Genomic DNA, 72,089 nt, shown 5'->3' with positions numbered 1-72,089 from the left:
AAAAAAACCAAACCAAAGCTTCCAAAGTGAAGGGGAAGAATTTTCTTACCATAACGCATCACCACTCTGAGTTTGTAAGGGAGTGTAAAGATACCCGCGAGGTCCACTTGCTGGTTATAAAAGGGGAGAGTGTAAGTGAGCCACTAGGGGTGAACAAAATTCCAGTGCAAGTGCAGGGATTGCTCGACGAGTTTCATGATGTAGTTCCTGATGATTTAGCTAATGAGCTTCCACCCATGCGAAACATTTAGCACGACATTGATTTTGTTCCTGGTGTTAGCCTACCTAATCTGCCACACTATAGGATGAGTCCTAAGGAGAATGAGATCTTACGGGAGAAGGTAGAGGAGCTATTGAAAAAAGGGCACATCCAGGTTAGCATGAGTTCTTGTGCGGTGCCGGCATTATTGACACCGAAGAAAGATGGGAGTTAGAGGATGTGTGTTGACAGCAGAGCAATCAACAAAATCACTATTGGCTACAAGTTTCCCATTCCTAGGCTGGATGACATGCTTGATCAACTTGATGGGGCTGTGGTCTTTACCAAGATTGATCTCAGAAGTGGTTATCATTAGATCAGAATCCGTCCCAGAGACGAATGGAAGACAGCTTTCAAGACAAGGGATGGATTGTTTGAGTGGTTAGTCATCCCTTTTGGACTAACCAATGCACCACGCACCTTCATGAGACTGATGAATCAGGTACTACGTCCTTTCATTGGTAAATTTATTGTGGTGTATTTTGATGATATTTTGATTTATAGTAAATCTGTTGATGAGCACATGGGACATATCCGAGGGGTATTGAGTGCGTTGAGAGAAAATAAACTATATGCTAATTTGAAAAAATGTAATTTTATGAGTAATAGTTTATTGTTCTTGAGTTTCGTTGTTAGTAAGGATGGGATTAAAGTAGATGAGGAGAAAGTGCGAGCCATTAGAGAGTGGCCAACTCCAAAGAATGTGAGTGATGTGAGGCGTTTCCATGGGCTAGCAACTTTCCACAAGTGGTTTATTAGACACTTTAGTAGTATAGTAGCTCCCATTACTGAGTGTTTGAAGAAAGGTAAGTTCCAGTGGGAAGAGGAACAAGAGCAAAGTTTTGCTCTAATAAAGGAGAAGTTATGTACTGCTCCTGTCTTAGCTCTGCCAAGCTTTGATAAGTTATTTGAGGTTGAGTGTGACGCTAGTAGAGTGGGCATAGGGGCTGTATTATCATAAGAGAAGAGACCAATTGCTTTCTTTAGTGAGAAGCTATGTGAGGCTAGAAAGAAGTGGTCTACTTATGATAAAGAGTTTTATGCTGTTGTGAGGGCATTGAAGACATGGGAACACTATTTGATTGCTCAAGAATTTGTCCTGTACACCAATCATTAAGCCCTTAAGTATCGAAGTAATAAAAAATAATTGAGGAGTGATCTGCACGCTAGGTGGTCTACTTTTGTTGATAAATTCCCATACAAGATTGTGTATAAGACAGGACAGCAGAATACGGTGGCGGATGCTTTGAGTAGACGTGTGGCCCTGATTAAGACCCTCAACGTTGAGATTGTGGGTTTTGAGTATTTGAGAGATCTGTACGCTCAAGATGAAGACTTCAAGTAGCTTTGGGAAAAGTGCATTTCCAAACATCCAGTGGGTGACTTTTACGTGCATGAGGGGTTTCTTATGAAGGGAGACCAATTGTGTATTCCTTGCACATCCCTTCGTGAGAAAGTCATTAAGGATTTGCATGGTGGTGGCTTAGTAGGACACATTGGAAGGGACAAGACGATTGCGACTGTCAAGGGGCGTTACTATTAGCCCAGGTTGAGGAGAGATGTGGCTACTATCTTGAGTAGGTGTTATATATGTCAGATAGCTAAGGGACAGGCTCAAAATACTGGTCTTTACATGCCTCTACCAGTTCCTACTACTATCTGGGAAGATTTGTCTATGGATTTCGTGTTGGGTTTGCCAAAAACTCCACGAAACATGGACTCCGTGTTTGTGGTTGTTGATAGGTTTTCCAAGATGGTGCACTTCCTGCCATGCAAAAAGACCGCGGATGCAACAACAACAACCAAATTACTCTTCAGGGAGGTTGTCCGTTTGCATGGGGTGCCTAAGACCATTACGTCAAACAGAGATACGAGGTTCTTGAGTCACTTCTGGATGACTTTTTGGAGGCTATTTGACTCGTCGTTGAATTTCAGCAGTACAGCTCATCTACAGACTGATGGATAGACAGAAGTGGTGAATCGAACTCTTGGTAACCTGATTCATAGTATTTGCAGAGAGAGGCCGAAGTAGTGGGACTTTGCCATAGATCAAGCAGAGTTTGCCTACAACAATGCAGTTCATAGCTCTACAGGTAGATCCCCCTTTTCTATTGTTTATATGAAAGCACCTAACCATGCCTTGGATTTGGTGAAGCTACCCAAGGTACTAGGTCTTAGTACTACCACTGAGCAGTTGGCAGGTCAGATTAAGTCCGTACAAGAGGAAGTAAAGCAAAAACTTCAAAGAGCCAATGAGAAGTATAAACTTGCAGCTGACAATCATCGAAAGTACAAGGTGTTCGAAGTCGGTGATGAAGTCATGGTGTTCTTAAGGAAGAAGCGCATACTTGTTGAGTGAATGGTAAAATATGACTCTTACTCAAACAACAAAAAACACAAGATGTATCAAAGGATTTCATAGAAGAAATTTTAGTTTCAATAAATCCAGACTCGAATAAGTATTTAAGTTTTTTAGAACTTGGGTGGCCCAAGCATTTATGCCATAAATCCCAAACATAGTTTCTCTAACTCAAAGCAAGACTTAATGTCGAAGAGCTCAAATAAGTAGAGGATGACGCTGATGGAGAATTCTCAAACTCAAATGCAAACAAGCGGCCCATCTTACGCCCCTTCCCTTTCACCTTCCCAGTGCACTGGTCCTGAATCAAACAACCATCAGAGAAAAAGGTTAAAATGTGACTTTCATCAACTAATTGACCAATTGAAATAAGGTTGGTTATAAGTTTAGGAACAAGGAATGTTTGATACACAAGTCATCACTCCCAATGATATCGAGTTTCTCACCAATAGCAGTTATATGATTTATAGCATCGGAATCAATTATCCAAATGTGAAAGGGAGAAGAGCAATAACCAGGAAACTCACCAGATAGGCCGATAGTAGAAAAGGCAAATGAGATGATAGAGGATACCAGTTGTTGTATCTCTTCCTTATTCATGGAAGCAAAGGATTCTCCCTTGGTAATAGGGGTATTGAACACTCGTCCCTTAGACACCTGATAAGCTTGTGGTTGATTCTTCTTCATGGGTCCCTTGGGTGGATGAATTGGGAAATTTGGAATGATATGTCCATGTTGTTTGCAATATGTGCAGACATTCTTCTTTTTGCAATGAGAGGCTATATGTCCATATCCTTTACATTCACTGCATTGAGTTTTAGAAGGGTCTTTTCCACTAGATTTCCTATTCCCTTGTGCAATAAAAATAGTATCAATCCCTGAATTAGGATGTTTCCCTTTTATGTTTATAATAGTTAGGAGTCTAGTTTCTTCCCTCAACAACTCTCTCATCATAGGGTCTAAGTTTGGAAGAGTTCCTCTACTCAAAGTATTTAACCAAATTATTTCATACTTAGGTCTCATCCACATGAGAAACTAGTTAACTTTCCTATTTTCAAAATGTTTTTGCAAATACTTGACACATTCAATGGGATTAGAAGGTTTAGTATGAACAAGTTCATATTCAGTCCAAAGATCAATAAAGCCTCAATAGTATTCTTCAGCCCGAAGATGCATGTTTGCCAAATGGTCTTCGGGCTGCCCAAATCTTTTGTCAAAAGCTCAATGTGTCTATTGACTATCAGAGCTACGAGAAGATCTTGCCAAACGAGCCCTAACTTTCCATTGTCTAGCTTCCATTGTGTATAGGCTTTACTATCAACCTCAATCTCATCGGGTTTACATATAGTCCCATTCAAGTAACCTTTAAGACCCTTTGTCTCAACATAGAAATCAAAATGGAACTTCCACATATTGTAGTTAGTTCAATCAAATTTTACAGGGAGAAAGTGAACCTCTTCAGCCATCATAAATGAGCAAAAAACCAACCTAAAATAGCAGCATTGATGTTGGTAATGCACTCAAATCAGCAATAACAAGGTAGAAAATTACTTCAACTGAACACAGAATTCTTTAGAAAAGTAAAATGAGGGCTGAAGCATGAAATGCAAGCAAATCCAAGGCAACTTCCGCAAGAACCTTTATAGAAGAATAAAAGATCCTCCAATAAACACCACAAAATTAGGGCAGCACAAACTAGGGTTGCAAGAACTGATAACCAAGAGAAGAAAATACCCTAGGGCAATACAAAACTAGGATTCCAAGGACTGATAACAATCAATCATGACAATAGTATGATGCACCAACCTGAAATGAGAAGTTTTCCAAATCAGCTTGAAGAGGAAACCTAATGTCTGTTGAAGTTCCGCAGTCAAAAGCATGAGAAAATGAAAGAAAACAGGTCTGGAACTGTTGTTGAGGGAGGAAGAAGCCAGACTGTTGAGGTGCCTTAATCGTGACTATTCGAAACTGAACCATAACAAGCAAAGTTGCTGCCACCCTGGAGAAATCAATACACAAACGAAGGAAGAAAAAAAAATCTGCCGCCACCTAGGAGAGAAGACCAGAACTCCTCCAAGACTTGTTAGTTCCCACTGATTTTCTGAAAGGAAAAGAAGGATATGGGTGACACAGCCAGTCAGAAATCCTTCCAAACAGAAGCTTCCAAGAGGAACTAGGGTTAGGATTGAAGAGAACAGCCAGTCAAAAATCCTTCCAAATAGAAGCTTCCAAGAGGAGCTAGGGTTAGGATTGAAGAGAACAGCTAGTCAAAAATCCTTCCAAACAGAAGCTTCCAAGAGGAAATAGGGTTAGGATTGAAGAGAACAGCCCTAACACCAGCCAAAACACCCTGAGAACAAAAAACCCCTAATATGCCCAATGAATGAGCAAGAAAAGAACAGAAATTCTAGAGGAGCCTACTCTGATACCATGTCAACAGACCAAGAGCAGAATACAGACTTCTGGAGATGAAGAATGGATGATTCAACCCTACCCCAAGGGTCCTTTATATAGAAAGTAAAATTAAAGATATCACATAGAGTCCCTCGTAGGGCAACACTATTTAGAGAATTTACAGAAAGGCCCTTGTAAGGCTGAAGGGAAAAAAAATAATAAATAAGAGAAAACAATACAATAAGGACTACAATAAAATCGTACATCAGGGAGTTTCTTCACACTCACAACCCAACCTATTGAGACCCTTCCAATGTATGTGGCTGATGGAAATCATATTAATTGTGCTGGTATTTGCCATGGAATTGAACTAAAGACACAAGGAAATAGATTCATGGTGGATCTCCACCCCTAGAGTTTTGAGGAGCAGACTGGTCCAAAGCTAACAATGCAATTTACTTCGAATGGGTAGGCCTATTTCCTAAGGGGTCAAGGCCCAACCAATCCCCAACATGAAATGAACCAGTCAACACATAGTCAAAGACTAATGGATTTAATCTAGCTTGAGCCCGCATTCAACCCCAACCCTTCTTGTCAAGAAAAGGGACCCAGAGATTTTTTGTAGACTACCGAGCTCTTAACCGGGTTACGGTCAAGGACTGGTTTCCCATACCAGTAATTAATGAACCATTGGATGAGCTAAGGGGGCTGAAGTGTTCTCTAAATTGGACTTGCAGTCTAATCATCATCATATCCGAGTTTACCCATATGACATGCACAAAACAACTTTTAGACCTCATTGGGGCCACTACGAGGTTTTGGTCATGCCATTTGGCCTAACAAATGCACATTCAACATTCCAACTATGATGAATGAAATATTCCACAAACTGAATGGCATTCCACTACGAGGTTTTGATATATAGAAAGGATTGGGGCTCACATTTGACCCACTTAAGGAAGACATTGGAAGTCCTACATCACAACATGCTCTATAACAAAACCATCTAAGTGCACTTTCGGCAATCTGAAGTACACTATCTAGGCCACATTTTGAAAGTAGGACAGGTTAAGGCAGATCTAGGACATGCCCAGTTAGCCAAGGCCCATGTCAATTTGTGGTTTCCATGGGTTTCTAGATCTAACCGGGTACTATAGGAGATTCATCAAAGGCTATGGGTCCATTGTAGCACCCTTAACCAAGCTATCAAAGAAGGGTTCCTTTACATGGGATGGCAAGGCTTAACAGGCTTTAAGACACTAAAGCAAGTTGTGGCTTCACCTCCCACTCTCATGCTACCAAACTTTTCTCAAGAGTTTACCATTGAATGTGATGCCTCGGGAATTGGCATTAGTGTTGTACTCACTCAAAATCCAGGCTATCCTATTGTTTTCTTCAGTAAGGTTCTCTCTCCATACTCCCAATTCAGGTGTACTTATGAGGAGTTAATGGCATTAGTCTTGTCAGCTTAGACATGGTGTTCCTCTCTCTTGGGCTAACCTTTTGTTATTTAAATAGACCACTAAAGCCTCAAGTATATGCTACAGTAACATGCCCATGGACCTGAACAGCAGAAGTGGTTTTATAAGCTTTTGGGTTTTGATTACAGAGTACTGTAAACCAAGAGATTCATACAAAGTTGCAAATGTGCTGTCAAGGGCTCATGAACTCCACTCTCTATCTGAATCCAGACATGTATACCCCATTTTTTTGAAGATCAATAAAGAAAAAAAAAATCATTCAATAGAACAGAAAGATATAAGGTTTTGGGGACAAGAAGTCACCCCAAAACATACAAGAGAGATCCAAAGTAGAAACAAAAATATTACAACTAGACTTAAACATTCAAAATGTTTCAAAAGTGAGCTCTGAAATTTGCTTTGCTTAAGCCTTCCACTTGTGGCAAAGCTAAAACCAAATCTACAATCTTTGAATTGATGGCAGCCCCTAACTCTTTGTTGCTTCTCATTTTTCCCTTGAAAATTCTCTTATTTCTTTCCTTCCAAACCTCCCAGCATACAGCAAAAGGAACAAACCAGATAATTTTTGCTTTAATGCTTCCACGCACCCTCGGCCAGCAGCCAAAGATCACAATACAGTCTCTAGGGTCCCAACCATCCATGTTGAAAAGCTTGAATAAGTAAGCCCCAATACTCCTAGTGAAGCTGCAGTCCACCAGTAGATGAAAAATAGACTCCTCATCTGACAAGCAAAGTGGGCATCTACTAGGAAACTGATCGACATTATTTTTCAGATTGTCTTGAGTCAGGATACTCCCCATTGAGATAAGCCAAGCAAAAGCCACCACCCTTGGGGGATGGCTTCCCCCAAACCCCTTCAACTGAATCAGACTGTACATGATTTCTGGACAGAGCATTGTAAAGAGACATCACTGAGAATCTTCCATTTTTACTTTCTTTCCATCTGGTAGTGACGATCTCACATCCACCTCTTGAAGCTTCGCCAACAGCCCCACACATTCCTCTATTTCCCAGTCAATCAAAGGTCTTCTAAATTTAGGACACCACACCACTGACCCATTGCTAAGTTCATACGTTGAGAAATAGGCACACCTTTATTACTTAGACTGTAAAGAAAGCCTAGGACATAGCTCACACAACTTTCCAATCCCAATCCAGTTATCCTCCTAGAATTTCACACTTGAACCACTCCCCACTTTATAATCAAGAAATGGCTGAATCAAGAGTAAATTTCATAATCCCTTTCCAGACAGTCACCCCATAGGAAGATTGAATCTCTCTCACATCCCACCCAAAATTCACCAATCCTTATTTCCAAGCCACTGCCCTTCTGCATAGAGCTTCCCTTTCTTTACCAAACCTCCAAACCCATTTCCCCAATGAAGCCTTATTAAAAGTTCCCAGCCTTCTCACTCCCAAGCCCCCATCCTTTTTGTCCCTGCAAACCAAGTCCCATCTCAACAAATGATATTTCTTTTCTTTTTATGAATGAAGAAATTTATTATTCACAGAAAAGTTACAAACATCCCAAGAAGAGGCACGAGGTGCAACCTCTCCAGAAAAACTAAACATAGATTCTCAAATTCAAACTCCTCGATGCCTCAAAGAATTTTGTTGACATCCCATTAACCAAAATTGAGAAGGATACAGATGAGATGCATGCAAACATCCAACTTCTCCATTTCTCCCCAAAATGCATTCAACTTCCTCAAAGAAACTCCATTTTACATAATCATACGCCTTTTCCAAATCGATCTTTACTCCACCTTCCCCACTTCTTATCCTCGCATCCACACATTCACTAGCAATCAGAATTCCATCCAAAATCTGATGCCCATGAACAAAAGCCATCTGAGTGGGACCCACCCAAATGAAGGACCTCTTTGGCAATGATTTTGTATGGGCTTGATATCAAACTTATAGACCTAAAATCCTTCACCCTGGCTGCACCTACAACCTTTGGAATAAGAACAATGAAGTTAGAATTTGCAAATTTTTCAATCTTCATCTCCACCCAAACTTCCCTAAACATCTCAGGTAGATCCTTTTTATGATATTCCAACACATCTTATAGAAAGCAACATTAAATCAATCTGGTCCAAGTGCCTTATCTTCTTTCATTTTCTTAATCACATTCACCACCTCTCATCTTTCAGTCTCTTGTTCCAATCATCCAATGTCCGATCTTTGGTTTTGGACCTTCTGGTTCTATCTGTTCATCTCTTTTTTCCCGCCTCTTTTGTTTTTCACTTCTCACTAGTTGGGAACCGTGCGTTGTACAGGATGCTATGAGAAATTGAGGCTGAACCGCTGAAGTTAACGTATGAAATCGCCTTTTAAGGGTTATTTATTAAAACACCCCCTATAATTTTATGGATTTATTAAAACCTACTCTATAGTTTGCATTTTATTAAAACAACCCCTATAATTTATAATGGATTTACTATCGACCTTCCATTAGATGACATTGGAAAATGGCAGTTTTGACCCTAATGTCTATTTGAATTAATTTAATTAAAAGAAAATAAAATTGAAAATACCATTTTTGCCTCTAATAAGACATGAGAAACCACTCTATTTAGTCAATTTTATCTTCTATATGAAGAAGTGCTAGAGATACTTCTGGAATAAACAATCACAGGGCCATGCCATTAAACATTTTCCTCTCAATTTAGGTGATCATGTTACTATTTTTAGATGACAAAGCAAACACTTCTTAGTGGAAGATTGTTTACAACTATAGGGGTGTTTTAATAAAATGAAAGGTGTAAGACATGTTTAAATAAATCCATAAAACTATAGGAGATATTCTAGCAAGTAGGGGTGGCCATGAGTCGAGTAACAGTTGCTGCAACTATTACAGATTGTAGCCATTGATCGGTGAAGTTCAAGTTCTTGGGTATTGATGTCATTGACTTTGAACCCTGGGATGATTACTACAATGAAATTGAGTTTACTAAAAAAAAAAAAAATGCTAAATGGTCACTAACCAAGCTTCACAAAACTTTTGCTAGTCCTCCGTGTTGCAATCCCACCCACCTTTTGTCCAAGAGGTGCATCACGACGGATAGTCTAGGCAATGGAACAGAGTAGGGCCCTTGGGCTTGTGATTGCTGGATCTTCCCTTCCTTTGATCTCATATGATTGGTCCTTTTATTCTCTTATGGAACAAATATTGAGCTCAATTTTATTTTCTAAGCTCACAAATATGAACTTTTTTCTAAAACGTCACAGATCTTTCCATTAAGTAAAACTTTTTATTTTTTTGTAAAAAGTCTTATAGAAAATAATATACATATATATAATAAAATTGTTATATATAATATTTTTATTTTTTATATATTATAATAGTGACTAGATTTTATAATTCTTAATTTTTTACATGTTAGATAAAAAGTAATTATATATATAATTTTTTGTTTTTATAAAACATTTGGCTTATAATCGAGTTCAAGCTTATGAGCTTTATACTCAAGCCAAACTCGAGCTCAAGAATCTTACTCGAATTGAGCCTTATACTATACTGGCAAGTTGAGCTCAATATTTGGCTCAATTCAGTTTGAATCCACCCCCAACTCAATGCTATCTTTTCAATAGGTTTTGGGACATTGTTCATGGAAGTGTGATTAATATTATCAAGGCATGTTTTCACCACGAGAAAATGATGAAAGAACCTAACCTTAATCTCAAAGTCTAGAATGAATTAGGGTTTGTTTGGTTTGTGATCGGAATCGGAATGGAAATCCCTTGGAATCAGTATTGGAATGGTCTATTCCCCCTACTTGTTTGGTTCATGAAGAGGCTAGAATCAGAATCAACCATGATTTCTAATTTTTCCCCTAATAAAAAATCTATAAAAATTCCAAGTCCAATACAATCCAATTAACATGTAAAGAGATAGATAGGACTATCAACTAAACAAGGTTTGGTCCAATCCAATTCAACTTGTGTCTATTTATAAATGGATGGGATCCAATACAATCTAATCCAAATCAAGTACAAACCAAACCCAAACCAATCCATTTAAATTTAAATGGATCAGATTGAATCTAATTAATTCGATCCAAACACTCGAACGACAAGTACGAAACCACTGAGTTGTGCAGAAGCATCAAAAACAAACAAGAACAAGCATGTGATCAAAGAAATGCAGGACAAATTAAACCAAAAATGGGCAAGGGAGCAGGGAGACCCTTGTGGAACACAGATAAGAAGAATAACTATGCACTTTTCGTGATAATCCTTGAAGTTGGACCAACAAGTTTTGACAACCACCCTCTTCTCCCCATGTCTATGGGGTTTAGGACAACGCTTTCCTGCCTATCCTAAGTTATCGATGCGACTCTCCAAAACGGCTTCTTCCAGAATTTCCCACCTACTCCTCCTTCATACCCTCCTGTTATCGTTGCCATGAAAGCTCAATTCCAAACTCGACTCAAGACGCAAAAATGGAAGCAGCGCCTACCTATAATAGGGTTTTTACTTTTCATTTCCTAGAAGAAAGAGAAAGAGAGAGGGAGAGAGAGATCCATGATCACTTACCTGGTTGGAGTAGTTCAGGTTAGATCTTTAGGGTTCAGCTGTCGAACTGTTGAAGGGTTTGAAGGAGGGAGTGATGAGAGATGAGAAAGAGGGTTGGAAACTTGAAATCAAAGGTTTGAGGGTTTTTTTTGTCATTTTCATTTTCTTGTTGTAATCAACTAGAATAGAAATCTGAGTCTGAGAGGGTGGGTAGGGAGTGGCCATTCCTTCAAATGGGGGAATACCATTCAGCCTGGAGTGGGAATCCAATTCCGATTACGCACAACCAAATGGTTGGAATTGGAATGGACCATTCTGATTCTGATTTTGTGTCTCCATTCTTGAGAACCAAACATACCATTAGACTATAGAGAACCTAAAAACCTATTAATCCAATTCCGATTACGCACAACCAAATGGTTGGAATTGGAATGGACCATTCTGATTCTGATTTTGTGTCTCTATTCTTGAGAACCAAACATACCCTTAGACTATAGAGAACCTAAAAACCTATTAGCCTATGTAATCTTATCTATAAGATCAGAACTAAAGTGAGGGTTTGCTCTAGAGGGGTGGTTCAGTTGTATGTTAGTTGGTTTGTTCTAGCATAGAAGGGGGTTATTAGTGTTGTGTATCACCAAACAAAAAAATAGAGTGATGGTTAATAGATTGAGACTTCTCTTGGAAAAGATAATCTCACCATATCAGAGTTCCTTCATATATAAAAGATATATTATGGATAACATTATAATTGTACATGAAATCTTCAACTCCCTCAGGAAAACTAAGGGCACTAAAACATGGATGCGTTGTAAGCTAGACATAGAGAAAGCCTATGATAGGTTAGAATGGAAATTTATTAAGGAATGCCTAAGAAAACTAATTTGTTAAAAGTGGATCAAGTAGACCATGGCATATATTTCCTCAGTGTCCTTTAGAATAATGGTCAAAGTTTGTCTATGGATCGAATCATCATGAACTGAGCAGATCCTATTTTGTCGGATTGTTGGATTTGGATATCCCCCTATTAGATTTTTGGATTAGATTGAATCAAATAATGTGATCTGATTAAAACCACATTGGAAAATTCCTAATTAGCACCTTGTACTTTGGGCCTAGTGCTACTTTGGTCCCCCAACTTTAAAATGTGACAATTCAGTACTCAAACTTTTAGAACATGTCAATCCAATACCTATCATTAACCAATTGTTAACCAGCCGTTAAGTAGCATTTAAAAATGACACAAATGCTCTTCGAGTGTCATTTAATTTTCTTTATCAACCATCCAAACGTTGACAAAAAATTAACAATCCCAAATCCTTGCTTCTTCTATTCAAGAAAGTTGGGGTCACGTCTCAGTTGTCATTCTGGTAACTTTCTTGAATAAAAGAGACAAGGATTTAGGACTGTTAATTTTTTTGTCTGTTTGGATGGTTGATAGAGAAAAATATATGACACTTGAATGGCATTTGTGTCTTTTTTAAAGGCATTTAATGGCTGATTAACAGCTGATTAACTATAGGTACTAGATTGGCACGTTTTGAAAGTTTGGATATTGAATTATTGCATTTTAAAGTTCGGGAACCAAAGTAACACTAGGCCCAAAGTACAGGGTACTAATCAGGAATTTTCCCTATATATAGTTTTTCTTTATATAAAATCTTATGTTTTTCTTTTTAATAATTTATTAAAAATTTTAGAAATTAAATTAGATTGGATCATACTTGAATATCTAATATCCTTCATAAATTTAGATTAAATCGACGTTTGGGAGATTCGATCGGATCTACAATTTGTATTATCAAATCAGATGTAGATATACCCTGATTCAAATTTGATCCAATCTGTTTGCATCCCTACTTCTAGGATCAAAATTCCAAGTGTCCAAAGGAATTAAACATGGGGACTACCTTTCTCTATATATCTTCATGAATTATGTTGAAACCCTCACTAGAAAGATTTGTGTCTACATAGGGTTGTGTGCCTTCATAAATGATCCAAAGATCCCTCTGTTGCAATTTGTTGAGAATTGCCTCCTTTTTTTGTAGAGCCTCACTCAATGGATGTAATTATGATCTTTTAGAAATCTTATAGGACTACAAGAAGGCATTGGGACAAAAGGTAAATAACAACAAAAAAAAAGAGAATATTCTCAAAGAATAATCCAACAAGACACCAAAAAATAATATAAAGGAAACTAAGGATCCCAATTTCCAAAAATAAAGCTAAATATCTAGGAATGACTCCACTTTTTGAGCAAAATTGTAGAAGAAAAGGAGCTCAAAGTAGGCAAGGTCCCCTTATCAAATCAATGACTAGTGCCATACCTTTCCATCAAATGGCCTATTTCCCTCTCTTTAAGTCCACAATTAGACAATTGCATAAAATTCAAAGAGAAGTTTTCTAGATAATATCCAAATCAAGGAAACCAATAGCATGGACAAATTGGAATCCATTTGTAAATCCATTATCTATCCAAACAAATTTCATTTGAAATGCAATCTGGTTATTACCTCTCTTGACTCATAATGTGCTCATTTGGTTTGAGGCTAAGGATGAATTCCTTAGGGCTTGGTTTTGTTAGTTGTCCAGAATTAAGAATTTTCAGATCAGGCTTTTCAAATGGTCTCTTGCTTATGATTTGGGTTTTAAGCCTCATCACTAGTGCCATCTATCTGGGTTTCATTCCCTCACCTTCTAGTTAACATATACAGTGGTGCTTTTATCTAGTCGATTGTGTTAAAGTAGTAGGGGTAGTACTTAGGTTGATAATGCTACATCCAAACTCACTTAAACTACTAAGGCTTGGTTGCATGTGGAAGTTGAATCTTGAAGGATAATCCCTAGAGTGTCTTGTTTGGTATAGGGAGGGAAGGGTTCTAGCTAGCAAAAGCATGTTTACGAAGATCTTCCATCCTGTTGTACATTCTATAAGAAAGGTAGGGCATAAAGAGGGTGACTACAGATTGAAGAATTAAGAAAGAGGAAAAGAATAATAAGAAGGTAGAAGAGGTAGGTCTTTCTTCGAGTGCACCATTAGTCATTTTGACAAAGGTTTTTTCCAAGGTTAATCACGTTATCACGAAACCAAAAAGGTTCTTCCAATCTTCCAAGTTATAGGCGAAAAGATTACTTCGGCATTCTTCCAATTCTTGATCTTGATCTTGATTCTTGCCACTTGTTCATCAAAATGTTAAGGTGTCAATTGTATTTATAAATATATTCTTGTACCAATAAGAAATACGCAATATAGTTTTTCCTCATTGCTAGTTGCATTAAACTTTGCATTTCCTAATTGCAACTTTTTCCTTATTGCATCTCCGTAGCTTTTGTCATGGTATTAGAGCACTCAGTTTGATCCTCCGCTACTTCTTGGTCTCCCCTATAACATTGTCGACTCTGCTTCTCTTTCAATCACAAGAAGATGGCTATTAGAAGTAATGCAAGTAGAAACGTGTACATTGGAGATGCAAACTACTCTGATCCTACATCTCCATACTACCTTGGCACCTCAAACAATCTTGGCATGGTGTTGGTCACTACTTTGTTGAATGGTAACAATTATCCAACTTGGAAAAGAGCAATGACGAATGCTCTTTAGACAAAAAATAAGATCAATTTTGTTGATGGAACAATCTTGAAGCTAGATCAAACAAAACCAGCAAAGATTTTTGCCTAGAAGAAATGTAATTCAATGGTCATATCCTAGATTTACAATGCCTTGACTAGAAAATTACAAAACAATGTTGCATACATGGGTGATGCTCAAGCAATTTGGATAGATCACAAAGAGAGATTCTCACAAGGAAATGCTCCTCATGTCTTTCATTTAAAACAAGAATTGGCACTGCTTAGACAAGACAACCTCTCTGTTTCAATGTATTACACGAAGTTGAAGTGATCTAGGATGAACTCTCAACTTATATTCCAATGCTAGTTTGTACATGTTGCACCTGTGGTGTGATGAAAGATCCGGTAGTAGAATGCAAGAAGGATCGTGTCTACCAATTTCTTATGGATCTTAATGATCGATTTAGTACTATTCACTCCAATATTATTGGAATGGTGCCACTTCCATCCGTGAGCAAGGAATATGCCTTAATTACACAAGAGGAGAAACATCATTTGGTTGTTAGGCAACAGACTCCAACAATTGAAGTAATAGCTTTTTATGTAACTGATCAGGCCAGAGGTGGTTCCAAGAATGCCAAAGATCGACCAAAGCTCCGTTGTGATCACTACAAAAAGATAGGAAACAACAAGGATCTCTACTATGAACTTGTTGGTTATCCTCCTAGTTGGGATGCAAAGGGAAGATTTGGCATAAAGAAAATCCATTATCAAGAAAAGAATAGTGCCAAAATTCCAAAGTCAAGCTCACATGCTTCAAATGCCTTTGATTCTTCCCCAGTAGCAAGCCTCGTAATGGAATAGTACCAACAACTTCTGAGTTTTCTCAAGTCTGATAATCTAGTGATTTTTTTTGAATTTTTCCAATAAGGCCTCTAGCTTACATTAGCTATTAGAGTCAAGACCTTGGTTACTAGATAGTGGTGCATCAAACCACATGGCACCCTCTACCATGAGTCTGAACACTTGCATATTTCCTCCACCCAACAAGACAATTCACTTACCAAATGGAATTGTAATGCCAATACAATCACACACTGATTTGGCACTATCCCTAGATTTGTTCCTACGAGATGTTCTATTTGTGCCAAAATTCAAATGCAAGATATTATCCATTAGAAAATTAACCTCACAGCTTAATTGTGTTGTCTTGCTTTTTTTTTTTTTTTTTTTGAATTTATGTGTGATATAGGACCTGAGCTCCAAGAAGGTGATTGGGCACGGTTTGATGCATGATGGTCTATATTATCTCCTGCCTGGTCCACCATCCATGGCTCTTCACGCTATACATGATGCTGACTCTAGACTATGGCATTCAAGACTTGGACATGCTTCTTATCATAATCTTGCATTGATTCCTGATTTATATATCATTGTACCTAATAATACCTGTTGTGACATTTGTATGATGGTAAAGCATGCTTGACATTGTTTTCCCATTAGTAAGACACATGTTGCTAAATGCTTTGATTTAATACATGTAGATATCTGGGGTGGATACCATATTCCTTCACTTATTGGGGCTAGATACTTCCTTATTATTGTGGATGATAATTCATGAGCTACATGGGCCTTTTTTGATGCAATGCAAATCTGATGCTTATTGTTACTTGCTTATGTTACATTCTTTGCTATAGTTCAAACTCAATTTAGTGCACGAGTTAAATGTGTCCCATTTGATAATGGGTTGGAATTTCTGTCTAGGCCTATGCAGACATACTTTATTGAGAATGGCATAATCCATCAACGTTTGTGTGTTGAAACTCTACAACAAAATAGAGTGGTGGAATGGAAACATTGTCATATTCTTGAGGTGGCTAGAGCCTTACGGTTCTAAGCAGGTTTGCTAGTTTAGTTTTGGGAGGAGTGTGTTCTTACAACAACATATTTGATCAACTAAGTGCCCACACCTATCCTATCCGGTAAAACCCTGTATGAAATGTTGTTTTAAAGGCTGCCTTCCTATGATCATCTTCGCACATTTGGATGTCTCTGTTATGCCACAACACATAAATGTAGTAGGGATAAATTTAGTCCAAGTTCACAACAATGCATATTCATCAGATACCCTCATGGGCAAAAGGGTTACCATGTTTTTGATCTTGACATGAAGCAAATATCAATCTCTCAGGATGTAATATTTTGTCAAGATCAATTTCCTTTCAAGATTACTGATTATAGCAATGCTAATACTTCCTCTACAGTGGTGGTCCCTCTTTCGATCACAAATGATGCCATCTCTCCATTGGAAACAACTAATAATAATAGAACTCGTACAACAACTGATGATGCTAATATGGATTTATCTTAAGGCCAACCACTTCATCAAAATGATGATACATGCCTGACATCATCACAAGAGCTATATGTGGACTCCACAAATCAAAATGAGGTTGCAAATGAAGGGATGAGAGATCCATCATATGGATAGTCAAACCCTGTAGGTAGGTAGGGCGAAATTTCAAAATTTTCTCTCTCTCCCATCTCGGAATCATATTCCTTGTTTTAGAAAAACTGCATTTTTCAATGATCAATCTTAAAACAAGAATCGAACCAGATCTAAACAATTCAAAGGGAGAGGAAAGTACCTAATACGAAGAAGCAGTATCTTTCAATGGAGGTGTTCATGCCCAAGGAAGAGCCAAAGACTGCTCCCACTAAAGATGACATAGTGTAGGATGGAGAAGAATCAGCAGGTGGTTCTTCCCAAGAACCGTATCCTTCACTAAGGAATCGATCGAGGATATGTGAGCATGGCTTCCAATCAGTTTTTCTCCAAAAACTGATATAAAGAACACTTCTTGATCACTCCCAAAACTGGAGATCAAACCGGCAATGGCGGCAGTAGGAGGAGGCTCAGGGAGAAGATGGCACAGTCACATTGTTATTGTCTTCTCTCTCTTGTGATCTTGAGAATCTATGTAAAGGGGGTCTGCCCCCTCCTCCTTTTATAGCCTTAAAGAGATCAGCTCCTAATCCTATTAGGAGTTTCCAAAACCAAATCTTATTTGGATCTGGACTCTCTTTAAGCGATAAATCTTTATCTTATCTATAGATAGGATCAACCTTCCTAATCTTATTAGGAGTTAACAAATCCAAATCTTTATTTAGATCTGGACTCTCTAAGTGAATAGGGACACTTCCTTATCCTATTGGCTGATCCAAATCCCAGATCTGCCCCTTTATTTAATTAATCTAATTAAACCAGTTCAAATTGGGCTTTAAGCCCATTAAGCCAATGTGCTCACTAACCTTCCAAACTTCTGCCCAATGGTTTTCCTTGTATGGCATGGGACCCAAACTTTGATCTACACATCAGCCACATGGGTTCAGCCTAGCTTCTATTACAAAGCCTGGCCAAATTCACTAAGAAGACAGTGAATCCTGTGAGCCCATCACATGGACTCTTAATGGGCCCAACACAACACTAAGTGGTCCCTGGGCCAAGCCACCTTATAAAATCCCAATGACTGCGGGCAGATGCAAGATTAGCCCATCAGGTATTACCCCCAATGGTCTTACACTTAATCTCACAGCCCATAATGACCAAACACTTCCCGACAAGAGAGGACCTCTCCCTCGGCTACAAGGAATAGTGTTGCACTCTCTACTCGCATAGATTCCAATTTGTTTGGACTCGTTCTTTTAACATGCGCCAGACAACCCCAAATCTTCAAGTGTCTGACACTTGGTTTCTTTCCGGTCCAAAGTTCATTTGGAGTGTTCGAAACTGATTTGGTTGGAACCCAGTTCAGCATGTAAATCGTAGTCTCTAATGCGTAACCCTAAAAGGATGTGGGTAACTCTAAGTGTAAGAGAAGTGATCGGACTATATCTGATAAGGTCCTATTCCTCCTCTCTGAAACACCATTAAGCTATGCTATAGCAAGAGGAGCTAACTGTGATACTATCCCGTTGACCTTCAAGTAGTCCCTGAATTTGTCAGAGAGATACTCACCACCTCGATCTGATCGAAGGGTCTTAATTTCTCTCCCCAATTATTTCTTAACCTCTAGTCTGAACTCCTTGAACTTTTCAAAGGATTCAGATTATCTCATTAGGTACACGTAACCGTACTAAGAATAGTCATCGGTGAATGTTATGAAATAAACATGCTGGTTACATGTCCTAACATTCAAGGGACCACATACATCACTATGTATAAGGTCAAGTGTGCCTGTACATCTTTCAAGCTTACCGTTAAATGGCCGTTTCGTCATCTTACCCTGAAGGCAAGGCTCATAAGTGGGAAGATTTTCTACAGTTAGAAAATCCAAAGGACCATCATTTACCAATCTTGTGATAGGATCAATACTAATATGGCCAAGTCGGTAATGCCACAGGCACGTGGGACTAACTGTATCATGGGTTCTTTTCTTGAGGATATCAACTAACATAGTTTTGGCTATGTTAGTTTCTAGAGAAGGATGCAGAACATAGAGACCATTCTCCAGTTCTCCGTATGTGATGAATTTGTTGTTTATTTTGATAGTAATCGTATTACTAAAGAGAACAAGATATCCATCCGCACATAGTTTTGAAAGATAAATTAATTCTTTTCTCAAATTTTGTACAAAAAGACAATCTTTTAGTACAATTGATCATTCTCTAAAAGATAACGCTATAGACCCAATGGCCGATGCTGCAACACTTGCAGAAGTCCCCAAGTAAGGTGTCACCTCTCCTTCACTTAGCCTTCTGCTTACCTTCAACCCCTGCAATGAGTTACATGCATGAGTCGAAGCCTCGGACTCAATACACCAGAAAACAGAAGTCACCAACAAATTGATTTCTATGACACAAGATTTGGAATTACCTTTCTTGGATTCTAGGTATTGAGGATAGTTCCTCTTCCAATGGCCGGTCTACTAACAAAAATGAGAAGCATCTAATGCTTTGTCTTTCCTCTGTCTTTTGTGCTTGGTGGCTTTCTTCTGGGGCCTTCTCTTTGCCCTCTTCTTCTTGCCCGACTTGCCTGCTTCAACAAGCATGGCTATGGGCTCATCCTTCTTAATCAGTTTTTCAGCCCTCTACAACATATTGCTGAGTTCCTATATGCTGACATTCAACTTGTTCAAAATTCATGATGAACTGATTAAAGGATGGAGGCAGAGAGTTCAGGATGGCGTCTACTTTTGTGACATGGTCCAGCCCAGATCCAAGGGCCTCAAGTTCATTAATGTAACCCATCATCTAATGACAATGGTCATGGAATTGTTGGTTCTTGGACATCTGCGCAATCGTGAACTGCTTCAAGACCTTTTGTCGAGTAGAACGGTTCTGCTCTTTGTACAATATTCTTAGACAGTCCAATATGTCCTTAGACAGCTCGATCTGATTGAACTGCCTCTGTATCGGATTGTCTAGAGAAGCAACGATATAGTAGCGGGCCAGGGAGTTTTTCTCCTCCCATTATTTGTAGTCCCTACTACGGGCCTCGGAAGCCCTATCTCCTAGATGCTCCGTGGCAAGATTTTTAGCCATCTTGTCCAATTTTTCAGAGGTAAGGACCATCATAAGGTTACGGTACCAGTTAGTATAGTTTAGGCCCTTAAGCTTATTGTCGTCCAAAAGCTTTGCAAATTGTTTGATTGCCATTTCTGATAAAAAGCAAACATTAGTCCACAACCTAATTTGATTCATGCTATCTACATAGATATGACTTTTAATCTATGTTCCATTTCCATTTCCATTTATTCATCTCTGAGATTTCCCTCCCATCTCAGTGACAGAGATAGTGAATCATGTCTCTAGAAATGTGGGAAACCACATAGGATGCATGGAGCCAACTGTTTCAGCTACATAACCCCATCACCTTTTTGAGGAGGATCATATCCACTCATCATATGAGCTTTCCCTTTGGCCTCTGTCAGAAAAGGTTCATTGCCATTTTAGGTTAAACCTCTCTATCCAGTGAGTGCTAACCTATCATATTCATGAATGCCAAGGTACCGTGAAAGAGTTTTCCATTTTAGGATACCCCCCCCCACATCGGTCTATGACGCCCCTATCATCTTATGAAACATTCCAACAGATCCAACAGCAAATGAATAACCCAATTTTATGGTGGGTTTCCTCATTACTTGAAGGACCCATCTTCATGCTCATGATGGAAGGCCTTTAGAGAGTTAATCATATGAATCTCTCTATCACATGCACTCATATTTCTAGAGGGAACAAAAGTTACACCCAAGTTTAATTTAGGTCAAACCCCACTGACTTTCACAAAGTTAGATTTTTGGTGGGCCCTAAACAACTAGGGTTCCGTACGATTCCTTTTTTGGGGTGTGGGGTCCACCACTGAGGGAGGTCATCCAATGACTATAAGGGACATCATGGCAATGATGTGCATTCAGCCATGGTGTGCGCAAGAGCCACTATCGTACCTGCATGAGCCAAGTACTTATGGCCAATGAATGTTGCACATCATACATCCATACATCACATGTAGGGATAGAATTGATCCAATCAATTAATATTTGTAAAGTCCATCTTTAAAGCCCATAAATATCCATAATATTACCCATTAATATTATCTAGGTATATGGGCTGAATAGCAGTTAGCATTTTGGCCCATATAGCTTTTATGCAGTTTGTGGGCTTTAGCAGTTTTAACACCTTAAAACTGGGCCTTATAGGTGTGGGCCGAATCAAACCTCACAATTAAACATCAATCCCTTGACCCAAAATTGGGAAAATTAGGGCTGAGAACAGCCCCCATCGAACCACAGATTTGGTCCAACCAGTTTGGTCCAATCTGGTTCGAATAGGTCTAGGGTTCATGAATTAAAAAAAATTAATTACAGACTAGAATGGAAAAATCTACAAATCACAGATATCCTGTGCCAATAAAGATTTCAATCTCCTTTGTACGAACAGCCCATTAAATCAAGAAAATTATAAAGAACAAATCTAAATAATTCTCACATTTAAAAAGATTTAATTTCAGAACATTTGCCCTTCATCTGGGAAACAATTTCCCAAAAAAATCACAATCTGTGCAAATCGGGTAGAATGCCTTCTGCCCATTTGTGCAGGTTCAGATCTGATTTATGTTGCTTCAAGATTTGAACTTTGGCTCTGATACCACTGAAGGGATGAGAGACCATCATATGGATAGCCGAACCCTGTAGGTAGGTAGGGCGAAATTTCAAAAATTTCTCTCTCTCCCATCTGGGAATCATATTCCCTGTTTTAGAAATACTGTATTTTTCAAGGATGAATCTTAAACCAAGAATCGAACGAGATCTGAACAATTCAGAGAGAGGGAACTACTTGATACGAAGAAGCAATATCTTCCAATGGAGGTGTTCATGCCGAAGGAAGAGCCAAAGACTACTCCCACTGAAGATGACACAGCGTAGGATGGAGCAGAATCAACAGGTGGTTCTTCCCAAGAACCGTATCCTTTACTAAGGAATCGATGGAGGATATGTGAGCATGGCTTCCAATCAATTTTTCTCCAAAAACTAATATCAAGAACACTTTTTGATCACTCCCAAAACTAGAGATAGAACTGGCAATGGCAGCAGCAGGAGGAGGCACAGAGAGAAAATGGCACAGTCACACTATTGCTGTCTTCTCTCTCTTGTAATCTTGAGAATCTGTGTAAAGGGGCTCCACCCCCTCCTCCTTTTATAGCCTTAAAGTGACTAGTTCCTAATCCTATTGGGAGTTTCCTAATCCAAATCTTATTTGGATCTAGACTCTCTTTAAGTGATAAGGATAAGTCCTTATCTTATCTATAGATAGGATCAGCCTTCCTAATCTTATTAGGAGTTTCCAAATCCAAATCTTTATTTGGATGTGGACTCTCTGAGTGGATAGGGACACTTCCTTATCCTATTGGCTGATCCAAACCCTAGATCTGCCCCTTTATTTAATTAATCTAATTAAACCAGTTCGAATTGGGCTTTAGGCCCATTAAGCCTATATGCTCACTAACCTTCCAAACTGCTGCCCAATTGGTTTTCCTTGTATGGCGTGGGACCTAAACATTGATCTACACATCAGCCACATGGGTTCAGCCTAGCCTTTGTTACAAGGCCTCGCCGAATTCATTGAAAAGACAGTGAATCCCCTGAGCCCATCACATGGACTCCCAATGGATGCAACACTTACACTAAGTGGTCCTTGGGCCAAGCCACCTTATAATAACCCAAGGATTGTGGGCAGATGCAAGATTAGCCCACCAGGTATTACCCTCAATGGTCTTACACTTAACCTCTTAGCCATAATGATCAAACACTGCCCGACAAGAGAGGACCTCTCCCTCGACTGCAAGGAATAGTGTTGCACTCTCTACTCACATGGATCCTAGGAATTAGAACCTTTTGCAAACATTTTGAAACCATTATATATATATATGTATATCCGTATATAAATATATATTTTGCAAAACAAATTTCAATGATTGAAATCAACTGCCAGCAGTTTTGGTTTCCATCAGAGAGAGTTCATCCTCGATCATTGCCTTTATCCGACAAAGGGGCTGACCCTATCACTATGATCACCCACTCAGATGAATTCTTGAACTATCCCAACATACCAAGTTTTGACCTCCTCTAAGGATTTCACTAAATGGCATATCAAAGACAACCCAATCTAACACCTAGTGCAACAGCATAATCGAGTCTAGGGTCAGGTGTAACATTCCATTTTTTCCCACTAATCGCCAAGGTCCAAGGCAATACTGGAATTTTGGTCCACTTCAAAGTTTCAAGTTAAACCCACACTACTTGTACTTTAGGTCTCACCTTGGCGGCTGAGACAGGCCACCCCAACCAACTTGGCGGGACATCAATGTCAGCCTTATCAGGATAGATCTCTCTAGATCAATCCACTAGCTGTGAACATTCTAAACTAACACAAGTCTTATATGTGTCCAGTTTAAGGGTATTACTCCGAAATAGACCACACTAACATGAATCAAAGTATGTACTTTATTCATTTACAATAAATGTCATAATGTACATCAGTTTGATTGAAGCTAAGGGCATACACTATCTAACAACAAAACCATCACAATCACAACCAAGTGGTGGACTTGTTAGACCCACTCACACCAATGAGAGTGCCTAATCCTAGAATACATTGTTCACTTACCAAATTGAATGACTTTATCTTCCTCACCATCAAACGTGGACCATAAGTTACCAATTCAGCATGTAGTACAAGTCATCCAATTTGTAACTATCTCACCAATCTTGATCTAAGCTCTACTTCATCTACCCTACCTCCTGAACCCACCACCTATCAACAAGCCAACCAACATGCATGTTGGCATAATGCCATGGCAGCTAAACTTACCACTCTTGAAGCTACTAAAACTTGGTCTCTAGTAGATCTTCCTCTTGGCAAAAAGCCTATTGGCTGTATATGGGTTTACAAAATTAGGACCACTCCTGATGGAGGTATAGAGTGATATAAAGCATGCCTTGTAGCGAAGGGCTACACATAAATTGAGGGCATAGACTACACTGAAACCCATGCATTTGTTGCTAAACTCGTCATTGTCCATTGTTTATTGGCTTTAACAGCTACACAAGATTGGCATTTGCATTAGATGGATGTAAACAATGCTTTCCTTCATGGTACTCTCCATGAAGAAATATATATGAAGCCTCCTCTAGGTTTCCTTCCTCTAGGTGACAACCGTGTTTGTAACTCATGCACTTAAGCAAAGAATGTTTTCTCAATCTTCTACAGATCATACTCTTTTCATGTTTCACAAAACTGGAGGCACTTTGATTGTGTTAGCTTATGTAGATGATTCAATCATAGTTGGGGATGATCCGGTTAGTATCGACTCACTTAAAAAATACCTCAATGTTTGCTTTCCCATCAAAGACTTAGCTCCACTTTGATAGTTTTTGGGTAGTGAGATTTCTCGATCTCCTTCTAGCATCTTCCTAAACCAGTGTAAGTACACACTTAACATTCTTAAAGAGATGGGCATACTTGATACCAACTAAGTTCTTTTCCTATGGAGTACCAACAACATCTTGGCCTAGATTCTGGCTCTCCCATACCACACCCAAATCAGTATAGATACTTAACTGGGCACCTAACATACCTAACCATCACCAGACTAGAAATCACCTATGCAGTGCATGTCCTTAGTCAATTCATGAGTGATCCATGACAACGACACTTGGATGCTGCTATGCATGTTCTATGGTATCTCAATTCATCACTTGAGCATGGGGTGTTTTTTTCTTCTAAATCTCATCTTCTTGAGGATATTGTGGCTTAGATTGGGTAGGTTGCCCATCAGCAAGATGGTCAACAACTGGTTACTTTTCTACTTTGGGTTCCTCCCCTCTTTCATGTTAATCCAAGAAACAACCAACCATTTCTCCCTTTTCTATTGAAGCTGAATACATATCAATGGTGACAGCAACAAGTGAATTACTCTGGCTTAAACACCTATTTGTTGATCATGGACTACAACATCTATAACCCATACGACTCTTCTGTGATAACCAGGTTGCATTACACATTGCCACCAATCCAGTTTTTCATGAATGGACAAAGCATATAGAGATCAATTGTCACTTTGTCCGCTCTCATCTTCAAGCCCACACCATTGCGACGAATCACATTGCCTCCAAGTTGCAACCAACTGATTTGTTCACCAAAGCCTTGGGGCATGATCAATTTGTTTTACTCTTATCCAAGTTGGGCATTCAACCTCTTGCTCCAACTTGAGAGGGAGTATTACAACATCAAGACCACGTGCCATCTAACATTTCCAACAGGCATCCAATTCTAGATCCTGATCTTGGTTCTTGCCACTTGCTTGACAAGCAGCTAAGATGTCAATTGTATTTATAAATACATTCTTGTACTAATAAGAAATACACAGTATAGTTTTTCCTCATCGCAAGTTGCACTACACTTTGCATTTCCTCATCACAACTTTTTTGTTATCGCATCTCCGTAGTTTTTGTCATTATTTGACAAAGATGGAAATATTTTTAGTGAAGCCTTTAGAGCAATCTATTAACCCTAATAATTTGGACTTATTTACTGATTTGATGAGCTTACTTGCCAAGGTTCCCTTGTTGATCTAAGATGGTTTACCTCGAGCTCAAAAGTCAGGCTTTGTAGATTGGTTAAAAGATATGGTTACACCATTTGTGGAAGAGCTGATGAATGCAAAAAAAAAAAAAAAAATGGATGGGAGTATGAATAGGAGGTTCCCTGGTATGATGTAGGAAGAGGTTTAATTCTCCATTGCCACTCAATAATCTTTCTAAGTTCATTTGGTGGAAGAAGCACCTTCTTCCCTGATAGTGGATGTTGGTGAGGGTGATGTTCTACTCAGACTTAAGTGTAAAATCTAGTAGTGGATGATAGGCTTCAATTAGTAAGAAGTCAGCCTAGAAATAACTGCGTTTCATTCCCAAAAACTTAGGTGGTTTACAAGGTTACAACTTAGCCAATGCACTTTATATATATATATATATATATATATATATATGTATATATGTATTTATGTATGTATGTATATATGTATGTATGCATGTATGTATATATATGTATGTTTGTATGTATGTATATATGTATGTATTTTATAATGAATAGTTTGTTTTGGAATATTAGGAGGGTATTGCCGTATTGGTAACCCTAGTTCTATTAGAAGGCTATGAAGTTGATTAGATTGCATAATCTTGAATTTGAGACCGAATTGTAGTAGTTATTATACTTGGAGTTCTAATGATATGCTTTGGATTTTTTGGAACTCAGATCTAAATATCATAGTTATTCATGACAATATTTGTTTATTACTTTATCAAAGTGTTTACTGAATAGTTCTCATTTTTTGTTACTATTTCTTATGCTAAATGCTTTGCTGGCTTGAAAGGCAAATGCTTTGGCAGGATCTAACAGTCTGGAGCTCCACCTTGTTTGTCTTGTGGCTTTTAATTGTGGATTTTAATACAATACTGACCTCAAATGAGAGAGTTAGTTGTGGACATGGCGATATTGGCTCTATGCTTGGATTTCAGAACTTTGTGAGTTCTTTGCAACTTACTGATGTGGATTTTGAAGGTAACAAGTTTACTTGGTGCATTGGTAGAGAGGGCTTAAATTGTTCTTGGGCTTGACTAGAGAGGCCTCCAGTAATGTTGACTAGTTGTAGTTATGGAATGATTTGTTTGTTAATCCGACTTTATTCTAACCATGATCCACTAGTTTTGAGACTTGTAGAAGAACAATCTAGGGGATCCAAGGCTGTATTTGGCATTCCTTATTTTAAGGACTTCTCATTTTTGCGGTTAAAAAGCTGCTATGTATGAACACTAAGTTTTTAACTACAAAAAGGAGATAAGTCCTTTTTACAGTTAATGTATTCAACAATTGGCAAGGTACCTTTCTTTAAACTTTGTAATTGCCTACAAATTTGAAGAATTTGAGATTGAGAATAAGCACATAAAGACTTGACAAGTGCACCATACCGTTAGGCAGTTTTGTATGCCCTTAGCTTCAATCAGAATGATGTACTTTATGAGTTTATTGTAAATGAATAAAAGTGCATATTTGATTCATGTTCCCTTGGTATGTTTCTGTGTAATACCCTTAAACTGGACACTTAATGAGACTCGTGTTAGTTTAGAATGTTCACAGCCAGTGGGTCGGTCTGGGGAGACCTATCCTAATCTGCAGATAATCCAATCTGCAGATAAGATAAGGGTTTATCCCTATCACTTAAAGAGAGGTCTTATCCAAATATGATTTGGATAAGCAGCTCCTAATTGGATTAGGAGCTGATCTTTTAGGTTAACATTCAGATCCTCTTTAGTGCTGAAATCAAAGAAGGAATAATTAAGCATCCCTGCAGAATTCTTTCTTGCCGCCTCCTTGTTCTTGCCGCCCCTATTTGCCAGTTCGATCTCCAGTTGTGGGAGAGGTCAAGATTTGATCTTGACATCAGTTCTTTCAGAAAGGATTGATAGGAAGCTGTGCTCACGTGCCATCCTACTGATTCTTGCGAAGGACAGAGTTCTTGGAGAAGAACACTGTTGATTCTGCTCCATCCTACACTACGCCATTTTTAGTGGGAGCAGTCTTTGGATCCTTCCTTGGGTGTGAACACCTTCATCGGGGGATATTATTTCTCTGTATCAAGTATAATCCTCTCCTACCCCTTTTGGTTCAGATCTGGTTCAGTTTGTGATTCAAGAATAATCCTTGAAAATATGATTTTCTAAATAGGGAATGCGATTCCCAATTGAAGGGAGAGAAAAATTTTTGAAATTCGCCCCTTATTCCACAATCTTTGGGTGTCCATAGGATGGATTTCTCATCCCTTCAGTGGTATCAAAAAAATCCATAGGATGGATTTGATCGAAGATGGCGGCGTAGAAAGGGAGATTTCGCAGAGAAGGAGATTTCGCAGATGGGAGAACTACAATCTGCGATTTGCAGTTTATGAAACTGCAAACTGTGATCTAACCTCTGTTTTGCAGGATGGATTGTGCGAACAACCCTGTTTGACTGATTCTTGATTTTCTTTTATTAGTATTTAATTTCTGATTATTTTCTTGAATTAAAGATTTAATTAAAGATCAAACCCTAGACCCATTCGAACCAAGATTGGTTCAAACAGTTTGGACCAAATCTAGGGTTTAATCAAGGCTGAAAGTCAACCCTAATTTTCCCACTAATGGGCTTGAGGATTGATATTTAATTAAATAGTTAATTCGGCCCAACCTGTAAAGGCCCAATTTTAAATAGTTAAAACTGCTAAAAGCCCACTTAACACATAAAGCTATATGGGCTGAACCATTCGACCCATATACCTAGATAATATTAATGGTTAATATTATGGATTTAAAATGGGCTTCAAATAGGCCTTACAGATGATTAATTGATTGGATCAATTTATCCTTGCATGAGATGTATGAATGTGTGATGTGCGACATACATGGGCCATAAGTGCTTGGCCCATGCTCAATCGACAATGGCTCTTGCGCACACCATGGCTGAATGCACATCATTGCCATGGTGTCCCTTTTGGTCATTGGATGACCTCCCTCAGTGGTGGGCTCCACACCTCATCAAGAGGTTACGTGCGGAACCCTACATCTGGATATGTTTTCACGATAGGATCGTGTGTTGTTTGCTGGAAAAGCAGCAAACAGGGGTCCACTGCAGACTCCACGACCGAGGCCGAGTACATTGCCACAAGTGAGGCTGCCAAAGAAGCCGTGTGGATGAAGAAGTTCGTTCACGAATTGGGAGTAGTTCCGTCCAGCACATCACCCATCCCATTGTTGTGTGACAACAATGGAGCCATTGCTCAGGCTGAGGAGCCACGAGCCCACTCGAAGTCGAAGCACATCGAGAGGAAGTACCACATACTGCGGGAGATTGTTGGTAGAGGGGACGTCCTGATTCAGAAGGTAGCGTCAGCGGAAAATATAGCAGACCCATTGATAAAGCCACTATCACAAAAAGTGTTTGAGAAACACGTGGAAAGCCTGGGACTCCGGCATGTACATGATTGGACCTAAGTGCAAGTGAGAGCTGTTAGACAGTTTTGTATGCCCTTAGCTTCAATCAGAATGATGTACTTTATGAGTTTATTTTAAATGAATAAAAGTGCATATTGATTCATGTTCCCTTGGTATGTTTCTATGTAATACCCTTAAACTAGACACTTAATGAGACTCGTGTTAGTTTAGAATGTTCACAGCTAGTGGGTCGGTTGGGGTGGCCTATCTCAGCTGCCAGGGTGAGACCGTAGGCACATACAGTGTAGGATTAATTGAATCTATGAACTGGACCAAATTTCCAGTATTGCCCTGGACCTTGGAGATTGATGGGCAAAACTGGAAAGTTACACCCGACCCCTAGACTCGATTATGATACTGCATTGGGTGTCGGATTGGGCTGTCTATGATGTACCAATCAGTGAGATCCTTAGTGGGGGTCAAAACCTGGATATGTTGGGACTGTCTGAGAATTCATCTAAGTGGGTGATCATAGTGACAGGATCAGCCCCTTTGTCGGACAAAGGTAATGATCGGGGATGCACTCTCACTGATGGAAATCAAGACTACCGGCAGCCGATTTCAGTCGTTGAGATTTGTTTTGCAAAATATATTTTATATGAGATATAAAAGTATATACATTATGGTTTCTAAAATGTTTGCAAAAAGGTTTTAATTCCCGGGATCCATATAAGTAGAGTGTGCAACACTGTTCCTTGCAGTCGAGGGAGAGGTCCTCTCTTGTCGGGCAGTGTATGATCATTATGGGCTAAGAGGTTAAGTGTAAGACCATTGAGGATAATACCTGATGGGCTAATCTTGCATCTACCCACAGTCCCTGGGTGTTACAAGGTGGCTTGGCCCAGGGACCACTTAGGGTAAGTGTTGGGCCCATAGAGCCCATTTGATGGGTTTCAGGGGATGCACTGTCCATAACAGTGTATTCGGCCAGGCCTTGTAACAAAGGTTGGGCTGAACCCATGTGGATGAAGTGTAGATCAATGCTTGGGTCCCACGCCATACAAGGAAGCCCAACTGGGCAGCAGTTAGGAAGGTTAAGTGAGCACATAAGCTTAATGGGCCTAAAGCCCATTTCGAACTGGGCTATTATATTAGTTAATAATGGAGCGAATTCTGAGATGGATTAGCAAATAGGATAGGGTCTTGACCCTATCCACTCATAGAGTCCAGATCTGAATGTGATTCAGATCTAGAAACCTCCTAATGAGAGTAGGAGAAAGCTAATCTAATTTGCAGATAAGATAAGGGTTTATCCCTATCACCTAAAGAGAGGTCTTATCCAAATATGATTTGGATAAGAAGCTCCTAATTGGATTAGGAGTTGATCTTTTAGGTTAACAAAAGAAGGAGGGGGTGGCAGCCTTGAAAAGACACACATTCAGATCCTCTTTAGTGCTGAAATCAAAGAAGGAATAATTAAGCATCCCTGCAGAATTCTTTCTTGCCGCCTCCCTGTTCTTGCCGCCCCTATTTTCCAGTTCGATCTCTAGTTGTGGGAGAGGTCAAGATTTGATCTTGACATCAGTTCTTTCAGAAAGGATTGATAGGAAGCTGTGCTCACGTGCCATCCTGCTGATTCTTGCGAAGGACATAGTTCTTGGAGAAGAACACTGCTGATTCTGCTCCATCCTGCACTGCGCCATATTCAGTGGGAGTAGTCTTTGGATCATTCCTTGGGCATGAACACCTTCGTTGGGGGATATTATTTCTCCGTATCAGGTATAATCCTCTCCTACCCCTTTTGGTTCCGATCTGGTTCAGTTTGTGGTTCAAGAATAATCCCTGAAAATATGATTTTCTAAATAGGGAATGCAATTCCCAGTTGAAGGGAGAGAAAAATTTTTGAAATTCGCCCCCTTATTCCGCAATCTTTGGGCGTCCATATGATGGATTTCTCATCCCTTCACATACCTCATGAGATGGCCAAAGTCTAACTACTTGGGAGAGAATTCCTTCTATAGGAGTAGCAATTATCTAGCTAAGGACCAAATGGTCCTGTTGAAACCATTTAGCATAAACAGGTTCAGTACATTCTCGTTAGGATTGTTGGGATCGATGGTTTCCTTGGGAGGAGCTTTGGTTGTATCATTGACAATCCTCATCAGTTTGTGAGTGTAAAAGACTAGTAGAAGCCATGCTTTTCTTAATAAATATTTATCTCCACTTAGCTTGATAGGGAGATATATATGTAGTGAGAAGTGGTAGAAAACAAAGAGATTGTACCTCTAGATGAGCAATTGTTGGAGGTTTGTATAAAGTGGTGAGAGTTTTGAATACATAAATTTTATTGCCAATAGATACCATGATATGAGGCTCCAATAACAACTTAAACAATTGAAAGCTGAAAACAAACTACGAACTGAATGGTTTGGGGTATTAATGCTTGACTGAACCTTGCTTGTGTATTTATAATGATGAAAAGTGATTGAATTACAACAAAACACTCATTAAGATAGCTTACAATACTGTATATATATACATAGAGAGAGAGAGAGTCTTAGATCTAGAGATAAGATTGAGTGGTTAGCAAGGAAAGTCAAATATCCGAACTACAAGATATACTCTTAACATTTAGTAAGGGTGCTGTAAATGGGGCTCTTAACCAATTAGTCTTCAACCTTCAGAGGCAATTTCCCCTCTACTTTTTTTGTTATCAAGGATGATGTTCTCAAGTAGTTTACACTTTAGTAAATGACAATATCTACTCCTTCCAAAGTAGACAGCTATGGCTACTCAGCTATGTGTTACAACCCATGTGTGCCATATTGGTAGTATGGGATGTTAATGTGAGGTCTCCCTCATTAGTATGGGATCCTGTTGCAGGGTATATATGTGTTTGGGTTCCCTCAGCTTTTAGGGGTGAGTTCTCCTAAGGCAAATAACATTATGCAAGATTTATAGGATAAAACTAGTTGTATTTGAAGAACTCGAATTGGATGCAATTGATGTGGAGAAGATGGCACGATCAAGCTCACTCTTGGTACATAGCTCTGATAACATAAACAAGATCATATGTACAATTGAGGAGTTATCTCTCTCAATGTAAGGAATGAGAAAAGAAATAATTATATTTATAAATAAGATGATTACATATGTACAAGAAATAGAAAGAATATACAATCAAATCTAATTAGAGGTTGCCAATTGAGGGATTGATTGTAATCTTGATTGATAAGAATAACCTTCCGATTTAGACAAGTTGACATCATTCTCTGAGTTGCTAAAATGATGATGATTTCTAGATTGCTTTCTTGAATCTGAGACTAGATCTAGGTTTAGATTATCAGTTCATGGATACTTACACCAACTACTCTATTTTCCTTTGCACCTACCAAAGTGTCTTGAATGCCATGACCTCTCCTACGATTGCACTTGTCCGCTCCTCAACAACTCCTTTAGCCTTTCCCCAAACAACCCGTAACCTTATTATACTAGCTTAGCAATGGATGCTGAATTCATTGCATTAGATTTGACAGGGTCCGAGGCAGAGTGGCTATGGAACTTATTGGCAGAGATAAACCATTTTGGTCATGGCCGGTTCCATTTACATCTCTCCATTGTGATAGCCAGGCAACATTAGCTAGAGCCAAGAACAAAACTTACAATGGTAAAAGGAACCATATTCACCTAAGGCATAACCTAGTAAGACTATACCTCAACTAAGGTACAATTGCTTTGGATTTTGTGAGGTTTGAAAAGAACCTTGCAAATTTGTTAACCAAACCACAAATTTTTAAAGAGGTTTATGAGGCATTAGTAGGAATGAGACTGAAGCCCATTACATAAGTCATTAGTGATGGACACCCACCTATGTCAAAGGAGTTCCTTGGAATTAGGTGGAATGGGTTAAAACGAGTCACTAGATGACTTGGGAAAGCACTACCATTTTGTATCCCATTTCAAATGCCGAAGTAAGATAGCACTCACTGTAGTTTGAGGAGGTTAAGCATAAGGCTCTTAATTAGTTAAGAATAGTGTTTGCAGTAAACACTAAATAATTGACCTAAGTGTGTGTGAAGTGTGGCCACTTCTAAGAGAAATCTAAGGGCGGGCTCTCTGAAACACTCATGATTCCAAGAAGGGAACAAGGCTAAAATACTTTAAAACAAAAGAACCACTAATGAACTGGTGAGTTGAATGGTTAGTAGGTTTGCTAGTTACTACAAAGAGGAAAGGTTGAAGGAGTTTGACTCCTTTCATACTCTGTAACATAGCCTTTCATACCAAAGTGTTGATTGAAGTCCAAAAGACATCAACATGAAACTTTTCTCACCACAATGCTCAGATTATTCAATCTTCATATAATTTTGAATCTTGTGGGGGAATGTTGGAGGGAGATTCAAAATTTCAAGAATCTCTCTTCCCTCCCTTGTGTTCCTCGGGTTTGTCTTTTTCTCTTCCCTCTTTTGAATGCATGGGAAGACTCCTTATCCTATATTGCTTGGAAAAGGAGTTGAGTTTGAGTATATCTATAGACTTGCTTTCTCCATGGGTAGAGACCCATAGGAGGAAAGCACTATAGATGTTTACATGAATGTGAGGGGGGGTTTGTGGTGCTTTTCACACGTGTGCATTGGAATGAGATAGGATGTGGGCACGGGCGTGTGTGTGCATGTACATGCATACACGTGCTATACTGAATCGTTTTGGTTTTGATCAGTTTAAATAGTCTAAATTTTGAATTTCAAAATTTATTTTTAAACATTTTCTTCTTCCTTTTCGTGTCTCTTTGAATATGTGCACTATTCTGAAGAGATATCTCTCTAAAAGGACACTTCTATGTCTATTCGAGTGACTGAGAAGACTATAAAAGGAGTGTTGGTCAACCTAGAAACACACACCAATACACTCATCACAGCATTTCCTTCTTTATCAATCGTTCTTCTCTGAGCATCATTCTTTGTGGTTCATAGAGGTTTGGTAAGCGAGTGCATGCCAAGTAGTGGCATGTGGGTTGTTTTATCTTGGTGACCGATTTACACTCACTCAACTGCATCATAGGGGGAAAATGCGGTTTTAAGGAGAGTGACCAAGTAGATTGACTCAACCCTCCTTCTCTCTGCAATTTCTAGATTCATAGTTCTACAACACTATAGTTCTACAATATCTCAGTTTACAAAGCAATTACCGTAAAGTTCCATTCTATCTTTTTTATTATTTTCCAACAAGTGTGCAATAGGATGTTGAAAATATGAAAACACCAATTGATGTAACAACTTTCTTGAAATAGAGAGACCACCAAAACAATGAGAAACGATGACCATTTTATTCGTATAAGCTTGATGATAAAATATTTGCCACTTCCAATTCCAAGTCAAGGAAGAACAACATCCAACCACTATAACGTCTTCTGTCACTAGGCAATCATCAAGCTTGCCAACCACACAACACTTGAGAAATGTTTAATGTGCTGATACAATACTCCCTATATGGGCCATATTTAGGGGTATAAATGGACTGAATTTGAACCAAATTAGACAATATCTGAATACTCAATTCAATTCAAATTCGGTCAATTAATTATTTTGGTAATTAGTAAATATATAAAATAAATATTTTATTTATATAAAGTATATAAATATATAAATTATTTATATAATTTAATTTTTATATATATAAATTATAGAAAACATTTAAATATTTTATATATTATATATAAGAATTAAATAATCAGTCAAATTTGGATATTTATCGCGTCGAATCATGTTATATCCGAATTTGAATTCGATTAACTATTTGATATGAATAGGATATCTAGATTCAACAAATTAGATATCTGAATTATCCAAATTCGATTCAATTATGTTGAATCTTAAATTCGAAATTAGATTTTTGAATACCGTTGACACCCCTAGTTGTATTGCATATGTATCCATAGCCATGGATATGGGATATGTTACAACTGGGAGTTGTATGTATCAACATGATACAACTTCATATTGGGCTTTATCGTGTTGTATTAGTGGATATGGTTTGATATGCACCAGTGTAGAAGAAGCATAACTGTGTCTAATTTGATAAAACTACATATTGACCATTTTATATTTTTTTTTGAATTTTAATATGAATTAAAAATTATAAAAATAATTTATTTTATCTATCTTAAATGATTTATATAATTTATTTTACATATAAATTATATGTTAATAATGAAAATATTTATTATTTGAAAAAATAGTTAATATTTATATAAAATACTAATAAATAAATTTCCCTAAAACTAAGTAAAAATAAAAAATTATAATTTTAAAACTACTAGAGGTGTACCCCTAGCCGGGTGGTTGGTGGAGCAGAAATCTGCTGAATTAAAAAATATAAAAGAAAAGTAGTTTCTTGAAGAGAGAAGGAGAAGAAGACAAGAAGAGAAGTTGAAAAGCAAAGAGAGCAATCATCTGGCTGCCCCCTTCACTTATTATTTATACTAAAATAATAGAATAGTACAAAGACAACTATGCCCTTATTGGGTAGCAAAACATAAAACAACATATATAACACTTAAAAACATACTAAAATTTGAACTCACATAACTACTGTGGTCACTACCTCCTATCTAACAACTAACATAAAACATCTATGATAAGCCTATATTTGTACATATTTTCATACCTCTAACTTAATGATTTTAATAATAATGTTTTTGGAATTAGCATGGTATTGCACTAATTATGATGAAATTGTCTTGCAAGATGATTTGGAGCTTAATTGTGCAATTTTAAGGAGGAGTTAAAATTGTAAAATTTCACAATTTCAATCCCTACTCTAACACTTACAATCCAATTTCAAAGAGGAGTTAATTGTGAAATTGTCCTCTGAACAAACTAATTTTGTTTCTTATGGTGGCAATAGGTCCAATTTCAATCCCTACTCCAATACTTACAATCTAGGAGGGAAAAGCCATCCAAATTTTTCTTGGAGTAATAACCAACAAAGAGCACCTCTCGGGTTTCAGCTGCAACAACAAAAAAAATCCACAAGAGAAGATTGGATAACCTGCTCAAGCAATTTCGGCAAGACCACAAGGATGATTACCTAGCAATACCAAGAAGAATCCCAGGGAACAAGTAAAAGCCATCTCTTTGCGAAGTGGAGAAGAACTTAGAAAAGAAGAAAAAGATGATGAGTATGTAAAAGAGGAAGAAAGCCGAAATCTTGAAGCCAAAGAAGGAGACTATGAGTCATCAATGGAGAAGAAGGGAAGTTCTTCTACTCTTACATTAAAATCCTACAAACCCCCTCTTTCCTTTCCTAAAAGATTTCTTAAAGTTGGATAAGAAATTTTCTAAATGTCTAGAGATGTTTCAAAAGTTGAATACTAACATTCCTCTTCTTAGATGCCAAGTTATGCCAAATTCTTGAAGGAAATAAATTCAAACAAAATAAAGTTGGAGGAGTTTGAGATGGTAAAACTTAATGAGAAATGCTCAGCAATCCTATAAAATAAATTACCTCCAAAACTCAAGAATCCAAGTTCTATATTCCATGCACCATTGGCGAAATTAATTCGGATAAGGCTTTCTGTGATCTTGCTACAAGCATTAATTTGATTCCTTTTTCTATCTTTAGGAAGCTTGGATTAAGGGAGCCAACACCTACCACTATTTCCCGACAATTGGCTGACAAAAGTATCAAATATCCAAGGGGAGTAGTGGAAGATGTTTTAGTAAAAGTAGAAAAAATTATTTTTCCTATTGACTTTATGGTTTTGGACATAGAAAAAGATTATGATATGCCCCTAATTTTAGGGAGACCTTTTCTTGCTAAAGGAAGAGCTTTAATTAATGTCCAGCAAGGAAAACTTAACCTTAGAATTAATGATGAGAAAGTTATTTTTAATGTGTTTAAGGCTATAAAACATTCCAATGATGAAAAAGAAGTCTTAATGGTAGATTGCATTGATGATTTGGTAGAAAGAAAATTTCATGCATTTAGGTTAAATGATCCTATAGAAAATTGCATTGCTAACTCTTTTGATGTGGAGCAACAAGTTTTAGATGAGAAGCATAAGGAGGCCATAGTCTATTTGGGAGAAAAGCAAAGAGGATTCGTGACAAAAAGAGAATTTTTTTTTCCTTTGGATATTTCTTCATCTTCTTCAAAAGCCAAGCCATTATTCGAGAAGCCTCCTACTCTTGAACTTAAACCTCTTCCTTCGCATTTAAAATATGTTTATTTGGAGAATTCATCTACCTTATCTGTTATTATTTCTTCTTACTTAATAGGTCTTGAAGAAGAAAAGATGATAAGGGTGCTTAGGGAAAATAAAAGGGCGATTGGATGGAGCATTGGCGACATTCAAGGAATATGTCCATCAGTTTGCATGCACCAAATCATGATGGAAGAAGGATTCAAGCCTATGGTGCAGCCCCAGAGGAGGTTAAATCCTAATATGAAAGAGGTAGTAAAGAAAAAGGTGATAAAATGGCTTGATTCAGGTATTATCTTTCCTATCTCTATTTCTTCTTGGGTAAGTCCAGTGCAAGTTGTGCCAAAAAAGGGTGGGACCACTATAGTCAAAAATGAAAATAATGAATTAATCCCTACAAGGATAGTAACAGGTTGGAGGGTATGTATTGTCTATAGGAAATTGAATGATGCTACTAGAAAAGATCATTTCCCCCCTTCCCTTTATTCATCAAACGATTGAAAACTTGTTGGTCAAGAATTTTATTGTTTTCTTGATAGTTATTTTGGTTATCACCAAATTCCCATTGCTCTTGAAGACCAAGAGAAAACTACTTTTACGTGCCCTTATGGAACATTTGCATTTAGGAGGATGCTTTTTGATTTGTACAATGCCCCTGCTACTTTTCAAAGATGCATGATGTCTCTATTTTCAGATTTCATTGATGATTTTATGGAGATATTTATGAATGACTTTTCTATTTTTGGATCTTCATTCGATACGTGCTTGCATAGTTTGTCTTTGGTACTTAAAAGATGTGAGGAATCTAACCTTATTTGGGAAAAATGTCATTTTATGGTTAGGGAAGGAATTGATTTAGGCCACAATGTATCTTCTAAAGATATTAAAATAGATAGAGCTAAAATTGAATTAATTGAAAAACTTCATCCTCTAAAATCATTGAAAGAAGTTATAGGTTTTTTGGGACATACAGGTTTTTATAGAAGGTTCATTAAGGACTTTTCTAAAATTGCTAGGCCTCTAACTAATTTTTTAATGAAGGATGCACTGTTTGTGATTGATAGTGCTCATTTGCATGCATTTAATTGTTTAAAAGAGAAATTGATCCAAGCTCCCATAGTTTCAGCCCCCATATGGAATTTTCCTTTTGAGATCATGTGTGATGCAAATGATGTTACTTCAGGTGTAGTTTTAGGACAAAGAATAGACAATAAATTTCATACCATTTATTATGCAAGTAGAACCATGAATGAGGCACAAGAAACTACTTACTATAATATTTTCCATTAAAAAATTTAGACCTTATTTGATCTTGTCTAAAGTGATTGTCTATACTGACCATTCTGCATTAAAATATTTACTTGCTAAAAAATATGCAAAACCTAATGATTATCTATAAGATGGATTTTATTGTTGCAAGAATTTGACATAGAAATCAAAGATAAGAAGGACATCGAAAACATGGTAGCTAATCACATGTCTAGATTGGACGGGGAGTATGTGGAGGGTATGGATGAACACCCTTTGCATGATGAATTTCCTGATGAGAAATTATGTTTTGTGCATGATAATGATGAACCATTGTATAATGATTTTTCTAATTTTCTTATAAGTGACGAGTTGCCCCCTAACATTTCTTTTCATCGAAAGAATAAATTTTTATTTGATTTAAGGCACTATCTTTGAGAGAAACTGTATCTATACAAGATTTGTGTAGATGGCATGGTGAGAAGATGCATACCAAAGGAAGAGGTGTAGAGTATACTTAGTTTTTGTCATGACAAAGAAGTAGATGGACACCATGGACCATCTAAGATGGCGGTGAAAGTTTTACAAAGTGGATTTTATTGGCCTATATTATTCAAGGATGTTTATGCCTATGTAAGTTCTTGTGATTGATGCCAACGGATACGTAATATATTAAGGAAAAATGAGATGCCCCTAAACAATATTCTTATTTGTGATATTTTTTATATTTGGGCATTGATTTCATGGGTCATTTTCCAAAATCCTTCAATAATGAGTATATACTTGTTGTTGTTGATTATATGGGTAAATGGGTAGAAGCAATTGCATATCCCATTAATGATCCTTAGGTTGTAATCAAATTCTTGAAAAAAAATATTTACTAGATTTGGTACATCGAGGGCTATCATTAGTAATGGAGAAAAAGACTTTTGCAATAAAAAAATTGATAATTTATTAATTAAATATGGTATTACCCATAAGATTGCTACACCCTATCATCCCCAAACTAGTGGACAAGTATAAATTTAAATAGGGAATTGAAAGGTATTTTGGAAAAGACTGCAAGTTTGTCTAGGAAGGATTGGTCAATGAAATTGGATGATGCACTTTGGGCCTATAGGACAATTTTCAAAACACCCATTGGAATGTCTGCTTATTGGTTGGTGTTTGGTAAGGCTTGTCACCTCCTTGTTGAATTAGAGCATAAAGCATATTGGGTAATGAAACTACATAACTTTGATTTGCAAGTTGCAGGTGAACAAAGATAGATGCAATTGAATGAACTTGAAGAATGGCAGCACTAAGCTTATGAGAATTCTAGAATTTATAAAGATAGTACCAAGATATGGCATGATGCATACATTAAAAAGAAATATTTCACAGTTGGAGACAATGTTCTTCTTTATAATTCTAGATTGAATCTTTTTCCCAGAAACTAAAGTCAAGATGGAGTGGTCTATACATAATAACTAGAGTTTTTCCTCATGGTGTAATTGAAGTATCTAATGAAACTAAGGGGACATTCAAAGTCAATGGGCAAAAATTGAAGCATTACATTGATGGTGGACATAATCATTTCTTCAAGTCCACCATTCACTTGAAGGATCCATGAAAATGGAAGCAGAGTCAAGCTAACGACTATAACTTAGAACTATATTTTCCATTTATGCACTTTAGGATTTTTAATTGTTTCATATTTCTTTATTTCCTTTTAAGTTTTGTTTTAATTTTTGCTTTTTCTTGTTATTGTTGTTTCTTTCTTCTCTTTTGATGGATGAAAGGTAGGTTACAATTTTGGAGTCTATGGACAAGAAATATCAGCATGTATAGTTGAAACCAAGACCAACTCGAAAGGAAGTTTCTTTCCCTTATTTTTTCTCTTTAATTTGCTTAACATTGAGGACATTGCTAAATTTAAGTTTGGGGGGAGGAGATTGCAATTTTTGTGAAACCAAGAGCATGAGCATAGTATGATTGCACCAAATTTTTTTTTCAAAATATGCTTTAGCTTAAGTTTGTAATTGCTGAATTTTTCTTGATGACTAAAAGCCTATGATAAATTATTGATTGAAATTGAATATGACTTAGAAAAGGAAGATAAATGTTAATCCTGATGATTGATTGATTCTCGTGTTAATTCTATTGTATCATGAAAGTTGAAATTCTTGAGCATATTATGCCATGATCTTGTGAATTGTGTGCAACTTGGTGAATGATTATATGACCTATATGGAACAATATGATCATTATGTGATATTCTAGAACTTGTTTGATTAGCCTTTGAAGTAAATCCTAGACAATGTATTACTTTGGAGATGATTTAGGCCATCTTTGGATCATTTTAACCTTTCAAGCCAACCTTGATATATTTCAATCCTTAGTTACCCTTTTGAGCCTTTTCAAAAGAATGGCATATGCAAAGCATATGATTAGCCACCATTCAAATTCTTTTTTTTAACACTCATTGTACTTAACCTGTCAAACCCAAAAAAACCATGATTTACCCTTCAAGAGAGCTTAATTTTGTAGAATGATGTTGACGAATGAAAAAGGGGAAGATGAAAGAAAAAGAAAAGAAATGTTGAGAAAGAAAGAAAAGAGGCTTCAGAAATATATCATGAGTCAAAAATTATGTGCTAAAAGTTTATTTACTACCCCAAGAAGATCAAAATAAATAGGTTTGGGGGTTGTAATACATGTGAAAAATAAAGAATATGGGGATATTTGGAGAGTACATTTATATGTGCATATTCTTCTATGCTCTCTTGCTTTGTAATTCTTTATCTTTTCTTTGTTAGCCCCTACCTAGGCCTCACATTACAAGCTTAATAAAGACCTATTGATCTAAAGTTTTATGATTGTCTATATTAGTGGAAAAGGACTATGAAGAGTAAGCCTATGGAATATCCAAAAATTTCAAAGTCCGTTGGTTTGCATAATTTGAGCTAAGAAGCATGCATGACACTCAAAAATTGGCAAAAAACACACACATTTCAATTTTCAAGATGAGATTTTGTTAGCATAAGATTCATGATAATTCTTGGATGGTATTTTGAATGTTTTCTAAGTTATATACCTTATACAATCTTTGAGGCATATATTTTGGAAAATCAAGATAAGCAAAGCATGATCAATTCATGAGCTTAAGTATGATTTTATTTATATTTTAATTGAGGATGATCAAAAGCTAAGATTGCGGTATTTGATAAGCCTATATTTGTACATATTTTCATACCTCTATTTTGATTTTGGTAAAATGTTTTAAGAATTAGCATAGTATTGCACTAATTATGATGAAATTGTCTTACAAGATGATTTAGAGCTTAATTGTGTAATTTTAAACAGGAATTTGATTTAATTGGTCAAAATAATCATAGAGGAAGGACCATGCAGAAATGATGCTCCATGATGAAGCCATGAAGGAGAGAATCTATTGAAATCCGATTTGAAATGTATGCACAAAAATCAGGAAATTTCCTATTTGATATAGTTCCCGTATTTTAGGCATAACTTTCTGCCTACAATTCGGATTGAGGTGATTCAAATGGCTAATTAAAGGTAAGAGATAGGGCTACAACTCTTATGTTTATCACTCAACCTAATTCTACCAAACCAAATGAAAATCGAGCTACTATTTTTGGGTTTAATAGTTGGCAATGCAGAAGAGATAGGAATTCAACTGGGATAAAGACTAAGAAACCTAATTTGTGTTGAATTAGGAGTCTGCATTGAAAAGCATTTGTGGGGAGGCTACACTATAAAAAGGACCATAGACTCAAGGCAAGGGGACACATCCTTAGAGAGAATTCAGCAGAGAAGAGAAGAGGAAGTAGTCTCAGCACATCAGAAGAGAACAAGAAGCAATTTCAGCACGCTAGAGAAGGATGTCTAGCTAAAGTTTTCTTGTTATTATATTCATTCTTTGATGTGTTCTTTCTGTGTTTCCCCTTTAATTTTTTTGAGTATGTTGAATTTATTGATGTCTAGCTAAATTCTCTTAGCTAGGATTTAGATGGATTTTGATCTTAAGATTATATAGTTATTTGTTTAATTCAATTCAAGACCTTTATTATTTGCATGAGGAATTTTTATTGCTATGCTTAATGCTTTAAAATAATTGGCCAATCTTTTAATGATATGACGATTCATGAATGACTGACCAAAGGATTGTTATGAATTAGATCCCTAGGCAATAAAAATCGCATGATAGACTATGATATCGAAAGATGATTAGCTCATGTGTGGGAATCAAGGAAGCTTAGTGAATCAAATCCCCTTCTACGATTAGAGGTTTCTAAAGAAATTAATTCTTATTTTTCCTTTTCATAATCACTTAGAAATTTGATGGTAGAATTGGATTAATAAAAGATTAATATATCTTGAGAAAGCTTATTCATTAATTTAGGGAGATCTACCATCACATGCAAATAACTTTAATATACCTTAGTATAATTTTGGTCTTGAGTTGGATTAAATAGGTAATTATATAACTTTGACTTAATGAAATCTAAACCCTAGCTGCATTCATCCATCAATTCAGTTTTTATTAAGTTATTTGATTTGCATTAATTCTTTTATTTTTTATTCATTCAATTGATTCACGTGTTCATCTTAGTTTAAAATTGATTTGGCACTATGATGTAGTCTTTGTGGGATCGACACTTTTCTCATCATTATATGCACATTTGACTAATGTACACTTACTTGAATTAATTGTGCATAAATTACACAACAATCAACTCAGAAAAAATTATAAAACTAATTAATCTTCAACACTCCCCCTCAAGTTGACAGTAAATGTCACACATTCCCAACTTGCGTAGATCATGTTCAAGCTTGTTATTTGCCACCCTTTTAGTGAGAACATCAGCCAATTGTAACTCTAAAGAGACATAAGGAAAACAAACTTCTCCGGTTGTTACCCTTTCTCTTATAAAGTGTCTATCAACTTCAATGTGTTTTGTCCTATTATGCTGAATTGGATTATGGGCAATATTGATTGTAGCCTAATTGTCACAGTATAACATCACAGGTTCCTCTTCTTTCACCCCAATCTCACTCAAAAGAGATCTAACCCAAAGAAGTTCTGAGACACCATGAGCTATGGATCTATACTCAGCCTCTACACTTAACCTTGCCACAACCACTTGCTTCTTACTCTTCTAGGAGATCAAGTTTTCACCTACATGTTAGACAGTGTATGCCCTTAGATCAAATCAGAATGATGTACATTATGACATTTAATGTAAATGAATAAAGTACATATTTGATTCATATTATTATGGTGTATTTCTGTGTAATACCCTTAAACTAGACACATATGAGACTCGTGTTAGTTTAAAATCTTCACAGCCACTGGATAGATCTGGAAAGATTTATCCTGCCAAGGCTGACACTGATGTGTCACGAAATTGGTTGGGGTGATTTGTCTCAACTGCCAGGGTGAGACCTGAGGTACATGCAATGTGGGTTTTTTTGAAACCCTGAACCAAACCAGAATTTCAGTATTGCCCTAGACCATGGAGATAGATGGGCAAAACTAGAATGTTACATCTGATTTGTAGACTCACTATGATACTGCACTAGGTGTTGGATTGGGCAGTCTTTGATATGCCAATCAGTGAGATCCTTAGAGGGGTTCAAAACATGGGTATGTTGGGACAATCTAAGAATTCATCTGAGTGGGTGATCATTGTGACAGGATCAGCCCCCTTGTTGGACCGTGAATGATTGGGGGTGCACTCTCTCTAATGGAAACCAAAACTGCTAGCAATCGATTTTAACCATTGAAATTTGTTTTGAAAAATATATTTATATAGAGATATACATATATATATATATATAATATGGTCTCAAAATGTTTATAAAAGGTTTTAATTCCTAGGATCCATGTGAGTAGAGAGTGTAGTATTGTACCTTACAGCCGAGGGAGAGATCCTCTCTTATCAGGCAATATTTGATCATTATGGGTGAAGGGTTAAGTTAAAGACCATTGAGGGTGATACCTGATGGGATAATCTTGCATCTACCCATAATCCTTGGATTTTTTATAAGATGGCTTGACCCAAGGACCATTTACTGTAAATGTTGGGCCTAGTAAGAGCCCATGGTGATGGATTCAAGAGTTCACTCTCTCCTACGGTGAATTCAGCTAGGCCTTGTAACAGAGGTTAGGCTGAACCCATGTGGCTAATTTGTAGATCAATGTTTGAGTCCCATGCCATACAAGGATAACCAATTGGGTAGCAGATTGAGGGGCTAGTGAGCAAATAGACTTAATGGGCCTAAAGCCCAATTTGAACTAGCTTAATACGATTAATTAAAAGAAGGCAGTTCTGGAATTTAGATCAGTAGATAGGATAAGGGATTATACCAATCCACTCAAAGAGTTCAGATCAAAATAAAGATTTGGATCAGGAAACTCCTAATTAGATTAGGAAGGCTGACCTTTATCTACAATAAGATAAGGGATTATCCTTATCTCTTAAAGAGAGTCCAGATCGAAATAAAAGATTTGGATTAGGAAACCCCTAATGGGATTAGGAGAACCTCTCTTTAAGGCTATAAATAGGAGAGCAGGGAGGACCTCCAAACCATCTTACAGACTATTGAATTCCAGAGAGAGACAACACAATTTGACTGCACTATCTTCTTCTCTCCTACTCTTGCCGCCATACCAATTCGACCTCCACCTGTGGGAGTGATCAAGAAAGGTTCTTGATATTACCTTTTGGTAGAAAAGGTAATTTGATGTCCTGCTCACCAGCCCTCCATCACATTCTTACTAAAGAATTCGGTTCTTGCTGAAGAGCCGTCCTACTGATTCTGTTTCATCCTGCACCGTGTCATTTTCGGTGGAAGCAGTCTTTGGATTTCTTCTTGGGTGTGAACACCTTCATTGGGGGTTATTATTAATTTGTATCAGGTATATCCCTCCACTCCCTTTTGGTTTCAGATCTGGTCTGGTTTGGTTTCAAGATTGATCCTTGAAAATGTAGTTTTCTAAAATAGGGAATGCAATTCCCACATGGGAGAGAGATAATTTTTTTGTAATTTCGCCCAACCTTCCTATAGGATTCGGCCATCCATATGCTAAATCTTCTCATCCCTTCAGTGGTATTAGAGCCAAGTTCAAATCTTGAAACAAAATTAACCAGATCTGGAACTGCACAAATGGGTAGAAGGCGTTCTACCCGATTTGTGTGGATTAGCGTTTTTCTGGGAAATTTGTTCCCAGATTTTGGGTGATTGATTTGAAATTAAATATTTATAAATCTGAATTATATTTAGAATTGTTCTTCATATTTTTCTTGATTTTTAGGCTATTCGTACAGTGGAGATCAAATTCTTTGATGGCACAAGAAATCTATGTTTTTATGTTCTTTTACATTCTTGGTCTGTAAATATTCTTTTTTATTTTTTAGACAAAATGTATAAGAATTCAATTTTAATGTAATATTAATAGAAATTAGGTTTTCTATTTTATTTCATTTGAAATTGAAGCAGAAAGCGCAAGGAGGAGAATTTTGTAGATTAGGGTTTAACTATCTGCGATTTGCAGTTTTGGAAACTGCGTGCTGTAATCTAACTTTTGTTTTGCAAGGTAGTAGTCCTACAAACAGCCCCCCTACTGATTCTTGATTGTCTTGTATCTATAATATAATTTCAGATCATGTTCTTGAATTAAAAATCAAACCCTAGATCCATTCGAATCAGATTGAACCAAACTGGTTGGGCTGAATCTGTGGTTCAATGGGGGCTGTTCTCAGCCCTATTTATCGGTCATGGGTCCAAGAGTTGATGGTTAATTGCAAGAAGCAATTTAGCCCACACCTGTAAAACCTAGTTTTAATATGTTAAAACTGCTTTAGCACATTTTAGCATAAAAGCTATATGGGCCAAACTGCTATTTGCAATTCAGCCCATACACCAAGATAATATTAACCAGTAATATTATGAATTTATATGGGCTTTAATTATGGGTTTTATAGTTATTTAATTGAGTGGATCAATTATGTTTTTCATGCATGTGATGTATGGATGTGTGATGTGCAACGTTCATGGGCCATAAGTACTTGTCCCATTTTGATTCGATAGTGGCTCTTGCGCACACCATGGCTGAATGCACATCAGTACCATGGTGTCCTTAAGATCATTGGATGATCTCCCTTCATGGTGGGCCCCACTCCAGCTTCCTCCCCAAGAGGAACCGTGCAGAACCCTAGCCGTTTAGGGCCCATTTAACTCTGACTTTATGAAAGTCAGTGGGAGCCACTTTGGTTTGATCTAAATTACACTAAGGCATAATATTTTGCTCCACTAAAACAATCCCCATCCCTGACCCCATTGGGTTGGAGAAGTCGAGTCACCGTCGAGGATGGGGAAAAATGACAAAAATGCCCCTCTCTTATAATTTCTTAATTATCAATTAGAAAATTAACCAAAATCTACTTGTTGTTTGTGACAGACCCCTTGAGCCATTGCACTGAACATGTTCATTTTAACCGTCTATGACTCTATTGTTTTTTATAAAATGTTAAAAGACAAAATGTGATAGGGAGATTCATATGATGAACTCTCTAAAGGCCTTCCATCATTAACATGAAGATGGGTCCTTCAATAATGAGGAAACACACCATAAAATTGGGCTATCCATTTGCTGCTGGATCTGTTGGATTGTTTCATAAGATGATAGGGGTATCATAGACCGATGTGTGAGCGGTCTATCCTGAAAGGGAAGATTCTCTCACGGTACCTTGGTGTTCATGAATATGATGGGTGAACACTCACTGGACAGAAAGATTTAACTTAAAATGGCAATGAACTTTGTCTGATAGAGGCCAAAGGGAAAGCTCATAAGATGAGTGGATATGATTTTTCACAAAAAGGTGGTGGGGTTGTGTAGCTAAAATAGTTGGCTCCATGCACCCTTTGTGATTTCCCACATTTCTAGAGACATAATTCATAGTTTCCATCACTGAGATAGGAGGGAAATCTCAAGGATGAATAAATGGAAGTGGAACATAGATTAAAAGCCATATCTATGTAGATAACATGAATCAAATAAGGTTGTGGACTAATATTTGTTTTGCCCTTTATCAGAAATGGCAAACGGACAATTCGCTTAATTGTTGGATGACAACAAATTTAAGGGCCCAAATTATGCTGACTGGTACCCTAACCTTATGCTGGTATTGATGTTCGAAAAATTGGACAAAGTAGCTAAAAACTCTGCTCTAGATCATTTGGGTGATAGGGCTTATGAGGCCTATAGGAGGACTATCAAGAGTGGGAAGAGAAAAACTCCCTTGCCTGCTGCTACATCATAGCATCCTTAGACAATCCAATACAACAACAGTTTGATCAGATCGAATTGTCCAAGGATATCTTGGACAGTCTAAGGATGATGTATGAGGAGCAGAATCATTTCACTTATCAAAAGGTCTTGAAATAGTTCATGACTACGCAGATGTCCAAGAACTAGCAAGTTCATGACCATTGTCTTAAGATGATGAGATACATCAATGAACCTGAGGCTCTTGGATCCAGGCTTGATCGTGTCACCAAGGTTGATGCCATCCTAAATTCTTTGTCGTCTTCCTTCAATCAGTTCATTATGAACTAAAACATGAATAAACTAAATGTTAGCATCCATGAACTCAACAATATGTTGTAGAGGGCCAAAGAACTAATAAAGAAAGATGAGCCCATTGCCATGCTTGTTGAAGCTAGAAAATCAAGCAAGAAGAAGAGGAAGGCAAAGAAAAAGCCTCAAAAAAAGCTACCAAGTCCAAAAGGTAGAGGAAGGACAAAGCATTAGATGCTTATCACTTCTGTAAGTAGGCCAGCCATTAGAAGAGGAGTTGTTCTCATTACCTAGAGACCAAGAAACAAGGTAATTTCAAATCCTTTTTCATAGAAACCAATTTGTTGGTAACTTCTGTTTCCTAGTGTATTGACTTCGGGGCTTCAACTTATGCATGTAACTCAATACAAGGGTTCAGGACAAGCAGAAGACTGAGTGATGGAGAGGTGACTCTTTACTTAGGGACTTCTACAAGTGTTGCAGCTATAGCTATAGGAACTACAGAGTTAGTTTTCAGAGAAGGAATTGATATATTCAAAAATTGTATTTATGTACCAACTTTGAGAAGAAATTTGATTTTTGTTTCAAAACTGTGTGCGGATGGATATTTTGTTCTCTTTAGTAATATGATTACTATAAAAAAAAATAACAAATTCCTTGCATACGGAGAAGTTGAGAATGCTCTCTATGTTCTTGATCCTTCTCTAGAATGTAACATAACTAAAACTACGTCAGATGATATCCCCAAGAAAAGAACTCGTGATACAGTTAATCCCACATGCCTGTGGCATTACCGACTTGGTCACGTCAACATAGAACATATTATAAGGTTGGTAAATGATGGTCCTTTGGATTTTCTAAGTGTAGAAGATCTTCCAACCTATGAGCCTTGCCTTTAGGGTACGATGACGAAACAACAATTTAATAGTAATCCCAAAAGATGTACAAACAGGCTTGACCTTATACATATTGATGTATGTGGTCCCATGAGTGTTAGGACACGTAACCAACATGTTTATTTCATAACATTTACCAATGATTACTCACGGTATGGTAACATGTACCTAATGAGACACAAGTCTGAATCCTTTGAAAAGTTCAAAGAGTTCAGACAAGAGGTCAAGAAGCAGTTAGGGAGAGAAATTAAGACCCTTTGATCAGATCGAGGTGGTGAATATCTCTTTGACAAATTTAGGGACTACTTAAAGGACAATGGGATAGTATCACAGTTAGCTCCTCCTACTATACCACAAAGTAACGGTGTTTCAGAGATGAGGAATAGGGCCTTATTGGAATAAGACTCCTTGCCACCTCCATAATGTGTCTATTTTTCCTCTCAGCAACTCCATTCAATTGTGGTGTATATGCACAACTGCTCTGATGAACTACACCATGTTCTAAGAGATACATGGTCAGGTCCTTTTCAAAGTACTCTCAGGCATTATCTGATCTAAAAGCCTTAGTTCTCACTCCAAATTATGTGAGAACCATCTGGTGGAACTATTGTACTAAATTAGGAACATCACGTGATCTCATCAAATATATCCAAGAATATCGAGTATAATCTTCTATAAACAAGAGAAAGTAACAGAACCCTCCCATGGAAAGGATTTGATATGGCCCCTATACATTAGTGTGAACAATATTAAAAGTAGAAGTATTTCTTTTATTACTTAGTTTAAAAGACTGTATATAATGCTTTCCTAACTGACAACTCTCACACTCCAAAGTAGAAAACTAAACAGAATCAAACAACTTTTGAAACAGGCATTTCAAAGAACTAAAAGAAAGATGTCCCAAGTGATTGTGCCAAAGAATAATCAGGTTCATTGACTCTGACCCACTATTACTGTTGCTGCTAACATGATGGCCCTGATGTTTTCGAATCTCATCTAGAAGGTGGACTCCATTTACTTCACGACCACTCCTAATCATCTTCTTTGACTCCAGATCTTGCAAAACACAATTACCAGAAAGAAAGATCATGGAACAATTCAATTTTTTTGTCAAAAAACTAATAGGTGGTAGGTTGGTATGATGTCATGGAACATGTAAAATAGAAGACAGAGCTATATCATTGGTCACTCTAACTATCCCCTTCCTAGGAATGGGAATATGTGAACCATCTATTGTATAGACTCTGTCTCTACTAGAACACAACTGATAGGAACTGAAAATTGTAGGGGCATTAGTAATATGCTCAGATGTTTCTGAGTCTATAATCCAGCGAGGTCCCTCCTTACCTAAAGTGGATGCAAGATTTGCAGTTGCATATGAACTACTTGTATGTGCAAAGGAAGTGGTGTAGTTGGCTCTTGCATTCTGCTGTCCATCTTGAAGGCTAGAGCTATGTGAATCTTTCTTACTCATAAGCTGTCCAAACCTCTCCAATTTTGTTCTCACTAATGCTACTACAATGTATTCCTAATCAGTTTGAGAGAGAGGGGCTAAAGAGTCTCCTGTAGTGGCTACATTTGCATTTCCCTTCTTGTTTCTTATTCGAGCAGGCATAAGATTTGGATGAAGCTTCCAACAAGTGTCCCTGGTATGCTTAGGCTTCTTGCAATAATCACAGACCAAGTCCTTCTTATCTTCCCTTCTAGTCTCACTACTCCCCCTGTCTTCCTTTGGCTTAGGTTTTGTTGTACCAACCATAGCCGACTAGTCAATCTCAAGCTATCTTAGCATTACATTCCTCCTACTCTCTCTAGAGACAAAAGCATAGACCTGAGAGAGTGTCACACCCTTCCTAGAAAGAATATGCTACATAGGAATGTCAAATTCAGGGTTTAGCCCTACCAAGAACTCAAAAACCCTATTCCTCTCTACTAGTCTGTGATAAGTTGTTGCATCATTTACACTTTCCCATACCACAGTTTCTGAGTGATCTATTTCTTGCCATAAGGTTTTCAGTATGGAAAAATACACAATAAAAGGTTTTTCTCCCTGTTTCATACTTATCACCTGATTTCTTAACTAATAGGCTCTAGCTTCATTTTGCTTCTGAGAGTAGGTTTTAGTCACTCCATCCCAAATCTCCTTAGAAGTATTAGCCCGTTGGTAACATAGAATTACAAAAATAGGACATTACCATGTAATTCTCCTACACCCATCGGGAAGAGTCTGTTTTAGGTTTCTTCTCCTCCCTAGTGAGATACCCTAATTTTTCACAGGCACCAACAGCCATCTTAGCTGATTGTGCCCACTCCAAATAGTTCAATAATAAGATAAAAATAGATTGAAAACCTTCAAAAAATAATTTAATATCACACATAGAGAAACCAACCCTTTCGGAATAAGAAAACCCTAGTTGGAGGGAAATCTCTCTCCTCCTCATGGCTCCCAACAAAGAGAAAAGTGAATCAATCAATCCGGGATGCCCAGAAAATTCCAGAAACCAAACCACCCTTTTTAGAAAATCAAAAGAGAACTAACAATACCTGGGTGCCCAAGATCAGATTAGAAAAAAGAGTCAAACTTTTCTGGGCCTCTTCCCCATACTCTATTTCTTCCTAATTTTGATGCCGAACAGTAGACCACCTTCCTGATGTCTAGATTCCACCAAAAACTCCAAGAACTGGGCAATCTATAGCAGATCAATCAGCCCTTTACTACTTCATGCAGTTGGCGGATCTAGGGTTGCAAGAGAATGCTTCAAGAAACCCTAGTCAATGCTTTGATACCAAGTAGAAATCTATTGAATTAAAAAATATAAAAGAAAAGTAGCTTCTTGAAGAGAGAAGGAAGAGAGAAAGAGAAGAAGAGAAATTAAAAAGAAAAAAGAGCAATCATTTGGCCGCCACCTTCACTTGTTATTTATACTAAAATAATAGAATAGTACAAAGACATCCATGCCCTTATAGGGTGGCAAAACATAAAACAACATATATAACACTCAAAAACATAATAAAATTTGGACTCACATAACTACTATGGTCTCCACCTCCTATCTAACAATTAACATAAAACATCTAATCAGAAAAATATCATAAAATTAATAAATCAATAGGTGGCATGCATTTTTTCAGAAAATTGAATAAAAATAACGAAAAAGTTAAAATAAATTAATAAGATAGACAAGAAAATGAAAAAAATAAGGAAATTAAAAAAATTATAATAGTTGGAATGAAATAGTAATACACACACATGGTGAGTGCTGGATCGTGTTGTCTTGGCCTGTGGACCTCAAAACCCAAGCTAAAAACGGCCCAGGGGTATGGGTCAGGCTGTGCTAAGCATGACTCACTTCATAGCTCTAGAAACTATCCTTCAATTTGTTGTTTCAATTGCATCTCTTAATAGGTTGTTTCCACTTCTACTTGTAACATTTTAGGTTGGTCAATATACAAATTTTTGACAAATGGTCTTGTAACATCACATCAAATAACAATTCGATTAAAAAGGTATAGGCATTGGATTGGTTGTTGACATATATATCAGAAACAATTTTGCATTTTGTAAAGAAACACCAATGGTACCGAATATTGTATTGATAACTCAAAGTATTTGTAGAAAAAAAATATAGGGTAAATGGTCAAAATCTTCTATGGAGTTTATAGTTATTAATTGCTAAAATCTTATAATTGCAATCACCTACCCTAACTTTATGACATAGTTGCAAGTTATTTATAAAGTTTATATTAATTATTTGTTGTCTATAAAGTTTATATTGTTTTTTATTCCTACAGAAATCAACCTCACAAGTAATTGTATGGGTATTTTGGACATTTGCGTGCCTCTTATTAAAGGTTTCTAACAAAAGGGGTCTACTTGAAACTATGTTAGAAAGTTTAAGGATCCCTTAAATCACCTCGCGAGGTGATTTCAATTACCAAATTTCAGGAGAGGTTTCAGCAATGGTCAAAAACTTTAAAGGAGGTTTTAACAATTTATCCAAAAATATATTTTTCTAAAATTTGTATTGAACAATCTAAAAATATTACAAATAAAAATGACAATGATACCAAACACAACATCAATGTTTTCACTTCCTTACCTCACGTTTTTATTTTCCACTTTTCTTCTCCACCTACTACTCTTGGAGGTGATCACGAAAAAAATCAGTTGATGCAATGCTTTATTTTTCTTTTCAAATGCTGGTGTATTTATCTCATTGGAGATTGCATGCTGATTTTTCTTTGCTCTACGTAGAGATATGGTAATTTGTGGGTAACAGATCCAGAGAATGATATGGTGTATTAAGTTAAAACCAACATTAACGTGGCTGATGCGAAAATTTTGATAAGCTGAAGTAGTCAAATGGACCACTTCAGTATTGTATTGATCTCGAAATACTAATTATCATCCATGTGAAGAATGAAAGCCATCTTAATGCAAATTTTGAGGCTTCAAAAAGAATTTAAGTAGTGTTTGGATGAGCGGATTGGTGCACAATAAGATATGGGGGGTTATTGTACAAGAAAGTTATAAAAATTAAAAATGGTAGAATCAGTAGTAAAACGGGGGGGGAGCAAGTCTTACCACAAGAAAGTGCAAAACTAGCAATAGAATGAGGTCACTATATGACTTGAGGCACCCAAAAGTTGTCAAGTTAGTACCACTTTAGTATCTAAACTTTGGGGGTGGTGTCAAGTTAGTACTCTAACTTTCAATTGTCATTGCAGAACCTAAACTTTCAAAAAGTGTCAAGTTGGTCCTTATTGTTAACTGGTCGTCACTCATCAGTTATCTGTTGAAAATGTCAAAACTACCCCTCAAAAGAAGACACCGTTCATTGTCTTCTATCTCGAGACTGAACTAGTTGAGGTGTTTGAGATTCTGGACTAATGAAGACACCGGTTAGAGGTGGACCTACCATCTAAAGGTAGAAGACAACAAATGGTGTCTTCATTAGTCCAGAATCTCAAATGCCTCAACTGGTTCAATCTCAAGGTAGAAGACAATGGACAATGTATTCTTTTGAAAGGGTAGTTTTGACATTTTCAATAGATAATTGACATCTAGTTAACGATAGGGACCAATTTGACACTTTTTGAAAGTTTAGGTAATATAGTGACATGTTTGAAAGTTTGGATACTAGCTTGAGACTACCCCCAAAGTTTAGGGTACTAAAGTGGAATTTTCCCATAAATGAAAATTAGAGGCCCACAAAACACCTACCCAAAAAAATTGCGGATGTTTGTCCAACCATGTATGACTTTGTCTCATCTACCTCAAGAAAAATTAATATTAAGAAAAAACTAAGTCATTTAATGAGGTTACTTTTCATATTAAGAAAAAAACTAAGTCATTTAATATGATGACATTTGAAATGCTTTCCTAAAAGGTTGACCCTTGAAGACTCAATTTTAAGGCTCAATTTGGATAGAGTGAAAATAAAAATATGTAAAATATAAGTACAGACAAAATAATACAAAATACAAGGTTTTTCATTATAAGTATTCATATTTGTACACCTTCTAAACTGAGTCTTAGGTTGTATTTGGTTGTAGTGTAAATCTATTTAAACCAATGCAAAACTATGGTAGTGCAAGTGATTTTGGTGCATATTCTGGTTTACTTTTACTTCAAAATTTATCTTATTTTCTTTGATTGCAGTACAAATGAAGCGAAAGATAAGACATGCTTCTGGAGCAGAATAAAGTAAACACCCCCACCCCCCCCCCCCCCCCCCCCCCGAAAAAAAAGAAAGAGGAAAAAAAAAAGAAAAATCTGCATTCTTTTTATTTGCACTCTGATGCATTTGTACTAGTGCAAATAAAATTGCACTACAACCAAACACAGCCTTAAGGTTCAGTCTGTAAAGAGTATAAATACAAAATAAGAATACATACAATGTAAATATAAGTTTAAAAATACAAATTTATACTATACATATTTATATTTGTAATCTTTCCAAATTGTGTCTATGCTGTATTTGGTTGCAGTGCAATTTTATTTGCAGTAGTACAAATGTATGGGAGTGCAAATAAAAAAAATGGAAATTTTGGTTTACTTTTTTTTGGATTTTATTTTATGTGGTCTTGTTTTACTTCATTTTAATGCAATCAAATAAGGTTAGGTAAAATTTGAAATAAAAGAATCAAAACTTGCAGCCAAATCATTTGCACCACCATAGTTTGCATCAGTGCAAATGAATTTGCACTACAGCCAAAGACAGCCTAAATGCAAATTCTTAATGTTTACATTAATAATTTTTAATTTTCCAAAAATATCTTATTAAATAATAGATCAATGGCATCGTTAATTAATTTTTATACTAATAATAGTTAATTATAAAATGTTAGATAGTTTTGTATTAGTTTTGTATTAATTTTAAATTAATATTAGTTTTTAATTTATCTTATTCCTTTCTATTAACTAAATTAGTTTTATTATCTTAATAGGATTATTTATATAAATTTCAATAATTAATAATTGTTTTTATTTTATTTAAGTAACTTACTAAATTATTTTACTATGGTTAATTAATTTTTATAATTTTCAAATGGAAAATACCCTTATTACTGAAGTTATCAAAATACCTTTATCATTGCTAAGGCATTATCATACTTAACTTAAAGTTTCAACTTTACTCACTACTAATTTATTTTGCTTGACAATTGTCAAAGATTAATTCTCATTATTCTTCTTGGATGAAGGTAAAAAGGCTGAAATGAAGTAAAAGAAAGTAAATCTTTTTTTTTTCAAGGTATTTTAGTAAATTTACATGTGAATGAAGTTGCTTAAAGGTAAATTTGCTATTAAAAAAATAATGCATTATAATAGCAATTTTTATTTAGAATGCTCTTGAAAGGAAGGTTTTTGTACCTTTTTACAAAACAATAAGGAAAGTTTTTGTTAATATCAAAATCCAGGGGTGTTTCATAGGATTGTTAGAAAACCTAAGGTGGTTCTTATAATTTTTCTGATTTTTAAATTTAATTTGAATTGATTTTAAATCAATTAAGCTATATTTAAAATTATTAATTTTTTGTAATTTTTTAGTTAATCCTTATTAATTAAATTTAATTAACTATATTAAGTTTTTATTTATCACTAGACCATAAGTTGGTTTTGAATTACTAAAAATTAATTATAAAATGTTAGTACTATAATAGTTTTATATAATTCTAAATAATAATATTTTTTAATTTATCTTATTCATTTTTATTAATTAAATTATTTTTATTGTATTAATAGAATTATTTATATCAATTACAATAATTAATAATTATTTTTATTCTATTAATGTAACTTACTAAATCATTTTTACTATGGTTAATTTACTTTTATAATTATTTTATTCAATTTTTTCAACTTGTCATTGACACGGGCAATTAAACCATTCAAACCCTCACTCAACCTTATTTTTAATTTCAGATTTCCTAAAACCCCACCCTAGTCAACCTAGGCAATTGAACCATTACCACGTTTGACCTAGCCATTGGGTCATAGGTTACAATATACAATGTATTGAAAAATTTTGGAGGATTTTACTTTGTGCTTGGTTGTTTCATTGGAGATGATCCATTTTTTGTTTTGGATAACATTTTGCAATCTTTGCAGCCCCATTATAAAAAAAAAAAACTTAATTATTGGTCTCAAATTTCAATTTTCGGTTCTTATCATACCCATTTATAAAAATAGAAATGGATAGGCGTCCATCGTCCAACACCTTGATTTTACATTTCCAATTCTACCCCTCCCTGATTTCATATTTCCAATATATTTCCAATTCTATCCCCTCTTAAAATGCTGATTTTATATTTCCAATTCTACCCCTTCCCTGATTTCATATGTCCAATCCTACCCCTCTTACAATGCATAAATTATATATATATATATATAAAATATAGAATATAATATATTTGTATCTATACAATTTATAAAAATAAGGATGGTGACAATGTTCAATAAAAAGCCAGATTTTTACTTTACATTTTTACCCTTTCTTATGTTTTTTATTTTTCCAATTTATTTAATTAACAGTTAACACTTGTAAGTGGATAATCTCTGTATCTCATCATCTATAAAAATGAGGATGGTAACAATGTTTTGTCAAAAAGCCTAATTTTCATTTTCCATTTTTACCCTTTATCATGTTTTTTATTTTAAAGCTTGATTTTCACTTTCCATTTTTACTATTTGTTATGTTTTTATTTTTCAATATTATTTAATTAATGGTTAACACCTATAACTAGATAAAACAAATAAAATAACAATAAGACTACTGTAGAACCTATTCCTTGCCTTATCTAAACTTCTCCTGAAGCACCTACTTAATTAATGAACCTCTTCATTGATTAGAGCTAACACGTGTCAAGTATCAGATGGTTTGCCCAAACCACGAATTTGAATTGAAGGGAAGAATAGATTTTTTTCAACCTCTCTCTTTTCATCCGGGAACAATCAGATGATTAAATGAAACTTTTTTTTGTTTTCTTTCTATTTTTTTTCAATTGTCTCTCTTAACATAATAAGTTGTATTGGATCAGGAAATGATCTTAGGTTCATTATGTATCTGTTTGGAACCATTGTTGTTGCTCCAAAAACTGGTGCCACATCAGCGCCATGTAGGAAAAAATGGTGCTCCAAGAAACAACCATCTGTTTGGAACCATTTTTCCATAGAAGATGGTGCTCCAAGCCACACCTTTGAAATCAGGAAGGCATGGTTTGGAGCGACGCTAAATTTGGCATTTCCTGGAGCTGTAGCTCATTCCTGCCAATAGGGCAATGACGTGGCAGTGGATAATGGGTAAAAGTGCAAAAAATGTTTCCTGATCCATTGGTACCAAATAGAAAAATTTGTTGTTACTCCAGGAAACGTCTTAACTAGCAGCAACCATTCCAAACAAAAAAAAAGGCATTGTTTTTCTGAGAAAACAATGCTCCAAGCCACACATCAGTGCTGCAACTACAACATCGATGCCAAACATATACCATATTGATTCATTTTAGGTGTTTTTTCTCGATGATCATCGAATCAATCTGGTAATCTAACACCCTACCAACATAATATCATAGGGATTGTACTTGGTAGGAGCATAGGGGATTGGAATGCATTTTGTTGGTAGGAGATCCGGATTCTTCTATACAAATCAAATGGATGTTCAATTCAAATCTGAATATAAATGAATCAGGATTAACCTATATCCTAATGCTAAGCATTAGATATGCAAATAACGACCCCACCATTGGTGAGCAGAATGGTAAGAGGTAAAAGGCCAAATGTCATCATTCGCACATGAAGCGAAGACATAAATCCTAAAACCCCAATTCTCTCCTTTAAGCCCTTCTCTGCATAGTGTATATCTTATCCACTCCCCCTACTTTATAGTAGGAAGGAGGAAGCAGAAATGACATCTCTCTTATCCTACGCACCTTTTTCCTCAAAATAAAGAAAATAATATAAATTACAGAAAAAACAAAGAAATATGCAAAAAAAATTACAAAAGATAGAAAATCATAAAAATTTCTATACCATACTAAAAAATGTGAATGTTGCTTGTACCATTTATAAAAATGAGGATGGTGACAATGTTTTGTGAAAAAGTCTGATTTTTACTTTCCACTTTTACCCTTTTTAGTTTTCTAATTTTATTTAATTAATGGTTAACACTTGTAATTGGATAAAACAAATAAAATAATAATAGTTTTTAATTTTTCCAATTTTATTTAGTTAAAAGTTCACGCTTTCAACAAATAAAATAATAATAAAACCACTATGGAATTTACTCCTCTCTCTCCCCTTAGGCCTTATTTGATCTTCTCCCCAATAGAGTTGCAATCGGATCGAATTCTGATTGGATGTAGCGAAATCTACATCCGATCCGAATATTAAGAACCTACATTCAAATTTGATCCAAACTTTGATTGGATTTAGAGACTCGAATTCGAATCTGAATCCTAACAAACTCATATCGAATTCGGATTTAATCCGACTCCACTTTAAATTCTCTAAAATACTAGTAAAATTAAATAATTATTTATTTTTCAACTTTTATGTATAATAAATTAATATAAATATAACATACTAAATTTATTATATATAAATTCATATATAAGATAATATTTAAAATATATCTTTATAAATTTTAATATAATTATATAGAATTTATATATTAAAATTAATAAATATTATAATATAATCATATTCAAATTTTAATTAAATCATATTGGGTCAAACCCAAATCCGATTTGATTATTAATGTAGATTGTAACATCCAAATTTGATCCGATTACATAAATATGTAATCTAAATACAAGATAATCGGATTGGATGTTGAATTGGGCCTTGGATTTTCGGGTATCATTGAAAAGCTTACTCTCATCAGGCCTACTTGATGAACTTCTTCATTGATTAGAGCCAACATGCATCAAGTATCGAATGGTTTGCCCAAAACCCATGAATTCAAATTGAAGGGAGGAATGGATTTTTCCGACTTCTCTATTTTCACCATTAAACATTCAATTAGATGATTAAATGAAGTTTTTTTTTGGTTTTTTTCCCTATTTTGAGGTATTTTTCCCATTTCCCCTCTATTTCGATTGTCTCAATTAACATAGTAAGTTGTATTGGATAGGTTGGACCAAGAAATGCTTTTGGGTTCATTATATTGATTTGTTTTAGGGTGTTTCTTTCTCGATGATCATTAGGCCAGTCCAATAATCTAACACCCTACCAACATAATACCGTAGGGGTTTGGTACTTGATAGGGTCGTAGGGCTTTGGAATGTGTTTTATTGGTAGGAGATCCAGACTCTTTTACAAAAATCAGATGGATGTTCAATTCAAATCCGAATATAAATGAATCAAGACCAACCTATATCCAAACACTACAGATATGCAAAAAACAGGATCACCGTTGACTACGAGAGTGACATGAGGCGAAATGCCAAATATTACCATTCACACATGAAGCGAAGAAATAAATTCTAAAACCCCAGTTCTCTCCTTTAAACCCCTCTCTGTATAGTGTATATCTTATCCATTCCCCCTACTTCACAATAGGAAGGAGGAAATAGAAATGGTGTCTCTTTATCCTATGCACCTTTCTCCTCAAAATAAAGAAAACAATATAAATTACAAAAAAAAACAAAGAAATATGCAAGCATTTACAAAAAAGTAGAAAATCATAAAAATTTCTTTACCATGCTAAAAAAATGAGAATGTGAAACACAGAAAAAATTTACAAAATAATATAGAAAATCATAAAAATTTCTATACCACGTGTATCTTATATATATACTAAAAAATGAGAATGTTGCAATTGGTTTGGTCAAAACACCCTGATTTTACTTTCCAACTTTACCCTCAATTTTCTATTTTTTCCATTATATATTGTCACTAGAAAATAATTATGAAAAAAATAAAATGAGGAAAACAATAAAAATTAAAAAAAAACAAAGAAATACATTGAAAATTTAAAAAAATGCAGAAAATCATAGAAACTTGTATATCATACTAAAAAATGAGAATGGTGCAATTGGTTTGGTCAAAACACTCTAATTTTACTTTCCAACTTTACCATCAAATTTCTATTTTACCCATTATATATATGTTATTGCAAAATAATTATGAAAAAATACATAAAATGAAGAAAATAATATAAATTATAAAAAACAATGAAATACATAGAAAATTTATAAAAAATAGAAAATCATAAATATTGAAGAAAATAATATAAATTATAAATCTATACCCAATAAATAAAAGCATAGTCAAATATCACCATCAATATCAAATACCCCATGCATTGCACTTATAAAAAATCAAAAACAATTTGGTCGAGCATATATTCTACATATATACATGAATTATCTGTCATGGTTTGACTCATCTAACCTGGATAGTTGAACCATTACCTATGACATAAAGGCAAAAAGTATTTAGCCTCCTAGTTAGTTTTTAACTTTCATTTTATTTGTTGGGTGCACTAAAGAACATTTATTTTGAAACGGAAATTATTTTATTGATTAACTTTCTTCTAAATGTAAGTAGATTATTTAGCCTAAATAATATATATCATTAAATATCTCCATTTCAGTACAAATTAATCGTAATTAATAATTACAGTTTAATGTAAATATATCTATTGTATATAAAATTATAGTTAAATTGAAAAGGATATAAATATTAATAAAGTTCAAAAATTTTAAGCAATTTAATGGAGTACAGTGGAGAAGAGAGGGAATTAGTGGCATGAGTTATTGTGGGAAAGAGATAATGATTTAATTATTAAGAAGACATAATTTGAAGAGTTAATGAGAAAGAGGAGAGAAATAGAGAGAACAGTAATGGTGAGTTAATGAGGATAATTAATAGTCTTAAAGGTCATTGACTAGTTGAGTTATTTTGTTCAATTTTAAAAATAGAAAAATTCAAAAAAAAATAGATAAGTGCCTCTAAGCAAAAACCAAAAAGCAGAAAAGTGTAAACTTGTCACTACATTCCGTTTTAATATATAGATTGATATAGACTAGCAATGGCCCATAAGATGCATAAGCTACTTTTTAAAAATGTATTTTTAAGGCCAAAACGAAGTAACAATGATTCACCAAAGTTTTTAATACATTTTTATTTATTTAAATATAAAATATTAGAAAAATATATAATATATTTTCCGTTTTAGCTATTGAGCATCAAACTTATTCCCTTTTATATAGCCAAAAATGTGCTTAACATGAGATCAACAACCAATTTAAAGACATTTTCAAAATTAAACTCACGAAGATAATGAAAGGCTCATGTTAAGTGATGTTTATTGTTGAACTAGAAGAATACATGAAACAACTCTACATTAAATTAATAAAACAATAGAGAAATATCTAATAACCCATGTAAAGGAGAAATGATTTCTTTAGACTTTTATATAGGAAGAAAATTGGTTCACTACATGTATTGGTGGGAAAATTTTGGTTTTGACATTAGTGGGTCAAAGCTAGGGTTCATATTTAGGTTAGCCTTTAACCTAACCCAATCCATTTAATTAACACCTCTATTTCATTAAAACAGATTTAATAAAAAGGGATTAAAACAGATTTAAGAGAAAAAGAGAGATTTAACAGGGAGGAGAGATGTTACCAATATTGACTATTAAGGGGGGAGAGAGAGAGAGAGAGAAGATCAGTGTTTTAGATAGTAAATATAGAATTTATGATTGACAATGAAGATCCATAAGGGTTTTAATTTTGCCTTATTATATTTTAATAGTTTCATTTAAATATATATATATATATATATATATGCACATGTGTGAGAATGGAGAGTAGGAGGAGGCACATGTGAGTTCTCTGGTGAAAGGACTCCTCACCTCCCCTCTTTCCTTTTTGTATTATATATAGATTGGGTGGAGAAGAGAGGGAAAATTGTAGGCACTCCATCCATTTATAGGGTTTAATTGTGGACAAGTGAGCATCAATAACACAAGTCAAATTCTAATAGTACGACATTGGGGTGGAGTTGAATATAGAGAGGCATGAAAGCAATGAAAGCAATGTTGTCGCCATGGATTGCAATGTGTGGTATGCAAGGAGCTTTGCCCAAACAAATATGGGTTTTTAATAGTATAATACATTTCTATTATTTCCAAACGCTACAAGAAAAATAATCCTTAATCAATGCTTAGACACTTTGAAAGTAACTTCTCACACTGTGCTTATAGTTATCTTTTTAGACGGGAGGAGTAGCTGCACTTGTTGTGCTCACAGGTTGGTGTTGAAGCGCAGATAGGTTGTTGGTTCTCTTCTTTGCTATTCAGCCATAACAACCAAGCAATAGCAAAGAAGAGATTCAACAAGTCGTATTAATGGAGATTAGATCCTGCAAAATTAAACTGATTATGCAGTGTCACGTTTAAAGAGTGTATGGTTCACTGTTTCATTATAACAATTATATAAAAAGCCCATAGGACTTTCTATAATATGTCTTTTAGAGAGATTATTATTGAGTGGCAATCCATCATGACATGGACAAATGAAACTCCTAATTTTAGGAGCAACATCACCCTTCTACAGATGATTCCAAACATCCCTGATCTCCTTTCTAGGAGAAAGATGATCAAGACCTTGGTGCAAGTGAGTCATAGCTAGGTCTAGCTATAACATATAAAAGACCCGACTTGAACCCAAATCATATCATCAACTTGATCATTAGAAGATAAATAGATTATGAGGATTACTGAATGGTATCAACCTCCTAGGCCCTATTAATGTGATGTATGAGATTTGCAACTTTATTAAGATTGCACCACCATGTTTAGAAAGTGATGGAACCCACAAATCTTCCCATATCCTAACACATTCATACCATTTGTCAATATGTCAAACACATCCTTCTTCCATTTTTAATCTTTCATCTTTATTTGCAGCGCTTATACTAGTACTTTATAAAAAAATAAATATACCCTAAGATGTGTATGATAATATAATAAATACATGATATTCGCATCTATATAGTTTTTGGCTACCACTGGCCTTAACTCAATCCTAAACTGGCTTTAGAAAATGCATATGTTTTTTTTTGGCCCAACCTAAAGCCTAGAAACTCAAACCCAGGCCATGGAGAAGCATGGGTTGTCTCACTCAAATTGCTGCCCTAATCCCAAGCAATGGCTCCTAAATTGACCCAACTGAACTTAATTTTCAAAACATTCACTATGAAAAGAAAGAAAATCTTTACTATATAATATGACTTGCTTTGGCCTCATGGAAAACCTATCTCTCCCCCCCCCCCCCCCCCCCCTGCATGTGCCATCTAGTCTTAGAAGGGTTGGGGAAATACCTCATCTTCCCAAGTTACCATATTTAATATCCTTAAATATTACCACTTTTAGACAAGATATTATAAATGAAAAAGGGTTTATGAGGTGACATTAGAGTTAGGGGTGATCAAGGTTTAGTTCAGTTCCGAGGTAGAACCTTTACCCTATAGGGGTCAGTTCCAACTTTTTGGAGCTGGAACCTACCAATTGAAGGTTGGTTCTAGCCTTGGTGGTTCTAGTGTTGATTTTGAGGTCTACTTGTGGAATCTATTCTTTCTTTACCTCTCCCTCCCAAATAAATCAAAATAAAATAAAAATGGAGAATTATGCTTTTTAAAAACTTGATTTTCAATAATAATAATAATAATAATAATAATTCCAAAACATATATTATCTTTGTCAATTAAAGTGACTAATTTAATAATCAGATTATCAGAATACATTAATATATATTTCAAAACTTATTGTTATAATTTAAATTTTATAATTATTGTCTTTTGCATTATTTATTATACACATTGAAATATTAAAATAAAAAATGATCAAATCACTTAAGTGATTCAGTCACTATAAGAAAAACCGGCTAAGCTGGTTGTTTTAAACCGACAAACATACAAAATGCTGAGGTAGAGCCATATATGCTGGCGATTTTAGCATAAGCACCATGACTGGATCAAACCACCAATTAATAGAAAATAGGGCAGCGGTTCAATCAATTAAGCTTGTGGTTTTAAAACATTGAACCGGCTCGTAATGAATTTTTCTTGGACTGGCTGAATAACAAACTTTACCTCCAAAACATTGGTGTGTTCGTGCACCACTCTCTATTGCTTTGTTTTTGAGAGAGGAACGACTCCTCTTCTCCACTTCCTCTCCCACCCAAAAACGGAAAGCTACCTGATTGAGAGAGATTCAGTCGGTCTCAACTTGTATTAAATCACCATTGAGAGCAATTGAATAGAGAATTCGAGAAGTCACGGAGACATTCAAAGTCATTCCAAGAAGCTGATCAAAAGTAATTTGAAGAGTCGATAAAGGAATGTTCGATCATCGACTATCTCATTCACATCTGCTACTCTATTTTCCTGGTACTAGGGCTGTTCACGGTTCGGGTTGGGTTGGTTTACTGGCATTTTTCCAGCCGACCCGACCTGGTCGGTTTACCTAGAAATGAAACCGAAACTGACCCAGTACTAAGTAAAACTGACCTGGTCGATTTGAATCAGTTTGGATCGGTTTGGGTTGGTTCTCTCGAAGTAAATGGTAAAGGATTCAAGTCTAAGAAAGCAAAGGCTGGATGCCTTAAAATCAAAAATGATTTGATGGATTAAAACTAATATTTTGTACATCAGAAATTTTATATATAATATGTATATTTCTGAAATAAAGCTGAAATATATATTAAAACTGAAATGCATCACATATATATATATATAATATCTGAAATATATTATATATATAATATATATCTATGTTGGTTCGGGTTCGTTTGGCTTTGGTTTTCACACATGAAAACTGAAACGGAATTGAAGCATTGGTTTATTTTTTTTGTAACCTGAAACTGACCGGTGCTGAAGAAAAATCAACCAACTTGAGTTGGATCAGACCAGGTTGGTCAATTTTGAAGGGATGAGAGATCCATCATATGGATAGCCAAACCTTGTAGGTAGGTAGGGCAAAATTTCAAAAATTTCTCTCTCTCCCATCTACAAAAACTACATTTTTCAAGGATCAATCATGAACCAGGAATCGAACTAGATCTGAAACCAAAAGGAAAGAGAGGAAAATACCTCATACGCAGATACAATATCACCCAAAAGGTGTTCACACCCAAGGAGAGGCCAAAGACTACTTCCACTAAAGATGACACAGTGCAGGATGGAGCAAAATCAATAGGTGGTTCTTCCCAAGAATCGTATCCTTCACTAAGGATTCGACAGAGGGTATGTGAGCACGACCTCCAATCAGTATTTCTCTAAAAACAAATATCAAGAACTCTTCTTGATCGCTCCTATAGATGTGGAGATCAAATTGGCAATGGCGGCAGTAGGAGGAGGCGCAATGGGAGAAGATGGCGTAGTTTTGGTTTCCATCAGAGATTGAAATTTCAATGATTGAAATCAACTGTTGGCAGTTTTGGTTTCCGCCAGAGAGAGTGCATCCCCGATCATTACCTTTGTCCGACAAAGGGGCTGATATTGTCACCATGATCACCCACCCAGATGAATTCTTGAACTGTCCCGACATACCCAGGTTTTGACCCCCGCTAAGGATCTCACTAATTGGCATATCAAAGACAACCCAATTCGACACCTAGTGCAGTTTCATAATCGAGTGTAGGGATCAGGTGTAACATTCCAGTTTTGCCCACTAATTACCAAGGTCCAGGCAATACTGGAATTTTGGTCCAGTTCAAGGTTTCAAGTAAACCCACACTACATGTACCTCGGGTCTCACCCTGGCAGCTAAGACAGGACACTCCAACCAACTTAGCAGCACATCAGTGTCAGCCTTATTAGGATAGATCTCCCAGATTAATCCACCAAATGTGAACATTCTAAACTCATACGAGTCTCATATGTGTCCAGTTTAAGGGTATTACACAGAAACACACCACAATAACATGAATCAAATATGTACTTTATTCATTTACAATAAATGTCATAATGTACATCAATCTGATTAAAGCTAAGGACATACACTGTCTAATAGCTCCCACTTGCACTTAGGTCTAATCTAGTATAAGCTGGAGTCCCATACTTTCCATGTGTTTCTCAAACTCTTTTTGTGTTAGTGGCTTAGTCAATGAGTTTGCTACATTCTCCGTTGATGCTACCTTCTGAATTAGGACGTCCCCTCTTCCAACTATCTTCCGTAGTACATGGTACTTCCTCTCGATGTGTTTTAACTTCGAGTGGGCTCATGGCTCCTTAGCTTGAGCGGTAGCTCCATTGTTGTCACACAACAATGGGATGGGTGATGTGATAGATGGAACTACTCCTGATTCATGAATGACTTCTTCATCCATATGGCTTCTTTTGCAGCCTCACTTGTGGCAATGTATTTGGCTTCGGTTGTGGAATCTGCCATGGACCCCTGTTTGCTACTTTTCCAACAAGTAGTACACAATCCTATCATGAAAATATACCTAGATGTAGACTTTCTATCATCTAAATCTGATTGGAAATTGGCATCAGTATACCCTTGGATTTGTAGTGAGCTACCATCGAATATCAGACAAAACTCTTTTGTCCTTCGAAGGTATTTAAGTATGATTTTCACAACAGTCCATTACTCTTGCCCTGGGTTGGCCTAAAATCTGCTTATCACACTCACTACCTTAGCAATGTCAGGATGAGTGCACAGCACGGCATACATGATGCTCCCTACAGCTGAGGCATACGAAACGTCCTTCGTGCTCTCAATCTCCTCAGAAGTCTTGGTAGACATCTTCTTGGAGAGAGTGACTCTGTGCCTGAAAGGAACATTTCCCTTCTTGGAGTTCTCCACGTTGTATCTTTTGACTATTTTGTCAATGTAAGTAGATTCGGATAATCCTATTATTTGCTTTGATCTATCTCTATAGAGTCGAAGACCTAGTATATATGAGGCTTCTCCAAGATCTTTCATGGAAAATTGCTGTGAAAGTCATACTTTGACCAAAGTCAACATTCCTACATCATTCCCAATGAGTAGAATGTCATCCACATACAGAACCAAGAACGCAACCTTATCCCCATAGGACTTCCTATAAACACAGGGCTCATCCAGATTTTGCTCAAAGTCAAACCTTTTGATGGTAGAGTCAAACCGGATGTTCCAACTCCTAGAAGCTTACTTAAGTACATATATGGATCTATTCAATTTACATACCATGCACTTCTGACCTGTAACTACAAAACCTTGCGGTTGCTGCATATAGATATCTTCAGTAAGATCTCCATTCAGGAATTCAGTTTTGACATCCATTTGCTAAATCTCATAATCATGGTATGCTGCTACAGATAACAGGATCCTAATGGATTTAAGCATGGCTACAGGCGAAAAGATTTCCTCATAACCGATGCCCTCTTTCTTGATATACTCTTTCACCACCAGACAAGCCTTGTAGGTCTCAACTTTACCATCAAGGCCCTTCTTCCTCTTATAGATCCATTTGCAACCAATTGCTTTTACCCCGGGAGGTAGATCTACTAGGGTCCAAACTCCATTGGTCTGCATTGATTCCATCTTAGCTCTCATGGCATCTATCCACTTCAAGGAATCGATGTCCAACATAACTTTCGTATAAGTCACGGGATCCTCGTCACTAGTCATAGCTTCCACCAGGTAATTATCCTGGTCATAGCCAAAATGAACTAGAGGCCTAGAAACACGATAGATCTTCTACATTGGTCACTACCTGGAACATGTGGGACACCTCCCACTATTCTTGAGCTCTCCTCATCAAGAACAACTTCCTGACAATGATTGTTCAGGATGTAATCATCCTAAAAAAAATGGGCATTTCAACTACAGAACACCTTCTGTTCTCTTGGGTCGTAGAATAGGTAACCCATAGAGCCTTTAGAGTAGCCTACAAATAGGCAATGGCTGGTCCTGGATCCCAATTTATCCAGACTTGTTCTTTTAATGTGTGCCAGACAACCCCAAATCTTTAAGTGTCTGACACTTGGTTTCTTTCCAGTCCAAAGTTCATATGGAGTGTTCGGAATTGATTTGGTTGGAACCCGGTTTAGCATGTAATTCATAGTCTCTAATGCATAACCCCAAAAGGATGTGGGTAACTTTGAGTGTATGAGAAGTGACCGGACCATATCCAATAAGGTCATATTCCTCCTCTCTGAAACACTATTAAGTTGTGGTATAGTAGGAGGAGCTAACTGTGATACTATCCTGTTGATCTTTAAGTAGTCCTTGAATTTGTCAGGGAGATACTCATCACTTTGATCTGATTGAAGGGTCTTAATTTCTCTCCCCAACTGTTTCTTGACCTCCTGTCTGAACTCCTTCAACTTTTCAAAGGATTCAGACTTATGTTTCATTAGGTACATGTAACCGTACCGAGAATAATCATCAGTAATTGTTATGAAATAAACGTGCTAGTTACGTGTCCTAACATTCAGGGGACCACAAACATCACTATGTATAAGGTCAAGCATGCCTGTACATCTTCCAGGCTTACTGTTAAATGGTCGTTTCATCATCTTACCCTAAAGGCAATGTTCATAAGTGAGAAGATCTTCTACAGTTAGAAAATCCAAAGGACCATCCTTTACCAACCTTGTGATATGATCAATGCTGATATGGCCAAGTCGGTAATGCCATAGGCATGTGGGATTAACTATATCACGGGTTCTTTTCTTGGGGATATCAACTGACATAGTTCTGGCTATGTTAGTATCTAGAGAATGATGCAGAACATAGAGACCATTCTCAATTTCTCCATATGTGATGAATTTGTTGTTTCTTTTGATAGTAATCGTATTACTAAAGAAAACAGAATATCCATCTACATACAGTTTTGAAATAGAAATCAAATTTCTTCTCAAATTTTTTACATAAAGACAATCTTTCTGTACAATTCCATCTACATACAGTTTTGAAATAGAAAACAGTTTTGAAACACACCACAATAACATGAATCAAATATGTACTTTATTCATTTACAATAAATGTCATAATGTACATCAATTTGATTGGAGCTAAGGGCATACATTGTCTAATAGGTTTGGGTCTTGTTATGAACAGCCCTACTTGGTATGCAAATGAACAAGGAATGAATGGGCGGATTCAGAAGCTTGATAGGAGAAAGGTTCCGCTTTACTAGTTGGTTATAAATTTTGGGTTTGAATCTCTCTAGTTCTTGCACACTTATATATGATAGAAAAATGTATAATCAATCGATATTAATTGTTAGGAGCAAATTGGAGATATTAATTGATAGGATCAACCTATCTCAAGAATAAAGCAATGACAAGCCCTTCTTATTCTCTACTGTTTTAAAGGGGCTCAGGATGTTGACTTTCATTGAGATCATTGCATTAGTGCTGAGTTTTGGGTAGTTGTCTTGAGGCAAGGAATTGTCCTTTTCTTTCCATTTCATAGTGCTAGTTGATGGAACTATTTGGCTTTCTTTTGTTGGCTATTCTATCTATTGTAATGCAGATGCTGGGGATTTTTTGCCTTTTTTTTTTAATTTTTTGGTGCAACCACTAGTTTTTTCTTGTAGATAATTTCTATACATTTTCTTCCTTTTGTTTTTCTTAATACAAATGATCTTTGTTATAGATAAAAGAACAGAAAAAATAAAGAAAGAAAATAAAAACATGCACATTGACAACATATATATAATTTGTTAATTAAGTGTAAGAAGTGAAAATCTATATGATATAAAGAATGACACCCTTATAGGTGCCAAATATATCTACAATACCACTTGAAGAATTCTGGGATTTCATTTTGGTTTTCAAGAAACTTGAAAATTTTGGTGTGTTCATTGATTTCAACCAAGGCCCTTTTTCATCATTTCTAATATGTCTGAAAAAAATGGAATTCTGTGATTTTGTTTTGATTTCAAATGAGATCTAAATTGTGTCACATGATTACAATGTTGACTACTTTTAGAAATAAATAAAAAGCATCGAGCACACTAGCAGGAGGCTCAAATTCTGAGACATTCATATAGTTTATTTCAGTATTATACTTAAAAGAACTAAGTCATATAGAGCATGCAACATGGACAAAAAATATACTATTAGAAGTTAATTAGGCATGTGAAATTATATGACCTATACACAAAAAAAAAAAGAAACAAAACATTTGAAGTTATCCTCATAGGATAACTCCTATCCATTTAGGATAATTTCTATCTTATTAGGATAATCCCATCACATTATCTCAATCCTGTTGTAATTGATCTTGTCTATACACTCTCATAAATCTTGTAGAACTCCTCTTATATGTAAATACTTCAACTATAAATATCACTCGTCTGATGGTCTCAAATAACCATCGACATTATCATTCTGAAATTATTTCTTCTTTCTTTAATTACTATTCTAGTTCTTATTTTCTTAATTTGGTATCAGACTATGTCTCGTAATGGCATGCATCCAACAAAGAACTCAAACACAAGTAGCTCTAACCCATTCTTGAGTTCTGTGTTGGGATCATCAATAGCCAACGTTCCCAACATCTCTCATTCCCTTTCTTTCAAGTTGAGTCATGACAACTATCTTCCTTGGAGGGCACAGATGATTCCAAGTCTCCGAACTCACAAGCTGCTTAGTCTCATGGAGGGAGCCATGCAAGCTCCTCCAACCCACATTGATGGTCCGAACGGATAGAGAATGATAAATCCAAACTATGACAACTGGGTGCATCTGGATCAACTTGTGCTCGAATGTATTATTTCTTCTCTCACTGAGAGCGTTGTTGCAGAGATGATCAGTCTAACCACATCAACCGAAGTTTGGCAGGCTTTATCTGCAACTTACTCCACCACATCTAGGTCGAGAGTTCTTCACCTGAAACAACAGTTGCAAAGCATTAAGAAAGGTTCACAATCAATAACCAAATATGTCAAGAAAGCCAAGGTAATTGTCAACAGCTTAGCTGCAATTTCTAAAGCTTTAGGCAAAGAAAATCTCATACTTGCATTCTTTCTGGATTGGGGAATGAATATGAGTCCATAGTTACTATGATTACTAATAGGAGTGATTTTGATCTTCTCACTATCAGTAATTTGTACTAGGATTACTATTAAATCATGAGGCTTGGTTGGAACAACATAACCAACCTGCCAATGATAACCCTCTCTTAGCAAATCTGGCAACACAAAGCAAAAATAAAAATATTTGGAATTCTAAAAACACAAATTATGGAAGTTCTGATCCTTTCAATGGCTGGGGTTGTGGTGGTGACTGTGATAGAGGTAATTTTCCCACAATTATATGTCAGGTCTACAACAAAACCGGAGATGGTGCTCTTACCTATAGAAGGTGATATGATTTATCCTATCAGGGAGAACAACATACTCCCTTAGATCTAGCTATGTATCATACAAATGTTGGGAATGAACTTGATCCCACTTGGTATCTAGATTCAGGTGCCACTCATCATCTCGTAGATAACTTGTAGAGTCGATCTAAGTACATGGGTTAGGATCAAGTCACTGTTGGAAATGTATTAGGTTGAGAATTTTAGATTTTGGGTCATCATCATTGACTCATAATAAT

Source organism: Nelumbo nucifera, chromosome 1 (assembly GCF_055504915.1).
Source record: "Nelumbo nucifera cultivar China Antique chromosome 1, China Antique-T2T, whole genome shotgun sequence".
Taxonomy (NCBI): Eukaryota; Viridiplantae; Streptophyta; class Magnoliopsida; order Proteales; family Nelumbonaceae; genus Nelumbo; species Nelumbo nucifera.
The sequence above is the reverse complement of the archived record's forward strand: the minus strand, read 5'-3'. Positions refer to the sequence as shown.